This window comes from Camellia sinensis, chromosome 13 (genome assembly GCF_055761805.1).
Source record: "Camellia sinensis isolate YWXY chromosome 13, ASM5576180v1, whole genome shotgun sequence".
Lineage (NCBI taxonomy): Eukaryota > Viridiplantae > Streptophyta > Magnoliopsida > Ericales > Theaceae > Camellia > Camellia sinensis.
The window spans coordinates 11580956-11653044 of NC_138973.1; the positions used below are offsets into that span (position 1 = coordinate 11580956).

Here is a 72089-nt window from a genome sequence, read left to right on the forward strand (position 1 = left end):
TGTTTATCTAATGATAGAAGAATTTCAAGTTACAAGTATTCCAAGGTCTGGGCAATGCTTTGCCCTCATTGTCTTCAAGCAGATATGCTCCATTGCCTAATACTGAAGTAACTCTGTAGGGTCCTTCCCAGTTTGGGCCAAGCTTGCCCTCCCTGGGATCCTTCTTGTTCCCGACGACTTTTCTTAGGACTAAGTCGCCAACTTGAAAATCCCTTGGATTAACCTTCTTGTTGTAAGCTCTGGCAAGCTGTTGCTGGTATACTGCAAGCTGAATTGCAGCCTTCTCTCTTCGTTCTTCTAGTAAATCCAGGTCTCGGGCTAAGAGTATGTCATTGGTGCCATTCTCTACTCCCTGGGTTCTGATCCCTGGGATGCCGATCTCCAATGGGATGACTGCTTCTGTGCCATAGGCCATGGCAAAGGGGGATTCTCCCGTTGATCTTCTCGGCGTAGTCCGATATGCCCAAAGTACGTTGGGCAGCTCGTCCACCCACTTTCCTTTTGCTGCTTGGAGCCTCTTCTTTATTCCATCCAGGATTACTTTGTTGGACGCTTCTGCTTGCCCATTACTTTGAGGAAAACTTGGAGTTGAGAAATAGTTCTTGATCTTGAATTTCGCACAGAAGTTTTTGATAAGTTTGCTGTCGAACTGTGTTCCGTTGTCGGCAACTATTGCTCTTGGAATCCCAAATCTGGTGATTATGTTTCTCCAAATAAAATTCTTGACATCCACATCTCGGATTTTGGCAAGAGGTTCTGCCTCTATCCATTTTGTGAAGTAGTCTGTTGCTACCAGTAAATATTTTCTTTGCCCAGTTGCCTGGGGAAGTTGTCCAACCAGATCCATGCCCCATTGGGCAAACGGCCAAGGGCTGGATACTGGGTTTAGGTCAGCAGCTGGCTGATGTATCAAAGGTGCAAACCTTTGACATTGCTCACACTTCTTTACATAGGCTTCGGCATCTTTTTGCATGTAGGGCCACCAATACCCTTGGGTAATGGCCCTATGGGCTAGCGATCTGCCCCCAGCATGGCTTCCACAAATTCCTTCATGAATCTCATAAAGAAAATCTTCAACCTGCAAAGGGTGTACGCACCTTAAAAGTGGTCCAGTGAAGGACCTCCTGTAAAGATGGCCTTCCGCTGTTAGGCTGAATCTGGCCGATCTCAGCCTAATTTTATGTGCTTCTTTGTGGTCTTCTGGCAGCTTCCCCTCTTTTAGGAATGCAATGATTGCATCCATCCAGCTTGGTCCAAGGCCCACGCACATCGTTTCTTGTTCGGTACTCTGTTTATCTATACTCGGGGCCGACATGTAGTCGATCATGATTGTCCTTGTTTTTCCAGTTTGAATTGAGCTGGCCAGGTTGGCTAACGCGTCGGCGTGGGTGTTGTCATCTCGGCTGACTTGGAGTAATCTGCAGTTCTGGAATAGGGCCGCCAGTCGGATGACTTCTTTTGCATATGCCGACATTCTTTCGTCTCTGGCTGCAAATTCTCCTGTTGACTGGTTAACAATTAATTGCGAATCACAAAAAACAATTACCTCGTCTGCCTCTGCTGCTGCTGCTAGCTTTAGTCCTGCAATTAATGCCTCATATTCTGCTTCATTATTGGAGGCTTTGAACCCCAGTCGGATGGACTGTTCTACAATCTCTCCATCTGGAGATATCAGCAGTACTCCTGCTCCTGCTCCCTGGCGGTTTGAACTTCCATCGACAAATAGTCTGAACGAATCGCCGATGTAGATGCTGCATGGTCTGAGCTTTTCTTTCTCTTGCTGTTTTGTCTTTGACTGGGTTTCTTTTTGTTTATTGGGATGGTCCTTATCTTGGCTCGACGGAGCCCGAGGTGTGATGGCTTCAGGTGTGAGTTCTGCGACGAAGTCGGCCAAAACTTGGCCCTTTATTGCTGTTCTTGGTCTAAATTCCAGGTCAAACTGACCCAGTGTCACTGCCCATCTTGCTATCCTTCCTGTTAAGTCTCCTTGATGCAATAAGGACTTCAGTGGGTGTTCTGTTAGAACCACAATCTTGTGTGCCTGAAAGTAATGGCTTAATTTCTTTGAAGCCATTACCAGGGCTAGCATTAATTTTTCCAGTGGTAGGTATCTTGTTTCTGCATTTGCCAAAGTCTTGCTTACATAATAGACAGCCTTTTGCTCTCCTTTTTCCTCTCGGATTAGCACTGCACTGACTGCGTGTTCAGAGACTACTAAGTACAAAAATAATTCCTCCCCTGGGACTGGGTTAGAAAGGACCGGGGTTGTGGTCAGGTACTTTTTTAGGTCGGCTAAGGCAGCTTCACATTCTTCTGTCCATAGGAAGTCGGTGGCTTTTTTCACCAGGTTAAAGAAGGGTCTGCACTTATCTGAGCTTCTGCTGATGAATCGGTTCAGGGCTGCGGCCCTTCCAGTGAGCATTTGGACTTGTTTTGCCGATGTTGGGCTCTGTAGCTCCAGGATGGCTTTGATTTGGTCTGGGCTGGCCTCTATGCCCTTTCTTGTTACCAGGTAGCCTAGGAATTTACCTGACCCAACTCCGAAGGCACACTTTGCGGCGTTGAGTCGGAGCCGATATCTTTTGAGTATGTCAAAGACCTCTTTTAGGTCGGCAAGATGACCTTTTGACTCCTTGGTCTTTACGACCATGTCATCAATGTAAACTTCTACTGTTTTGCCGATCAGATGTTTAAACATCTTTGTTACTAACCTCTGATAGGTTGCTCCTGCGTTTTTCAGCCCAAAAGGCATTACCTTGTAACAGTACAGGCCTTTCGGGGTGATGAACGCGGTCTTCTCCTCATCTGGAGGGTACATAGCAATCTGGTGGTACCCTCTGTATGCGTCTAAAAAACTCATTCTTTCGTGTCCCGAAGTGGCGTCTACCAGTTGGTCGATTTTGGGCAGAGGGAAGCTGTCCTTGGGGCAAGCTTTGTTGAGGCTGGTAAAATCCACACAAACCCTCCACTTGCCATTCTTCTTTTTTACTACTACTGTGTTGGACAGCCACGTTGGGTACTGAACTTCTCGGATGGCCCTGGCTTCAAGGAGTTTGTCTACCTCTTCCTCCACTGCTTCGACGTGTAATAACGTCGGCCTTCTGGCTCGTTGAATCACTGGTTTTGCCGATCTGTCGACATTCAGACTGTGGCAAGTGACCTCGGGGTCAATGCCAGGCATTTCATAGGGTGTCCAGGCGAATGCCTCTATGTTTGCCCTTAAAAAATTTTCTAGTTCCTTTTCTTCTTCTTTAGCTAAGCCAGAGCCGAGGAGAAAAAATCGTTCTTCGTCGCCCTCCTGGACGAGGATTTTCTTTAGCGCTTCTTCGCTTTTTTCGGTCGGTTCTTTCCCGACGTCTTCCAGGACTTCCATGTCTCCATCTTCAACCTCTGCTTTCTTTGGCTCCTGTATACTACAGGTGGACTTTATCGCTGCCATTGAGCAATTTTTGGCTTGTAGTTGATCCCCTCTGATTTCTTCAATCCCATTCTCTGTTGGGAATCGGAGTAGTTGGTGCAACGTTGAGGGAACTGCCCCCATTTCATGCAACCACGGTCTTCCAAGGATGATGTTGTATGGTGAGGGTGTGTCAATAACCAGGAATTCTGTCCTGATCTTTTTAGTGCCGGCTTGTACCTCCAAGCTTGTTGCACCCAGTGGCCATGTCGGCGTCCCATTAAAGCCGACCATCGGGCCGCTGGATTGCTCTAGGTCATCGGGGTGAAGGCCTAGCTCTTTGTAACATCTGACGTACATGATATCACAGGAGCTGCCTTGGTCTATTAGGATGCGTTTTACTTGGCACTCCCCGACCTGGAGGGATACTACCAAGGCATCATTATGCGGATGTTGGACCAATTCTAGGTCGGCTTCGGTAAAGGCTATTATTGGCCCTTGGCATTCTTCTGGCCGATGTCTCTTGTCCCCAACTTGGTGGATATGCTGTAAATGTCTAACCCTCTGGGTTTCTCCTCTGACCTCGTTTTCGTTGACCCTTGAGTGGATCACATTGACCACCCTCGGTTCTCCTGCCTGTGGTAGCTGTGCTGGGGGAGGGGGTGCTGCTGGTGCTTGAGGCAACCTTGCCTGTTCTTCCCTGGTTCTGGCCTCATCGACCAGGTCCCTCAGAAGGCCTTGCCTTACTAGGTCCTCCAAGTGTGCTTTTAAGGCTCTGCAACCTTGAGTTGGATGTCCTTCTTCATTGTGGTAGGCGCAACGTCTGCCGACGTTTCTTCCCATGAACTCCCCTGGTGCTCTTTCCGGAGCCCTGAAATATGGTTGATTTCGAATCCGATCCAAGATTTTATGGATTGGGATCCGGAATACCGTGGTTACCGCCTGTTTATTTCTTAATTCTATTTCTTGTCTGGTGGGTCCATTGTTGACTCGGCTTCGCTTTGGCGAGCCGTTTCCTTTTTCTTGCTTCACCTCTTTGTTTCCCGACGTATCTTCCTCGGCCCTGGCGTATTTCTCAATTCTTGCCATGAGTTCTTCCATGCTCTTTGGTAATGTTTTTGCCAAAGACTTCCGTAGTGGGCAGTCATCTTTCAGGCCGTTCTTGAAAGACACGACTGCTACTTCCTGGTTGCATTCAGGTATTCGGTTGAACACCTCGTAGTACCTCTTCGCATAGGCCCTAAGGCCTTCTTCCTTGGTTATTCTTAGAGCCATCAAAGCATCAACCCTCAGGGGTTGCAGCTTGTTGGTCACGAACCTGGCCACAAACATCTCGGCCAAGCCTTCCCATGTCTTTATACTTCCTTTCGGTAACTTGTGGAACCAATCAGACGCAATTTCCCCAAAGGATGAGGGGAATACCTTGCAGAGCAATGGTTTGTTCCCGCTATATAGTGCCATTGAATTTAGGTATAGCCCAACATGAAAGTTTGGATCTGACTTACCATCATAGATTTGGAACCTCGACATACTGAACCTCTTGGGTGGTTCAAATTTGTCCAGTTCTACCGAGAAGGCTGTCTTCGGTTTTACTGGGGAGTTTACCTCGGCCTCTGCATTTTGCTGCCTCCTCTTGAGGTAGTTCCTTAAGTCTTCTTTGCTCCTCCCTGGAGCTCGGCTGTCTTTTGATTTTAGTCTTTTTGGTATACTGCTCTCGGCCTCGAGGTGGGTCCGTTTGGGTCTTTCTTCATGGGTTGTGTCAAAGTGGAGTACTTGCCCCTGAACATGTCGATGTTCTTTGGGGTCTGGATTCTTCATGTGTTGTGTCCTTCGGGACTCTTCTTGCCTTGGCCTTTCTCGTCCGACTTCCCTGGAAGACCGGTGAGAATGCCTTCCGCTCCTGGTATGTTGAGGGACCTCGGGGATTGTTTTTCCTCCACCTTTCTGGGTGTTGGTCGCTGGTATCGGCGTATTTTGCAGCGGGTATGGTGGTTGCATAACATTATTCTGCATCATGAAGTTGACGACCGACTGGAGGTCCGCCAACTTGTTTGCTAATTCTTTTACTTCCTCGTCTCTGCGTAGGCACCTGTCCCTCCATACCTGGAGGTTGTCTTCATTATAGTATTTTCCTTGGTTTGATCTTTTTGTTGTGTCACCTTCTTGGATATCGTCGTTCTCCCTGTGACCCTGGTCACGGGCTTCTGTATTGTGATTGTCTCCTTCGGTGTCAAGGTTAATCGGTCTGCTGCTTCCAGAAGGAGCATCGTCCCCAGCGTTTCCTTGCTGTCCGTTACTGGCCATCTATTCTTCCTTCCTTCCCACAGACGGCGCCAAATTGTGTGGGTAAAAATCTGATCACACTGCCCGTTTAGTGATCAGCAGCAAAGCACCGGTAGAATAGATGGCTCCAACAACCTGTAACAGAAAGGAAAAGCTCCGGCGGTGGTTCTTCCACCCGGGGGCACTCCGACGATCAAGTCAGTACGTTTCTCAAGGATAACCAAGTATTAAACTGAATACTCAAAGTATGAATTACATACCTTAGACCCACGGGGGTGCCTCTCTTTTATAATATACTTAATCCAAGTCCAACTAGAAATATGACTTCTGTGTACCCCAATCTTAGTACTTACTCTGGACTCTTTAGGCGATAGAGATAAACTCCCTAAGAGGTTTATCCTTATCTTAATTAAGTCCCCTCTTTGCTTCAGGACTCTTGTCCCTTATCTTCGGATTCCGACATCTTCGGAGATGACCTCGGCTTATCCGAGATTACCTCGGCTTATCCGAGATTACCTCGGCTTAACTACCAGGGTACGTGGTACCTCGGCTGACACGTCGGCGTCACCATGCCACGTGCTGGTAATCAGAAAATATGTCCCCACAAGACCCATAGGTAGTAAAAAAAACATTAGAATATTAATTTGTAATTATAACAAAGCTATAATGAACTAGCTCAGTACAAATTATTAATGTTATTTGATGGTCTTTTTTTGGATTTGGAAATAGTTATGGTCTTTAAGGTTTATATTATAACACTTGTGTAATATTCTTATCTTTAAAAATTAAATTCACTAATAGTCGACCCATGTGATGCGCAGATTAATTTTTTTTCTTTTTAAATAATATTTTATAAAATAAAATAATTTATATATGTCTATATATAAATTAGTTTTAGAAATATGTTACAATGTATGTATCATAAAAAAATAATATATACCTATGTATATATAGAATTATTTAAAAAAATATATTACAAAGTACGCAATGCAATTTTCGTTCAGGTAAATTACAAATACACCTCCCGAGATTTTCTTAAAATATAGATTAGCCCCTGTGGTTTGAAAAATTACAGATACCTCCTTATTAGAATTTTTTATTTAACAAAATTAACTGAAAAAATAAAATTCATAATTGCTCTCATATACAATAATAAACTTACCTAAATTATTAATTGAAACATATTTTTAACATTATTAAAAACTGTTAATTGACTTAATGATTTATTAATAAAATGAGCAATTTGTTATAAAATTAGAAACCTTAGGGGGTGAAATGTAATTTTCAAAATCACATATGACGATTTATATTTTAATAAAATCTCAACAGGTATATTTATAATTTACCCTTTTCGTTATGTTATACTATGAAAGTGTAGTTTATATATATATATATATATATATATATGATACTTTTGTACTTAATTTCAATATAATAAAATAAATATGTATTTTAATATTAAAAATAATGATTAAATTGGAGCAAAAAGTCATTTAAAATTAAAGAATAATTCTAATTATTTATTTTGATAATTTAAACCTTATCGTTCTATAAAAGTGTTATTTAAACAAATAGATATAATAATTTTATTTCAATTATTTACTGTATTTTAATAATCTTAACCCTATCGTACTATAAAAGTGTAACTGAAATAAATATATAATGATTTTATATGATATTAATTTATAACATAGCAAAATAAACACTCAATTTGACATTATCAATAATAGTTAAATTGAAAAGAAAAATAGTCACATACGATTAAAAGTGATTTTAATTATTTATTTATTTTATTCAATTGGAAATAAAAAGAAAAAACAAGCAGGAATGGAAGTTATAAGAAACATTATTTTAAAAAATTAAATATAAGTATGTTGTGGTTAGATTAAGAAAAAAAAAGATAAATTAATTACGTTGAGTATTAATATTTCTTTAATATCTATTTTAAAACTATTTATAGATATGTATATAAAGTTTAAATTAAATATAAATTTTTCTTAATAAACAATTTCATGTTAAATAAGAAACTCAATATAAATTAATAATAAAATATAAATAAGATAGAAAAAAAAAATTTAATTTTAATATAAAAATTAAATACTTAGAATAAAAGTGAAAAAAGAAGAAGAAAATTAATTCGTAAAGTATTTTTTAGTACATATAATTATTTTAAATTTTATTTATGGATAGTTTAGATTAAGTAGAAATATTTTAAATATCAAATTTTAGAAATAATTAAGTATGAGAGTATGTTACTTGGCGCACATAAAATAAAATAAAAAAACAAAAACAAAAGCAAAAACAAAAACAAAAAGAGAATAGAGATATGCCACATAGGATAAAAAAATTTTTTGAGGTAAACACTACTCTTATATATATATATATATATAATTAAATATAAATTAATATTAAGACATCAATAAAATAGGTAAAAAATAAAAAAATCTTAAAAAAAAAAATCCATACAAAATTGATTATTATAATTGAAATTAAATTTGTATAGAATTTTATATGTTAATAGAAAAGACATGCTGATGTGAATTTAAAAAAAAAAAATAAAGTTCTTAGAATGTGCCACTTAAGCAACTTATTTTTTTTTTAATTTTTTTTTCGATGTAGGATATCGAGATAATTTTTTGCAAATATCATAATAATTAAATTATAATTATATATATAAAAAATAAATATTTCTCAAATAGAATCTATATAAAATTAGTTATGATAATTGAGATTGAGTTTGTGTAGAACTTTATATGTAAATGGAAAAAACATGTTGATGTGAATTTTTTAGAAAAAAATAAGCTTTTAAATTTTGTTACCTAAGCAAGAGAAAAATACTACTTTTAATAATATATATATATGATGGGAGGGACTAGGGGTGGTCGCGGTTTGATTTTGAATGGTTTGCAGATCGGTTTGGACCCGCCCTCATGTATGTGATTTGGAAAAAATTCAACTCATAACCACCCGTAGTGCGGGTTGCAATTTGTGCGGATAGGGTTCGCGGATATGCAGACAGTTGCGGACGATTTGCAAATTGAACTTTTTTCTTTAAAAATTTATTTTGGGCCATTTTCTCCCTATTTTCTAAAATGCTTCAACATTAAGAATTAATGAATTAAAACTTATAAAATTAAAAAACAATAAAATCAATTCATAACACAAACAAATCATTCAAAATTTTAAACTTTTAAATCAAATTATAAACTAACATAAGTACATCTTTTAAAATCTTAAACTAGATCATCAATCTTATTTACTATCTACTACCCAACAATACAATTAAAGTAAAATCATTCAAAATCCAAAGTTTACCCAAAAATAACAGCAATGGTAGAGGGCCCGAATTTTTCAGGCTCAAATGGCTCGAATTGATCAAAACGACGTCGTTTTGGACACAAAACAACACAAAATGACGTTGTTTTGGTCAATTCGAGCCATTTGAGCAGCGAATATTGTGGCCACCAAACATTTTTCCAAAAATAATTATTCATTAACTTCTACATTCATCCAAAATGTAACAATAAAATAACGGCCCAAGTTTAAAAAAAAAAAAAAAATTTCTAAGTGCGGACAGGTTCTTACGAGTGTGGGTTAAACCCGCAACCCGCTTACAATCCGCAATCATGCCATATTCTAAACCGTATCCGCTAGGGGTGAGCAGTGGATATACCGATCCGCCAAAACCGACAGAACCGAACTGATCTGCCGCATTTTGGACGGATGCGTGATGACGAGCGGACGGTTGCGGCTTGATTTTCTCCAATCCGCCAATTTGGTGGATGGATGGCGGATTTGAGGTTCCTTTGGCCGCAACCGAACTGCCAAACCGCGAGTACCCTTAATAATTTATAAGACTTTGTATTTTCAATTTGTTTAAATATTTTGTTTGTGTTTTCAATTAAAAAAGAGTTCAAATATTCTGTTGAAAAAAAAAATTTCAACTTGAATATATTTTTTGAATTGAAAAAAATAAACGTATTATTTATCTATATTTTTTTTTTGTTTTTAAATCTAACTCTAAAAGTAATAAATAGAAAATATGATATATGCTAGTTGGTTTTTGTTTTCAAAAATATATATAAATGTAACAATACAGAGACATACAATCTCTACTACTGCTCTGTTCATGGTTTTGGTGGTTTGAATTGTTTTTATATTTTAGGAACCATAGATTGTAATACTTTATGTGGATGAGGCATGCTGTGATTGTAATGTGTGGATGAGGCATGCAGTGATTGTGATATTCTAAAGTTTCAAATTTTCTTTCTTTGGATGAGGCATGCAGTAATTGTAATACTTTTTTAAATCATTGATTGTAATACTTTTTTTTTTTTTTTTTTTTGAGAAAGTGCACAAGTTGAGCTATGTTGAAAATTTATAAAATTTCAAACCGCCAAACCGATTCGCATCCATCCGCCAAACCGCCAATCCGCTCAATCTACATCCGCCGGATTGGTGGACGGATGCGGATTGATTTTCTCCAATCCGCCAATCTGGCGGACGGATGGCGGATTGGAGGTTTCGTGGCTGCAACCGACCCGCGCCCACCCCTAGTATCCGCTTGCATTATATCTGCCAAACCACCTATTTATATGCAGATTGATTCTGGTTGGGCGGGTTTGATGGTTCGGATAACCTATGCCCAGCCTTAAGTGGGACACTGCATGTCCAAGAGTAGAGGTGTGGCCGGGTCGGTTAGGCTCGGACTCACTCTCAAACCATTAACCGAACCAAGGGCATCGGTTTCAAAAAATAAAACCGTTGCTAACCGCAATAGTATTTGAAATCGACCGAAATAAATCATTTGGTTTAGCGGTTGGTTCGGTCGGTGCTACATGCAAAACTCAATCTACAATCCACCCTCTCTAATCTTGTATTCAAACATGTATGAATGGAGTAGGGGAGACAAGATATGAGAGATTGAACAAAAATAGATTGAAACAAGCACACTGATTTGAGAGTAAGAGGAAAAGACTCACTATATTTGAACACCGTCACTACTGTTTCTGTCTATCTACACCAATATTTTAGTTCCTGTTATGGTCAATATGCACCAGTACCTTCCTTCTTGTCGATTAGCACCAGCGTCGTTGTCATTGTTTAGAGAGGAAGGAATTTGAAAAGGAATATTGAAAGGATTTGAGGTTCTTGGGAGGGAGAGAGAGAAATTTCTGGAGAAATATTGAAGATGGTGTGAGAGCGTTTCTTGGGGAGAGAGATCGGCAGAATTGATGGGGTGTTTCTTGGAAAAAGAAAAAAACTTTGTAGAAGAGAGAGTCCATATTGTGTAATTAAAGAGAGTAAATATTGATGATATAATTCTCTGAATATAGAGCCAGGTGTTAAATGATAATAAATTAATAAGAAGACAAGTGCAATTCATATTAGTGAATATAAAAAAATTGTGTTTTGTTTGTTTAATATAGACTATCAGCCGGATTGGTTTGAATAACATCATACTCTATGCACCCGTTCGCGACTGGAGGGGAATTTTTTTTTCTTTCAATTTCACAACATTTGGAGTTAGAAGTGACTAACGGATATATCGATTCATTTAAACTGATCGAATCAAATCGATCCGTCGCATTTTGGACCGATATGTGATAACGAGCAGATGGTTGCAGATTGATTTTTTTCAATCTGCCTAGTTTTGGACGGATGGCGGATTTGAGGTTTTTTTGGCCACAATTGAACCACCAAACCGTGAGCACCCTAGTAATTTGTATGACTTTATGTTTTCAATTTATTTAAATATTCTGTTTGTGTTTTCAATTAAAAAAAGTTTAAATATTCTATTGAAAAAAAGTTTTCAATTTGAATATATTTTTTGAATTGAAAAAAATAGTATTATTTATTTATATTTTTTGGTTTTTAAATCCAACACTAAAAATAATAAATAAAACATATGATATATGCTGGTTGATTTTTATTTTTAAAAATAAATATAGATGTAATAATACAGAGGCGTACAATCTCTACTACTACTCTGTTAATAGTTTTGGTGACTTGAATTATTTTTATATTTTAAGAATCACAGGTTGTAGTACTTTATGTTATACTTTATATAGATGAGACATGCTGTGATTGTAATATGTGGATGAGGCATACAGTAATTGCAATATTTTTTTAAGTCGTTGACTGTAATATTTTTTTTTTGTTGAGAAAGTATACAAGTTGAATTATATTGAAAATTTATAAAATTTTAAACCGCAAAATCGATTCGTATCCATTTGCCAATCCGTCAATCTGTTCAATCCACATCCGCCGAATTAGCAGACGGATGCGGATTCCAGTTTGGCGAATGGATGACGGATTGGAAGTTATGTGGCCGCAACCGACCCACGCGCCACCCCTACTTGGAGCTTACTGTTTGATTTAGTTTGGATCGGTCGGCTTGACCAAGTTGGACAATTTGATGCACACCCGTATCTAAGAGTATCATTTAAATTGGTAGATTTAGGTCTTGTTTGGGAATAAGTTATTTTAATAATTTTTTAACTTTTTTCAAAAAATATACAGAAAAATAAAGTGATGTGATAAATTATAAATTCTTCTTAATTTTTTAACTAAAACATGTAATTGCCCAACAAGACCTTAGTCAACATCTCTTTTGTCCTCACCGGCATCGTTTTACTCTGATATGGCCCTGCCACGAGGTACACGAGTCACTTGCACAATTGCATTTATGTGCCAGTGCTACATCTCATATCTCTTTTGGGAATGGCTTTCCCTTAAATCCTGTCGGATTGGAGAGTATTATTGGACTCGTAAGAGTCTGTTACGGGTTCTGTTTTGATAATTTGAACTACCAATGTGTAAAACTCGTCGAGTATTATATGTCTATTAAAAATAACGTTGATCGGATATCAATAGCTTTGTGATCAAATCAAGTTTTTGTAGCTCTTTATTTTTTACCGTCCATTCTTTTCCATACAAATCTGATTTGATCACATAGTTATCGATATCTGAGTAACGTGATTTTTTACAGGCATATAATACTCGACGAGTTTTACATATTGAACGGTTCGGATTATTGAAAAGAGACCCGTAATAAACCCTTATAAATCCAATAGTACCCTTCAGTCCGATGAAGGACTGTAGGGAAGCCATTCTCATCTCTTTTAATTGGTGTGTTGATCCAAAAGTTTTGTGTGAGGATCTTCTTGCTGCTATATATATATATATACATTTTTTTTTTCATTTCTCAAAGGCAGTCATGGAGCTCTTGTATATCTCAATCTCTCTCGTTTCCCTGTCTGTAATTATGATTGTGTTTCTCTCACCATCCAAGGCCAAAAACCTGCCGCCAGGCAAAACAGGATGGCTGATCGGGGAGAGCATCGAGTACTTGACTGCCGGTTGGAAGGGACAACTAGATATCGAACTACACATCTTACATCTTCAAGACAAATCTAATGCTACAGCCAACTGTTGTGTTTAGTGGTGCATCGGCACATAAGTTCTTGTTCGACAATGAAAACAAGCTGCTTCAGTCATGGTGGCCTAGCTCCGTTGACAAGATCTTCCCATCTTCTAGCGAAACATCGTCCAAAGAGGAGGCTATCAAGATGAGGAAAATGCTACCCAATTTCTTTAAACCAGAGGCCTTGTAGCAGTACATCGGCATCATGGACACCATTACTCAGCAACACTTTGCTGCCAACTGGGAGAACAAGGTTTGATTCACGTAAGTAGCGTTCGGTAACGTTAACATTTTTAGTTTATGTTTATAAAAATTTTATAAACTGATTTATGTTTATTTTTAAAAAAATATAAACTATAAACGCGTTTAGTTTAAACAAAATGTTTGAAATTTTTTTAAAATATAAATTAAAAAATATGTTTGTTCAGACCTAAAATATTTATATTTATTTTTTTATTATTTATGACAATGGAATCATACACATTATAATTGAAAAAAAATTAAAAAATTAAAAAATTAATTGAAAAAAAAATTATTAATCAAAATTTTAAATTTCTAATTAAAAACTAACGTAAACTCAAAAATGAGTTTACGTTTTTTCCTCAAATTTACAAACTGAGACAACCATTTATAAACCAAAAAAAATTATCAAATAAGTTTTTATGACAGTTTTTAAAATTTTTGTAAATATAAACTAAAAATTGAAAACGAAATGGTTATCAAACAGACGCATTTCATTTACTTTTCAAAACTCAATTCTGTTTTCAAATTATGATTTGAATCAAAACACGTAATCAAACAAAATTTTAAAATACAATTCAAATTTATTTTCAAAACTCCTATTCTTTTTTTTTTTTTTTTAATTTTTTTTTTTACATTATTATTAATCAATCGATCAATCGATCACTTTGCCTCTCTCATCTATCACTACAACAAAACTAACTTTTTACGGCATCACATCAATGGCATACATTAAATGCACGCCGTAGTTTCTCAGTTTTACGACTTGCTTTTTTTGCACGTCGTAAATACTTTTCCAACCAGGGCATGTCTATTGCGTAAGCCGTGAATGGTAATAATGATGATTTTTTTACGGCTTGCAATACACGCCGTAAATAATAAAACTTTCTACAACATGCATATGGCGTGCCGTAAATAATAAAACTTTCTAAATGTGATATATCCTTTCACATTTTTTCACATTCTATACATCAATCAATCAAAAAAAAAAAAAAAAAATCATCCCAAAACTATTTTTAAAACTCGTAACTAAACAAATTTTTTATTTTCAAATCATGATTCAAAAACTCAAAACACAACTCTATGCTCAAATCATAATTCTAAAACTAAATCAAACGGACCCAATTTTTCACATTTTTTTAAAGTTTTATTTTATTTATTTATTTATTCTAATTTTTATATTTTAATCATTTTTTTTTGTTCAAAAAGTAATATATTTTTGAAGATATATGAAAAAAGCTTTTTTTTTATCAACAAAATAAAATTTTATTAAAATATGAAATTACATGTACAAGGAAATGAATTGCACTGAGATTCGGGGAGAGTGAAAATATGACCGTTGGAGAGAACTCTGGTGAACTTGGTCGCACATCGGAAGAGCAAGATCATCTTGATCGTAGTAACAAAAAGGTGAAAGAGATACCAATATCAACAATGCCTTCGCTTGAAAACCATTTACAGACTTGTGATGGAGCAGACGACCACATGAATGGGGAATTATTGGTTCAACCTGTAACAACGGGACCAACTAGTGAGGATAATGGCCAACAAAATAGTCCGATCAAAGATAAGTCCTTCAAACAAGCACTCCTGAGATCCCGATTCAATGAGAATGAAAATGAGAGAAGTTTTGATTGCGAGGCAGAGCATTTGTTGGATGAGGACATGGAGGATGATGGGGATCCAGAGGGAGGGATGGAAATATTTGTGTGGGGATATAATTTATGAGTACCAACACGTGGCTAAGGTGACGCCGACGTGTCAGCCGAGGTGCCACATGTCATGGTCATGATGCCAAGATGATTTCGGCTAAGCCGAGGTTATCTGCGAAGATGTCGAAATCCGAGATAAGCGGATAAGGGACAAGAGTCCTAGAATGAGAGAAGACTTCAGTTTGGGAAAGGATAAGACTCTTAGAGAGTTTATCCCAATTCTACTGGGAGTCCAAGATTAGCAGTAATCCTAAGTCCATTAGAGCTGGGCTCCTATTGGGACTAGGATTGTGTTGGCTATAAAAGAAAGGCACCCTCATGGGTCTAAGGTACGCAATTTATATTTTGAATAGTGAGTTTAACACTATTGATTATCTTTGAGAGATATACTGACTTGATCGTCAGAGTGCCCCCGGCTGGACGAACCATCACCGGAATATTTTCTTTCTGTTGCAGGTTAGCCAGGTGTCATCTATTTTGCCAGTGTTCTCCAGCTGAATACTGAGTTGGGCAGTGTGATCGAAAAATCACTCACACAATTTGGCGCCGTCTGTGGGAACGAAAGGAGAATAGATGGCCAGTAACAGACAGAAGGAAAAGATTGGGGATGACACTCCTACTGAGAGTGGGAGACCTATTGACCTTGATATCACAGGAGACGAATGCAACGCAAAAACTCGTGACCAAAATCATGGAGTGAAAGACGTCGGCCAGACTGGTGACGCACCAAAGAAATCAGATCGAAGTGGATACTACAACGAGGACGACCTCCAAGTATGGAAGGATAGGTGCCTGCGGAGGGACGAAAAGGTAAAAGAGATGGCAAACAAATTGGCAGACCTGCAGTCGGTCGTCAATTTCATGATGCAAAATAATGTCATGCAGCCACTGTTCCCGCTGCAGGACACGCCGATTCCAGCAGCCAATGCCCAGAAGGGAGGGCAGAAAACAATCCCAGTAGCCCCTCAGCACAACGGGAGCGAAAGATACTCTCACCGACCTTTTAGGAAAGACGGACGAAGAGAGTCAAGAAGAGAAGAATCATGGAGGACGCATCGCACAAAGGAGGTAGACCCCAAAGGACATCGGAATGTTCAGGGGCAAGCGCTGTGCTTCGACACAACTCATGGAGAAGGGTAGAAGAGGACTCACCACGAAGCTGAAAGTAGTGCACCAAAAAGACTGAAAGTAGGAGATAGCCGAGCTCCTGGGCAGACAAAGGAGGACTTAAGAGATTACCTCAAGAGGAAGCAACAGAATGCCTACGCCGAGGTAACCTCCCCAGATAAGCCGAGGACACCATTCTCGGTGGAATTGGACAGGTTCAAGGTGCCGAAGAGATTCAGTATGCCGAGGTTTTAAATATACGATGGTAAGTCAGACCCCAACTTCCATGTTGGATTATATTTGAATTCAATGGCATTGTATAGTGGGAATGAGCCGTTGCTCTGCAAAGTGTTCCCCTCATCCTTCAGGGAGATTGCATCAGATTGGTTCCACAAACTACCAAAGGGAAGCGTGAAGACTTGGGAAGGCCTGGCCGAGATGTTTATGGCCAGGTTCGTGACAAACAAGCTGCAGCCATTAAGGGTGGACACATTGATGGCTCTGAAAATCAGCAAGGATGAAGGCCTTAGGGCTTATGCAAAAAGATACTATGAGGTGTTCAACCGAATACCCGAATGCAATCAAGAGGTGGCGGTCGTATCTTTCAAGAACGGCCTGAAAGACAATTGTCCACTACAAAAGTCTTTAGCAAAGACATTGCCAAAAAGTATGAAAGAGCTCATGGCGAGAATTGAGAAGTATGCCAGAGCCGAAGAAGACACGTTGGGGACTAAGGAGATAAAACAAGAGAAGGAAAACGGCTTGCTGAAGCGAGGCCGAGGTAATAATGGATCAAGCAAACAAGAAACAGAACTGAGGGCCACACAGGCAGTAATAACTGTGTTCCGAATCCCGATTCCCAAAGTCCTGGACCGGATTCGGAACCAACCCTATTTCAAAACACCAGCAAAGGCACCAGGAGAGTTTATGGGAAGGAACGTTGGCAGACATTGTGCTTACCACAATGAAGATGGGCACACGACTCAGGGTTGTAGAGCCCTGAAAACACACTTGGAAGAACTAGTGAGGCAAGGGCATCTGAGAGATCTCGTCGATGAAGCCAGTACAAGGGAAGAACAGGCAAGATTGCCTCAGGCGCCAGCAGCCCCGCCTCCCCCCAGCACCACAACCTTAGGCAGGAGGACCTCGGGTAGTCAATGTGATTCACTCGAAGGTCAACGAGAACGAAATTAAGGGGGAGACCCAGAAGGTGAAGCACCTACAACATGTCTACCAAGTCGGGGAGAAAAGACATCGGGTAGAGGAGCGCCAAGGACCAGTAGCGTCCTTTTCATAAGCCGACCTTGAGATGGTACAACGTCCACATAATGATGCCTTGGTAGTATCCTTCCAGGTTGGGGAGTGCTAAGTAAAACGCATCTTGATTGACCAAGGCAGCTCTTGCGACATCATGTACGTTCGATGTTACAAGGAGCTTGGCCTTCACCCAGAGGATATGGAGCAATCCAATAGCCCAATGGTCGGGTTCAATGGAACGCCGACATGGCCACTGGGAACAACCAGCTTGGAGGTGCAGATAGGCACCAGGAAGATAACAACAGAGTTCACCGTAATTGACACACCCTCCCCTTGCAACATCATCTTGGGAAGGCCATGGTTGCATGCAATGGGGGCTGTTCCCTCAACACTACATCAATTATTGCGGTTCCCAACAGAGCATGGGATTGAAGAGGTCAAAGGAGATCAGCTGCAGGCAAAAAATTGCTCCATGGCAGCAATCAAATCCACATACAGCATTCGAGAACCAGAAAATGCAGAGATCGAAAACGAGGACGTGGAGGTCCTAAAAGATGTCAGCAAGGAGCCAGCCGAGAAGAGTAAAGAAGCACTGAAGAAAATCCTAGTCTAGAAAGGGGATGAAGAACGCTTCTTTCTTCTCAGCTCGGTTTTAGCCGAAGAAGAGGAAAAAGAATTGGAAGCTTTTTTTAGAGCAAACATTGAGGTGTTCGCGTGGACGCCTTACGAAATGCCAGGCATTGACCCCGAGGTCACTTGCCATAAGCTGAACGTTGACAGGTCGGCCAAACCTGTAATTCAACGAGTAAGAAGACCGACGTTGGTACACGTCGAAGCAGTGGAAGAAAAAGTAGACAGACTTCTCGAGGCCAGGGCCATCCGAGAGGTAAATTACCTGACATGGCTATCAAACATAGTAGTGGTGAAGAAGAAGAATGGTAAATGGAGGGTCTGTGTAGATTTTACCAGTTTAAATAAAGCCTGTCCCAAAGACAGCTTTTCTCTACCCAATATTGACCAGCTGGTAGACGCCACTTCAGGACATGGAAGGATGAGCTCCCTAGATGCCTACAAGGGGTACCATCAGATAGCCATGTGCCCCCTAGATGAAGAGAAGACTGCGTTTATCACCCCAAAAGGACTGTACTGCTACAGAGTGATCCCCTTTGGGTTGAAAAACGCAGGACTGACTTACCAAAGGTTGGTAACCAAGATGTTCAAACATCTAATTGGCAGAACGGTGGAAGTCTACATCGATGACATGGTCGTGAAGACCAAGGAACCCGAAGGATATCTGGCCGACCTCAAAGAAGTATTTGAAATCCTTAAGACATATCAGCTCCGACTCAATGCCTCGAAGTATGCGTTTGGAGTTGGATCTGGTAAGTTTTTGGGATACCTAGTGATCAGAAGGGGCATTGAGGCCAGCCCAGATCAGATCAAGGCCATCCTAGAACTGAAGAGCCCGACATCGGCAAAACAGGTGCAGATGCTAACTGGAAAGGCCGCTGTAACAACCCTCGTCACTGTTTACCGAATAACCACTAATTACCGTTAAACTGAAACTGATTATGACTGATACGTGAACTGAATAAACTACTGATCTGACTGACTGAAATTGAAACTGAATTGACTAAGTATACCTGTTTTATTGTAATTCTATCTGTTTGGTTATTTGATTATCTGTTCGTGTCTTTGTGTTTAAACTGCTAATTGAAGGTCTTATCGGCGGCCGAATCCGAAATTGATTGATGATTTGTGATCCTTAGAATTAATGTGATTTTATGGTATATTTATCTGAAAACTGATTCGGTATGATTAAATTAGGTTAATTATTGAGAAGTTACATAGTTTGACTTAACTACAACTTTGCCATTTGAGTGGGCCACTACACCAAACCTTGTCTAAGGCTTAGTCTTGCATTACAAACATTTGCTCAGCCATTATTCTTGAGTGTATAGCTGACTAGAGAGGGAGAATAGGGAGTTAGAGTGAATTCATCTTGGATTGCTTGGAATATTGAAGAAATTATGAGAGATTTGCCTTCTTGAGCCTCCATACCTCTAATTCAAGACTTAGGTAAGGAACTTCAACCTCTCCTTGTTGTATTTAAGCTTGTTCATGCGTGGTTCTTGAGCCTCTAGTGACTTAAGTCAAGTTTTGGTATCATGATGTTGAATTGGAACCTAGTTCATGCATGCATGCCATTACTTTGAAGTTGTCCTTCATGAAATTGTACATGCGTGCTCATATTTTTACAATAGACCATGTTTTCACCTTGTCTTTGAAAGAATTGGCTCATTAGAGCATGAAATTGAAGCTTGAAATGATTTAAATTCATGCATGTTTGCATGTTCTTCATATTCATGGAAATTGGTTTGAATTGGATTTATTTGAAACACCCTTGGGCTTTAATTTTACAAATTGAGCTTTGAATCATGTTAAAATATGAGTTTTGATGTGTTTTCTGGAAAATTGGCCCAAGAGGATCGAAATTCATGGTTTAAAACTTGGTTTTGAGCTTGAGGTTCAAATATGGAATTTCCAGAATTTGGACTCACGCTCGAGCGGGGTGACTAGCGCTCGAGCGTGGAAATCGTGCTCCCAGCATTTTGTTCTGTTTTGAAGTCCGCTCGAGCGGAATAATTGACGCTCGAGCGGGACATTGTGTCTTATGCTCGAGTGAGTGTCGAGCGCCCAATCAAGCGTGTTTTTCACCTATCCAGCGCTTTTGACTATTTTGCAGAACGTTCGAGCGGGTAAGACTACGCTCAAGCAGAAGCCTTTGTCTGCATGTCTGCTCGAGCAGAGTAACCTACGCTCGAGCGTGACCCCTGTTTTCTGAAAATTCCGAAAATGCTTTTAAAGTGCATCTTTGCATCCTCATCTCATCCTAGGCATTATTAGGCCTAGTTTAAGGCATCTTACTGAGGACATAGATGTAGAACACACCGAGGCAAATTAGGGATTAAGTTATTATCTTTCCCAACTGTGTAGCTTAGTGTGTGTTCAATCTGTAACTGTGTAGGGTTGGCTTTCCGAGGAGACGCGCTCTAGCTTTACTGTAGCCCAGAACTCTGTGAGTAACAACTGTGTAAAGATATGTTCAAAATGATTATCTTCTGAACAATTGAACTGTACTGCTTTCTGAACTGATTACTGTTAACTGAATGAATGTATGTCCTATATTCTGAACTGTATTGTGGCATCCTTAGCACCTACTGTTTACTGATACTATTACAGAGATCTCTGTCGGTTCCCTTGTTGGAACCACTACTGTTACTGATTGATGGCCATCATTTACTGTTCGGTCTTTTAAGACCTACTGTTTACTGTACTGTTATGCTAATGGATGTACCACATATGACTGTATCGACTGAACGACTGAAATACTAATTTAATGAACTGTTTTCATTACTGTAAGGACATTCATTCTTAACCCCTTTACGCATTGTGTTATTCACTGGGCTTTATCTCACTGCTCATATATATATGTAGGTGTACAGGCACCAGACCACAGCTAGGAGCGTCGGGGTAAACTCCTGTTTTGTCGAGCCAACCTATGTGCCTCAATGCGAGGTTCCGAGCCTGTCAAGCTACGGCTTAGGGGTGTTTTTAATTTCCCCGTCTGTCTCTGTATCTGTTTCGTACGACTGTATAGACTGTACTGTACTGTTTAATAGGGATTAGGTCCCTGAACTGAATGATTGTATATATATACATACTGTTTTGTCTGACTGTATATATTTGATTGAAAAGTCTTTTTGCATACAGATTGTCACAGCTCATTGGACATTGTTTATTTACTGTATTGGCTTCCGCCAGCCCCTGTACTCTGTATTATTGTATTACTGTTAAGCAGGCCCTCGGTGATCTCGGATTACTGGCCCGTTATGGTGCTAAACCCATAGGGGCGGGTTTGGGTCGTGACAGCCGCAGCCCTAAATAGATTCATCAACAGAAGCTTAGACAAGTGCAGACCTTTCTTCAACTTAGTGAAGAAAGCCACAGAATTCCTGTGGACCGAAGAATGCGAGGCCGCCTTGGCCAACCTAAAGAAGTATCTGACTACAGCTCTAGTCCTTTCAAAACCAGAACTTGGAGAGGAGTTGTTTTTATACTTAGCCGTTTCAGAGCATGCGATAAGCGCAGTAGTAGTCCGAGAAGACAAAGGGGAACAAAGGGCTGTTTACTATGTAAGCAAAACCCTGGCCGATGCGGAAACGAGGTATCTACCTTTAGAAAAATTGGCACTGACTTTGGTAATGGCTTCAAAGAAGTTGAACCATTACTTCCAGGCCCATAAAATTGTGGTGCTAACAGAACACCCCTTAGAGTCCTTACTACAACAAGGAGACCTGACAAGAAGAATAGCCAGGGGGCAGTCACCCTAGGCCAATATGACCTGGAATACAGGCCAAGGACAGCAATCAAAGGCCAGGTTTTGGCCGACTTCGTGGCTGAGTTCACGCCAGAATCCATCGAACATCGGGCTCCGTTGAGCCAGGGTGAACGATGTCCCAACAAGCAAGGAGAAGCTCAGCCAAAGGCGAAACAACAAAGAAAAGAGGAAAAACTCAGACCCTGCAGCATTTACATCGGCGACTGCTTTCGACTGTTCGTTGATAGGAGTTCAAACCGACAGGGAGCGGGGGCAGGAGTAGTGCTGATATCTCCAGATGGATAGATAGTGGAACAGTCCATTCGTTTGGGGTTCAAAGCCTCAAACAATGAAGCAGAGTATGAAGCATTGATTGCAGGACTGAAGCTGGCAGTAGCAGCAGAGGCAGACGAGGTAATAGTCTTCTGCGACTCCCAGCTCATTGTCAGCCAGACAACGAGCGAGTTTGCTGCCCGAGATAAACGGATGTCGGCCTACGCAAAGGAGGTCATCAGGCTGGTAGCCTTGTTTCAGAACTGTCGACTACTTCAGGTTAGCCGAGATGATAACAGCCACGCCGATGCGTTGGCCTACCTAGCTAGTGCAGTACAACCTGGAAAAGCAAGGACGATAATGATCGACTATTTGTTAGGCCCGAGCGTCGAGCCACTGTCCACAGAGCATGAAACAATGTGCGTAGACATGGGACCAAGCTGGATGGACGCAATTGTTTCATTCCTGAAAGAAGGGAAGCTGCCAGACGATCACAAAGAGGCACACAAGATCAGATTGAAGTCGACAAGATTCAGTCTGACAGCAGAGGGGCATCTCTACAGAAGGTCCTTCACTGGACCCCTTTTAAGGTGCGTACATCCTTTACAAGTTAAAGATTTTTTATATGAAATTCATGAAAGAATTTGTGGAAGCCACGCCGGGGGCAGATCACTCGCCCATAGGGCCATTACCCAGGGATATTGGTGGCCTTATATGCAGAAGGACGCAGAAGCATATGTGAAGAAATGTGAAAAGTGCCAGAGATTCGCACCACTGATACACCAACCAACAGCAGACCTGAACCCTGTATCCAGTCCTTGGCCATTTGCCCAATGGGGCATGGATCTTGTTGGGCAACTACCCCAAGCAACTGGGCAAAGGAAGTACTTGCTGGTGGCAACTGATTACTTCACTAAGTGGATAGAAGTTGAACCCCTTGCCAAAATCCGAGATGTGGATGTAAAGAAATTCATTTGGAAAAATATCATCACCAGATTTGGGATTTCAAGAGCAATAGTTGCGGACAATAGAACACAATTTGACAGTAAGCTAATTAAGAGCTTCTGTGCAAAATTCAAAATCAAGAACTACTTTTCAACACCAAGCTTTCCCCAAAGCAATGGTGTCACGACCTGAACCCGCCCCCTATGGGTTAAGGACGTAACCGGCCAGTAATCCTGAGATTACCTACGGCCTCGAATTAAAATAGACATAACCTAACAGAGTAAAGGGGGCCGAACGGAAGCAATAATCAAAACCTTTGTCCATAGACCCGTGCTTATATGCATTTCAAGACAAACAATACTCATATACGTTAATAACCCATGTCAAAAGTACAGTACCATAAAATTCTTTTCAAACAGGATCATCCAACTAAGTCAATCCATGACAGACTATTTACAAATATACATAAAGTCCTTGCCAGCAAGACAAAATATAGTTACATAACAAAGTGGCAAGGCTGACTTTCTCAAAACTCATGTTGTTCCTGGCAGACTTCACTGGGGCTGGGTTTGGACTTCCCTCGGCTCACCTACAAACATATGAATGAGCGTGAGCGATAGCCCAGTGAATAATATCGAATTACATAAGCTATATGAAGAACAACATGCTCCGAACGGCCTTAGGCCCAATGCATATTTCTGCTTAATATATATACACTTATGCAAAATTCAAATCAAATGACTGTAGTCCCAAACATACTGGCCTTTGGCCCAATCAGATTTTCATTCATGTCAAAACGGCCTTCGGCCCATTCATTTACATCAAAATGGCCTTCGGTCCATACATTCGTGTCAAAACGACCTTAGGTCCATTCACTTATGTCAAAACGGCCTTCGGCCCACTCATTTATGTCGAAACGACCTTCGGTCCAGTCATTTCTATCAAAACGACCTTCGGTCCATTCATTTCTATAGTGCCAGACTTTTGTCCACAATCCCAATTAGCAACTCATAAGGCTTATAAGGGAAATAACAATTGGACATTGACAAGCTTTCAAATATCGATGTTACTCACAGTGATCAGCTTGTGGATTCGCCCTGGAGCTTGACCCTACACATTCCATGAACACAAAAGGGTCATTATCAATTCAACCCGTTCTTTAATTCACATATTCCTCTTTAGGCTTTATTCTTATCTCATTAACTCATTTACAATGCTTAACGCATGCTTGAGAGTGCTTACAAGTGAAAGAGAATAGAAAACAAAATACAGAACGAGCATATAAAATTTCAGAGAACAGGGTCCCCGCTCGAGCGTGGACTCCCCTGCTCGAGTGAACCCAAGAGGCCTGCAAAAGTACTGGTTACTTCAAAATTAAGCTCGAGCGTAAGTTAGGGCGCTCGAGCGGAAGGCCCATTTACAAAAACTCCCCACTCGAGCGTGAGATATCCCGCTCGAGCGTACGTCCATTTCTGCAAAAAGTGCTGGGAGCACGATTTCTCCACTCGAGCGGCCCTTCCCCCGCTCGAGTGGAAGTCAAAATTCTGGAAATTCCAGATTGAGTTCTTGAGCTTCACCTCGACTTTCCAGCTACATTACTTGCATGCAATGGCTCAAATCTCAAATATAATCATACCAACATGGCACCAATGCAAGATTATAACATTACGAAGCTCAATCTCTTGATTTATCTACATGCATGTGATGAATTAGCCGCATTCTCAACTTAGACAACACAAATGGCAATCAAAGCATGAGTTCCCTTTAACATTTCACATGCATCATACACATTTGTTTTCAAACATGCACCAACATGCAATTTCAAGGTAAGTCTTTACATGCATGCACATATTAAGCTTCAATTCAACAAATCCAACACAATTTCATTTCAATCTCACTTTTGATCACCAAATTAGCTTGAACACAAAAGTTACAAACTATAATCCAAGAATTACTTACGAAGAAGCTTTGATCTTCTAAGCCTTAGTCAATTCTTGAGCTAACTCTCCAAAACTTCCAAGCTTTAAGCCAAATTAGCACAATTCCTCTCCCTTTCTCTCACTATGGCTGGCCCCCTCTTCCTCCCGATTGTCTAACTCAAATTTGAGTTCATATGAGTTAAAGGGGAGTATAGTGCTATAATACAACATGCCCCACTAACATAATATTTCACTATAAAATATTTGGGCACTTAATTCATCAATTAAATCAATTTAATCTGACCTGAATCAATTTTCAATTAAATTTCACTGTAGGCTCTAAAAATTATGCCAATCACAATGGCGTAATCAATTTCGGGTTCCGTGGCTGATAAGGCCTTCAATTTAGTTTCCAAAGCAGATTATTCAGACAGATATTCCTACGGTGAACAGATAAAACTTCAAATTCACATAATGGCACATAAAATCATGCTAAGCACATAATCATACTCAAATTAAGGACCAATTAGCATACTACGGAACAGGGGTATCACAAATGGACAAGCAGAAGCATCCAACAAAGTAATTCTGGATGGGATAAAAAAGAGGCTGCGGCAGCAAAAGGAAAGTTGGTGGACTAGCTGCCCAATGTGCTCTGGGCATATCGGACTACGCCGAGAAGATCAACAGGGGAATCCCCCATTGGCATGGCTTACGGCACAGAAGCAGTTATTTCGCTCGAGGTCAGCATCCCAGGAATCAGAACCCAGGGAGTAAAGAACCGAACTAATGATGTACTCTTAGCCCGAGATCTGGATCTTCTAGAAGAACAAAGGGAGAAAGCTGCGATTCAGCTCGCAGCGTACTAGCAGCAGCTTGCCAGAGCTTATAACAAGAGGGTTAACCCAAGAGAATTCCAAGTCGGCGACCTGGTCTTGAGAAACGTCGTCAGCAACAAAAAGGATCCCAGAGAGGGGAAGCTTGGCCCAAATTGGGAAGGACCCTACAGAATAATCTCGGTACTAGGTAATGGGGCTTATCGGCTTGAAGATAATGAGGGCAAAGAGTTGCCAAGGCCTTGGAACACTTGTAATTTGAAATTTTTCTATCATTAGAATTCCTTTGTTCTTTTGTCATTTGCCGAAGTAAATAAATAAATATTCAGCTTGGTTTTCTTTTCAAGATACTTGACATTGTCTCTAGAATACATGTCTAATGAGAACCCAAGTAGAACTTATGTTCACATGAGGGGCAGAGAGAGGCGAAATCATTGTTTAACACTTGTTGAAATTTGTGGACAATTTACAAGTAGAAGTTAAACCGAAATCATTATTTAACACTTGTTGAAATTTGTGGACAATTTACAAGTTGAAGTTAAACCGAAATCATTGTTTAACACTTGTTGAAATTTGTGGACAATTTACAAGTGGAAGTTAAACCGAAATCATTGTTTAACACTTGTTGAAATTTGTGGACAATTTACAAGTTAAAGTTAAGCCAAGGTTAAACACTTGTTGAAATTTTATGAAAAAATTTACAAGGTGAAACCAAGGTTATGCCAAGAAAAGTACTTGGGTACTTGCCGAGATAAAACATCAGTTTGTATAACCGAGGTGTGTCACCCCGAGAAGATTGCACGAGGATTGAAGTATATATTAAAAATATGCAAAAATATTCCAAGCACGGAGGCATACAAAGCAAGCATGCAAGCATTTAAAAGCAAAAGAGTTGTTGTATTAAAAACACATCGGCAATGTGAAGAAGTTTACAGTACTTCAAAAAAGAAAAACAAAGTACAGGAAAAGAAGGAAAAAACATAAGGCTAAGACTCCTCAGCAGTAGCAGTTGGTTGAGTTTGAAGTTCAGACGATTGTTGGGAAGACATCTCAGCAGCCTTATCCACCGCGAGCTCGACTTCAATTTCTGCAAGAGTTTCATCTAGGCTCTTGTCGGCAAAGGAAACGACGGCCGATGTCTTTTCAGCCGCAGCATCTTTTGGGACCTCTTCACCCTCCGCATCTTGAGTCAAGTCCAGGACTTGCTCATTCAGAGAAGGGGACTTGGTCCCAGTAGTCTCCTTTGATTTCCTCACCAAAACTTCCTCCTCGGCCTCATCCTCAGAATCAGATTCGTTGTCAGATTGACTGGAAGGTGGAGTTGGAGGGAATGGCAGGGGAATGGCATCGACATTCCTGAAGGAGGAGTCCTCAGGGACATCAAGTTTCTTCAGCAAGTCATCCAACCAGGGGAGAAACCCTTGTTGCATGCTTGCTTGACTTGCTTTTCATAGGCCTCTGTGACATCGGCCATGCCCTGGGCATATACCTTCTCGTCGGCATCCTTGATTTCGGCCTCTTTGGTGGCCAAGGCATCTTGAAGCTCTTTTTGGGCCTGGGCCACTTTATCCTCAGCCTCCTTCAGCTGGGCTTGAAGGACTTTGTTTATTGCCTCAGCAGTACCAACCTTCTCCTCAGCTTCGTCTTTTTCTTTAATAGCGACCTCGGCCTAATCCTCCAGGGTCTTCATCTTGGATTGCAAGTTTTTACTGGTTTTTTGAAGGCTGGAGACCTCCCTCTTCTTTTTGACTAGCTTCTCACGGTTCTCAAAAAATTGCATTGAGAAAGAGTGGGCATGCTGGATGGCCTAAAAGAAAACAAAAGTATTAGAAAATATTCTAAGTATGAAATGAAGAGAAAGAAAGAAAAAGTACCAAACAAAAACACTTACCTGAACAGAGTGCTGAAGCATCAGAGTGTAGTTCTCATACTCGCTAAACTTGGCGTTTCGCTCCAGATCGCCTGGAAGAAGTAGAGCAGTACTAAGGGCAACGCCGACATTGATGTCATCGACGTTATCACTAGCCATAACAGGCTCATCTTCCAGAGTGATTTCAGAGGCCCAGGGGGCATCAGGCTTTTTAGACCCCGAGTTCGTTGCAGAAGATGACCTCGGCCTTTTGGATTTGGTAGATTTGGATGGAAGTGTTTCAGTGGACCTCTTCGCGGGGACAGAGGTAGTTTTCTCACTCAGAGCCAGTTTGGAAATTGGCAAGGTATCCTCAGAATCGATCTGAGGCACCTTTGCCTTTGGCTGAGCCTTTTTGATTCATTTTGGCTTTGGAGGAGGCTGGGTTTATGTTGGCTGAGCGTTAACGTCAGAGGGAATACTGGCTAAGAGATCTTTAGTAATCGATTTTGGGCGGCCCATCTCAGCAGCAAGAACAAGTCGTTGACGACGTTTTTGTTGAGATGGTGGGATCAGGTATGGAGCCGAAGTAGACGGTTGTTCTGTTGGATCAGAAGTTGATCCTTGATCTGGCCGAGATGAGGTAGCAATTGAAGGAGTTGTGGCAGAGGGAGGAGATAGGCTCTTCTTCTTTTTCCTCTTAGGAATGTCGGGAAGAGTTGATTTGTACGTCGGGATGAAATTTAGTACCAGTGGGGCCCTTCGCTTATGAACAGGAAGGTCCAGTAGTTTCTTTAAACTCGGACTTGGGTAAAAGGACTTACGGAAGTCTTTTCCGGGTTTTGGAAGAGCTGCAAGGAAAAACAAACATCAGCATATTTGAAGTGTTAAAGATTTTGAAAGCAAGTAAATGTGAAATACAGGGCTCTTACCATTGCCCTCTACGAAAACTGTCTGAGGAAGAGAGTAGAGGTGGCGGTCCTCATCTGGAGCAAATTCCCAGTTCCCCGAAGTAATAAAGTAATCATCTCCAGCTCCTTTCTTGGAGTCTGGGAGGTCGGCAATGATTTTGTACTCCGTTGACCTCGGCTTGAGGTAGTAAACATAGCTTGTGTCTTTTTTTAGGCCACACATGGTATAACAATACTGGATATCGGCTAAAGTGACCCTAACATTCTCTTGTTTTGCTAAGGCTATGATGCCATTAATAACTCGGTAGGAGTTGATGGTGAGCTACATTGGGTTTAACTTGTAATAATGGATAATCTCGCGAAAAAGAATGTTGAGTGGGAGCCGAAGTCCACACTCGATGAAAGCTACGACAGGAAGAGGTATGGAATCAGCTATGCGCATAATAGAATCGTCCTCCCCAGCCAGCCTTAGATGGACATCGGCAGAGATTTCAAACTCTGTCCTAAAGTGATCTAATTTGGTTGGGGTATCTATCCTATGCTTCCACATACCCATAATGTCGGCCTGAATTAGAAGAGTTGGATTTCAGAAAGAAAGGGGTTTTGAAGGGTTTTAGGGAGCTCAGCTAAAGCTTAAAATCTATGGGGAATCGTTTCAATTTTCCCTAAGAAGACTATCTTGAGTTCTACAAACAAGTCCTACACCTAGATCTATGGAAGCAAAGATCAAAGGCACGAATCTGGAAAAGACACAGAAAAACAGAAAACAAAAGCGTGTTTTAGAATCAAGAACAAGGGGGAACTACCAAGAACACTGTGACAAAGTGTGTGAAAGGGCATAAAGGCAAGAACAGTGGCCAAAGTGCAAACAATATTGTGAACAGTGCGTGTATTTAAGACATGGGCAAAGAGCAAGGTCGTGAAATAGAAGCACACTTAGATATATGATTCACAGATCGAATTTTTAAACAAAGCAGTAATAGCAACAAGTTCAAGAAGAAATCAAGAAACTGAAATAAGAAGGAATAGTGGCTTACCAGAAAAAAATGAGGCCGGTGTAAGGATCGCTGAAACAGTGAAAAACCCGCCGGAAGGGATGAACGGAACGAGTTGCAGAGCAAGGAGCACTTGAATAATGGAGGATTTAGAGAGAAAAGCTAGAGAAAGAGAGAACAACAGAGACAATGAAAAGTGAAAGGGCAAAAAACGGAAACAAATTTTGTTAAAAATTGGAAACGGCGGCAAAAAGGCCATCAATGCACCTAGGAGGACGGTTTTGTCAGACAGCGCACGTAGGCGCGAGACGGTTTCAGGCGCGTCGCAGGTACGATCCAATATAGGAAAGACGCGTGTCGTAAACAGTTGAATTATTGTGTATGACAGCTCATATGCGTAAAAGAGTTCTTGAAATTCTTGTTCTTTAACGAAGACATGTCGGCTAATATAATGATCTCGGCTGAGATACTGTAAACCGACGTACTGGAAAGAAGTACCTATATATAGGTTCCATCACCTCAGAATGCCGAGGTAATAGAACCTAGGGGGCAGTTGTGGGGATATACTTTCTGAGTACCAACACGTGGCTAAGGTGACGCCGACGTGTCAGCCGAGGTGCCATGTGTCATGGTCATGATGCCAAGATGATCTCAGCTAAGTCGAGGTTATCTGCGAAGATGTCAGAATCCGAGATAAGCGGATAAGGGACAAGAGTCCTAGAATGAGAGAAGACTTCAGTTTGGAAAAGGATAAGACTCTTAGAGAGTTTATCACAATCCTACTGGGAGTCCAAGATTAGTAGTAATCCTAAGTCCATTAGAGATGGGCTCCTATTGGGACTAGGATTATGTTGGCTATAAAAGAAAGGCACCCCCATGGGTCTAAGGTACGCAATTTATATTTTGAATAGTGAGTTTAACACTATTGATTATCTTTGAGAGATATACTGACTTGATTGTCGGAGTGCCCCCGGCTGGACGAACCACCACCAGAATATTCTCTTTCTGTTGCAGGTTAGCCAGGTGTCATCTATTCTGCCAGTGTTCTCCAGCTGAATACTGAGTTGGGCAGTGTGATCAGAAAATCACTCACACAATTTGGAAATGGGTCCAACCTAGTTGTCAAAATCCCTGCTGGTCTGCTAAAGAAAGTTAGAGAACCATAGAAGAAGTGCTTAATCGTAAGATTACTAGGGAAAAACATTAGGTATAATCTGTTCGTTACCCGTATACAAAGATTATGGAGTCTACAAGTGCACTTTGACGCTCTGGATATTGGAAATGGTTTTTTTATAGTTAAGTTTGAAATGATGGAAGATTACTTCTGTACGAGTAAGAAATAATCTTCTCGTATAATCTTGTTGATCAAGTCTGCGCTCTTCCAAACGTCGTCGCTTTACTCCCTGAAAACACAAACGTGAGCTAGCCGGCGGGTGTGTGCCGGATACCTCTCTAATGCCTAAGTCAGCAAAATAGACAAATAGACAAAAGCTCTGTGTATTTGGGAATCAAAGTTGTGTTACCTCTCCATAGGTGATGTTGTGAGCTTTTATAGGTTCCGCGTGGCACAATCCTAGTAGGACTCTTATTCCTCCATGCAGAGTCCTTCTAGGAATCACACTCCTGAAAGATAATGCTTATACTTTAACACCCCCCTCACTGCTTAAACCAAGTGAGATGGTTTTACCTCGGTGGTATGTCAAAACGACCGAGCTATCACAGCCATGCTTTACTGGCTGAAATCACCGAGCTTTACCTAGCTCGGTTCTCCCCTTCGCTGCGTGTACCTCGGTTTCTCTTGCTGAGACCGTGCTAACCATAGCGTACTCAGACCGTGCTACTCAACAGCAAGGTCCTGAGTAGAATCCAAAAATACCTCGGCTCAAGATGGTTTGACCGAGTTAACTATCACCGCACCGACTGTGGTGACCGAGCTAACCACCAAGCTCTTTCGGACCAGGCTATCTGCAAGGCTCCTCTGGACCGGACTAATTACAAGGCCCTTTTACTCAGCCCTTCTTACCGTGGCTTACAGAATGGCCCATTACCCAGCTCAGCCCAATTTACATATAAATTACCCTCTCAACTTCAAAGTCTACTCGGGTGGACCTTGGGTTGTTATGGATCATTATGTTATTGTGTGTAAATGGCAACATGACTTCAAATTTGATGAGGCTGAAGAAGACACAACTGCCATTTGGGTCCATTTTCCAAATTTACCTATTGAATACTATGACAAGATTCTATATCATATTGCTAAGGCCCTAGGCTAACCCCTAAAGGTAGATATAAACACGGCTATGGCTGCCAGAGGAAGATATGCTCGTGTATGTGTTGAAATGGACCTACAGAAACCTTTAATCTCACATTTAACCATCGATAAGTATAAATATATGGTGGAGTATGAGCATGTTCATCTTATTTGCTTTTCTTGTGGTAGAGTGGGTCACCGAAAAGAGAGGTGGACAGAGTATCCGATGACGGTGCTGGAGAAGATGAATAAGAATTTAACAAATATACAACTAGAAACATATGGGCCTGGCCCATCAAGGCCCAGTGGGACAGGCAAGGAAAGTGGGCTGATTGCTGTTAATACAGATAACTTTGGGCCTTGGAACACTGCATCTAACAGAAGGAGGAAGCCTAAATTAACTAAGCCTAAACGCAGAATAACCCAACATAAGGGAAACATGTTTGAAGTACTACAAGAAGAGCAAACGCAGCTGGAAATTCTCAATGCACCACAGGAGAATGCATCTCTAAATGTAGAAGCTATAAACGAGGTGTTAGGTAGAGTAACTAATGATAAAGCCCAAGGCTCAGTAGAGAAACAAGTAGACATCAAACAGGCAATGGAGTTGGACCAAGTCCAATCCAACACGGCAAGAAACAAAGCTAAACAGAGGCTAGTGATAAAGGGGCTAGTGAAATAGTAGTGGGAAAGCAATGCATCCAGTCCAATAAGAAATTGAAAGGGATAAGCACTAGTGCTAGAGGTGTCCATTCTGATCAACTAACTGGTCACGCTAACCATCTTATCAGTCACCCTAGCAGTCCTCTACTAGAGAAAGAATCAGCTTTAACTCTTGACAGCTCCCACAAACCCAAACATCGTAAACAACCAGATCTATTCGAAAGGGAAGATGGAGGAAACAGTGGAGGAAGTTCCAATGGTGAAGCATCGAGTCGATCAATTCAATGCTTTGATATTTTTAGAACCAGGGAAAGAAGTGTATCACCACGCAAGAATCGATTGGTGGAGAAACGAAGTGAAGTTGTTGATTTAACCGTGGTGGGAGACGGATGCACACAATGTGAATCACATTGTGCTAGTGAAGCCATTGGCCACAGTACTGAAAAGCTTGAAGCTGGTCAAAGATGTCTTGGGCCTCACTAAAGAGGTGGAAGTACCACAAATCAAGATGTCATCCATGGATATTCTCCTTTGGAACTGCATGGATGCTAGAAATGTTAGATTCAAGAGGAATCTGAGAGAACTTGTGAGGATTCATAAGCCAACCATGATCATTCTACTAGAAACAAAGGTGGAACTAAACACTATGGGTATGTACTTTAATCAGTTGGGTTTCCCAGCTTCAACTCATGTTGATCCGATTGGCCGTAGTGGTGGAATTTGGGTGCTATGGGATCCTAGTCAAGCTAATGTTCGAGTGACGGAAGCGAACTCCCAAATGATCACGGCAACCATCTCAAGACAAGATTACCCAGATTGGGTGCTGTCTGTGGTGTATGCTAGTATGAATAGTAGATTAAGGGATGAACTCTGGGAAGGGCTCAAATCTTTGGCCCAAAATACCCACAACCCTTGGCTTGTAGCAGGTGATTTCAATGACTGCTCTAGTTTGGAGGAAAAGCGTAGTTTCTCAGTCACACAAAATCAAAGCCAGAACTCTAGCCAATCTTGTAGGAAAAGCAAAAGGTTTGCAGATAGAATCAATGCATGCAACCTGATGGATATGGGATGTGTGGGGCCAAGACTAACCTGGATTAACAACCGTAAGGGGTGGGCTAACACCATAGTTAGACTCGATCGGGCTCTTTGCAATACGGAATGGCGTACTCTTTTTTCAGAAGGATATGTTCGTAATCTCCCACATACTTATTCAGACCACTCTCTACTAATGGTCCTCACCCAAGGTAATCGTCTAAATTCTTCCCCTGTTAAATCATTTAATTTTCAAGCTGCTTGGCTTACCCATGATGGTTTTCGTAGTATTGTTAAGGACCAATGGTTGCATTCTATTCAAAATCATCTTCTAGAAAATCTTGAATCGTTGGCCATTTCGGCCACAGATTGGAATAGAAATGTCTTTGGAAATATTTTCAGGAAAAAATGGTGGCTATTGGGACGGATTAATGGCATACAAAATTCTCAAGCTATTAATTACTCCCATAATCTCCATTGTCTGGAAGATGAGCTAATTTCTCAATTCAACGAAGTCCTCTACCAAGATGAACTAGGGGTGGGCAACGGTTTATCCGAACCACTCAAACCGCCCAATCCGCCCAACCCGCATATAAATGGGCGGTTTCGCAAACATAATGCGGGCGGATGCGGTTTGAAATATGACAAATTTGCGGGTTGCGGGCGGGTCGCGGTTTAAACCCGCAACCCGCAAAAACCGCCTGCACTTTAATTATTATTATTTTTTTTTATATACCAATTTTGTAACTTTTACAGGAGCACCATTATATTCTCTATGACACTAGGATCCTTATTTTTAAGTATTTCTCAACTTTCTTAATGCCGTAGAATTATCAACTCCTAAACTTGGTTTCTTATATGATTTTCATTGGTGATTCATCCACTTTTTCCTAATAAAATTTTCCTTCTAATGGTCGATAGAACTTATAGTTTGATTATCGATTACTGAACTGGCAATTCTAATTGAGTACAACCTTTAATGCATTGATATATATTTTTTTCATGGCAAAAATGTTAGTGTAGGGTCTCTTTGTTTTGGGTACTTTCATTTAATGCATTGATATTCAATTTTTATTTGTAAACTCATCAAAAAATTGTTATCACAAATATATAAAATGAATCTGATGTCTAAATTCACTAGGAAAAAAAAACTCGAAAATTAATTTTTAAAGAAAAAAGTGTAAACCGCAAACCGCCCGCACATTTGCAAACCCTATCCGCACAAACCGCAAACCGCACTGCGGGCGGTTGCGGGTTAACTTTTTCCCAAATCGCATAGATGCGGGCAGGTCAAAACCGAACCGCAAACCGTACAAAACCGATCCGCGAACACCCCTAAGATGAACTGTCATGGTTTCAAATTCTCGTGCTAACTGGATTACCCAGGGAGAGAGGAACACTAAGTTCTTTCATCTGTCTACCATTATTAGAAGAAGAAGGTCCAAGATTGAAGTTCTAAAAAATGAAGCTGGCGTATGGGTGGATAATCCTACTGAGTTGAAAGAGATGGTGAATATCTATTTCCAAAACCTCTTCACCTTTACACCAACTAGCTCGCTCCACCACTGGAATAACTTGGCTTGCCATGTCAGCCCGGAGGACAATCTTGACCTTGTTAGAAATATCACTAATGAGGAAGTTTGGCTAGCTGTTAAAAATGTTAAAGCTTTCAAAGCCCCTGATAGGGATGGGTTCCAAGCCATTTTTTATCACTCTTTCTGGGATATTGTTGGGGGGTCTATGACTGAGTTCGTACGCAATTGTTTCTCTTCTAGAACCATCCCGCCTGATATTAATAGAACTCTTATAGCTCTCATACCTAAAGTTGAAAACCCCGAAACTATCCAGCAATTTCGTCCTATAAGTTTATGCAATGTCACATATAAAATCATTACCAAGATCCCAGTAGGCAGATTAAGACCTCTTCTTAATACTATTATCAGCCCTAATCGGAGTAGCTTCATTCTAGGGTGATCTACAAGTGATAACATTATTATAACTCAAGAAGCCATTCATACTTTGAGGAAGATGAAAGGTAAGTCAGGGTATATGATTTTGAAGATTGATTTGGAAAAGGCTTACGATAACATTTCATGGGAATTTCTTGAACGAACTCTCAATGAGTTCAACTTTGATCACAAGTTTATAGAGTTGGTGATGAACTGTGTAACTACCTTGAACATTGCTATTCTGTGGAATGGTGAACCTCTTGATGAATTTAAACCTAGAAAGGGCCTTCGGCAAGGAGATCCTCTATCTCCTTATTTGTTTGTCTTATGCATGGAAAGGCTTTCAAACTTGACAAACAAAAAAGTAGAGGCTAAGGAATGGAGGGTTCTATCCATTTCAAAAAAAAGGCCTAACATCTCTCACTTATTCTTTGCAGATGATTTAATTCTTTTTGCCAAAGCTGATGCAGTGAACTGTCACACCATTATTGAAGTGCTGACTGAGTTTAGCATGATATCTGGGCTAAAAGTTAATCTCACCAAATCCAAACTCTTTGTTTCCCCAAATGTTGAAAGACGAATGGCTAAAGAGCTAGGCAATATGTGCGGCATTCACTTAACCCAAAACCTGGGAAAGTATCTCGAAGTTCCTCTTCTCCACTCTAGAGTCAATCAAAACCAGTTCAATTCCATTCTTAAGAAAATGCAAAAAAGACTTGCTGGGTGGAAGACTGCTGTTCTTTCATTGGTTGGGAGGGCCACATCGATTCAACCAGTGACTAATGCACTCCCAGCATACACCATGCAAACGGTGGAAATTCCTCGTAAAGTGTGTGATGAGATTGATAAAATCAATCGGAACTTCCTATGGGGTGATTCTACAGAAAGAAAGAAATTGCATCTTGTTAATTGGCAAATAGTGTGTCAAAAAAAGAAAGATGGTGGGCTAGGAATTAGAAGGGCTAGGGATCAGAACCTAGCCTTACTATCCAAACTTAGTTGGAAATTGTTGAATGAAAAGAAGGGCCTCTGGTTAAAAGTTTTAAGACAAAAATGCTTGGGTAACATTTCGTTTCTTAATAAGAGAAAAAGTAGGGCAGCTTCGCATATCTGGAAAGGTATTTTAAATACTCGTGCCCTCCTAACAAGAGGGATGCAGTGGACCATTGGTAGGGGCTCTAAGGTGAGAGTTTAGAAGGACTGGTGGTGTGGTGATAAGGCTTTTTCTGAGGCTAGCATCACCCAAACCAGTCAAGCCAGTGACTCTGAGGATATCACCGTAGACTCTCTATTTGATGATAATGGGGATTGGAACCTGGATCACATTTATAGCAATTTCTCCTTGCCTATTGTTTTTGAGATTCTGAAAATTCAACCTCTCAGAAATAATGGTGGTAAGGATGCACCAAGATGGAGGAAATCCCCTAATGGGGATTTTTCTACATCTAGTGCCTATGATCTTATTATGAAACCTCAAGTTTTGGAGGGTGATTGGAATTGGATTTGGAAACTAAAGCTTCCTCAGAAACTTGAGAGTTTTATGTGGTTAATTCTGCATGGAAAAATCCTGACTAATGAGCTGAGGCACAAGAGGGGCTTTGCTGAAAATCCCAATTGCTCCTGTTGTGACACAATGGAGGACCTTGACCATTTGCTTTGGGTCTGTCCCAAAGTAGTGAGTGTGTGGCAGCATGTGTTTAACCCAGATTGGTACTTGAGAATTAGCGTAATTCCTTTTAAAGCTTGGATTAGATTGAATGGGAAAGGAAGAAGCTCTCAACCTCAGCTTTTTGTTTTGTTTCAGCTTTTCAGAGCCAACTTATGGCTTTTAGCTTTGAAAAAGTTATTTTGGACTGTTTGGTTAAACTTATTTCAAACAGCTTCTGATTCTAACAGCTTATTTTAACTCAAAAAAACTGATTCTGAGAAGCTGCTCACCCCTTGCTTCTGATTATCTTCTGATTATTAGCTTCTGCTGTGGACATGTTAATTTATGGTTATACTCTTAAATTTTTTTATTTTTTATTTTTTTAAAAATAGAAAAAGAACTCAAATGGACTATATATTATTATTAATATTTTTTATGAGAAATGTAGACAAACAAAAAATAAAAATTAATTGAAAAAGCTATTTCACAGCTTATTTAACAAACACTACTCAGCAACTTAAATCTATAATCCAACAGCTACACCAAACATGTTAACAACTTCTGATTAAAGTCATAATCTATAATCTGTTAAGGTATAATCTATAAGCTGTTTTAACAGCTACACCAAACGGGGCCACTATGGATTATCTGGAAAAATAGAAACAAATTGATTTTTGATAATAAACAGCTGTGCTGCCAAGCAAGTGTGAAAACCATTTTTGATTATTCTTAAGAAATTAATCAAGCTTTTAACTTTGTTATTACAGCACCTTTACAAATCAAAAACTCAGTTATATGGTTGTGTCCCCCTGCAGGAAGAACTAAACTTAATACAGATGGCAGCCTCAAAGGCAAGCATAACAATGGAGGCTTTGGAGGCTTGTTTCGTGATGAGAAAGGAATGTGGATCAGCGGATATTACGACAGGTTGGAGAGGTGCACTAGTTTGGAGGTTGAACTCTAGGCAGTATACAAAGGCCTCACAATCATCCTACAAAGAGGCATGAATCAAGTAATCATCGAGACGGATGCGGAGCAAGTAGTGCAACTATTGAATGAAGAACTCGGTGAAAAATGCCCTTTCTGAGGAATTGTGGAAGATTCAAGGATTATTCTAAGGGGATGCGATTGCTCCATCCAACATGTCCGCAGAGGCGGCAATATCTGTGCTGATGCTTTAGCTAAATTAGGAGCTAATCAACCACTTGATTTGTTTATTGTAAATGATCCACCAGACGAAATCCACCATGCTTTTGTTGTGGATATGCTGTACCTGGATGGGAATGATGGGGATTAGTCCTTTGTTATTTCTGATGTACCAAAAAAAAAAAAAAAAAAGAATAAAAACTCCCCTACTATTGCTTTGCTGCTCACAACCACGCAACAAACCCCTCAACTTTAAGAGTTTTTTAATTTAAAAAGAAAGAAAAAAAGCTAAGTAGATTTTAACTTAAAAGAGAGAAAAAAAAATACTAACTAGAAGATAATTAATAAAAAAAAATCTTGAATTTTCTTTGTCAAAGTTGATTTTTTATTTTTTTTTAGGTGGACTTAGATTAGGTTAATTTTTTTAAAAAAAAATAAGTTAAATATAAAAAAAAAATTTACTACGACAAAAAAATAATAATAATAAACAATTTTTTCGTTTAAAGAAGGAAACAAAGTGCAGAATGTCTTCTTTTCAACTGCTATTTGCTATTAAGAATTTATTGGTCTCTAGTCTACTTTGTGAATTGGGCGATATTGTTGGGTTTATGGAGTCTATCACGATTTCTATTTCAATAATCTAAATCGTTGAATGTATAGAACTCGTCGTGTACTTTATCCTTGTAAAATATCATGTTAATCGCATATTGATAACTACTTGATCGAATCATTGTTTGTCAACAATTTATTTTGAAAATTATATTTACCATTGACAGAAATCTAATCCGATCAAATAGCTATTGATATCTGATCAACGTGATTTTTTACAAGAATAAAATACTCGATGAGTTCTATACATTAAATGATTTAGATTATTGAAATAGAAATAGTGATAGACTCCATAAACCCAACAATATCGCCCAATTCACAAAGTGGAGAGAAGTTTGGCCCAATTTATTAAGTGGCGAGTGTCACAATTCTTTCTTAAAGTCAACATCGAGAGAAATTTTTATAGGTTAATAAGGTACCACGTGGCATTATCTTTTACCAATTACAAATGTATATATTCTTTATTATTTTCCAAATGCTTAACATAAATGTAATAGACTTTATTGTCAAAACTAATCACAATAATAAAAAAATACCACATAATATATATCCTATCTATATATAATACCCCCCCAACTACTTTTAAGATGGCGTGTTTCTATCTATGACTTTCAAGATTGACAGAAAAAGCCAAAGTAATTTGGAAAATAAATATTGTACCCTTGCAAGCGAGTGATTTTTATACGTGGATAGAATATATTCATGCAGTACATTTTACTATTACCATTGGTGAAACGTAATGGAATATGGGTTATATTGTTGAATGTTTGAGAAACACTAAGGAGCATACATATTTGTGATTGGTGGAAGAATAATACTACTTGGTATCCTATTAATATACAAAACTTTTTCCTTGCAAGTACATAAAAGTAAATAATTGGAGTTATTTTCTTTCATTGTACTGTTTAATTTGGGGACTATCAAAGACTAGTTAGATACCTCGACAATTAAATTTTACAGAGAAGAACGTCATAATCTATTATACCGAGACTCATATTAAAAGCATATAAATCTATTTTTAAGTATAATTGTACTTAAATTATTGTCCAATTGTATTTATGAATAAATAAATACAATAATTTTTATTTAAATAATTATTAATTTTGTTGTTGCATATAATTTTACAGGACATGATCCTTGTGGTCTACCCACTCACCCAACGCTACACATTCTGGATTGCATGTCGATTGTTTCTTAGCATAGAAGATCCAAAGGAAGTTGATAGATTCTTGGAACATTTCAAGTTCTTGTCATAGGGGTTAGTATCAATCCCAGTGGACTTGCTAGGGACACCGTTTCATCGCTCCATCAACGCGTCCGAATACATCAGAAAGGAGTTCCAAATGAGAATCATCAAGCAAAGAAAGATTGACTAGATGGAGGCACTACAAGAATTAACACTTTTGTCGACCAAAAAATTGGTCGCTAAAAGCCCATTTTTGGTCGGGAAAAATTATCCGCGACCAATTTTTTTGGTCGCTACTTTGGTTGCCAATTGAGGGTCGGCAAAAGTAATTCGCGACCAAAATTTTGGTTGGTCGGCAAAAGTTGGATTTGCCGACTAAATTTTTAGTCGCTAAATATTTAATTACCGCGACTAATTCATTTTGTCGCTAAAACACTTTGGTCGCGAAAAGTGATATTTTCCCGACCAAATATCTTAGTCGCCAATTGACACATTTCGCGACCAAAAAGTTTGGTCGCCAATTGTGACATTCCACGACCAAAAAATTTGGTCGCCATTTGTTACTTTTCGCGACCAAAACTTTTGGTCAGCAAAAGTGAGTTTCCACGACCAAGAGTTGTTTTGGTCGGCAATAGATGTATTTTTTGCGACTAAAACTCTTGGTCGGCAATTGTCATTTTTGCGAAAAAAAAATATTTATTTGTCGCGACTAATAAATTGGTCGCCAAAGCAGGAAAACCATACACCTGTAATTCCTAATAATTCATTCAATCCATAATAAACCTATAATTTTAAAGCATCATTCAAATTAACTGAATCATTAACATTCGACACAATACATAATTCATTAACATTCGACACAATACAACTATTCTAAGTTTTTATTCACCAGTCACATCCATCTAGCATAACAATTTGAAACATAACTATTTGTTATCCATGCGCAACTATCAACAAATAAAACTACTAATATTTGTTATCCATACACATCAATCCAAAAATATTTAATCCTCTAAAAGATGCTTATACTGCCAAGTAGTCTTGTACAATTTAGTTTCGTGAACTTGTTAAAAAATATGTTGGGGAGGGTGCTCGTCTGGTTCGTGAACAGACATGATTGATTCTGGCCTTGAACCCTTAATTGAAGTTACTCTCTACCCAAACCATGAAAAAAATCAATATCTTTATTATTGTTCAAAAAGAAAATAACTTAAACAGGGTAAGAACATACCGAAGAAACAGCCCTATTTCCAGCCCGTCGGTCACCATTACCATTAGAGCTAGATTTCCCAACTTTTGATCCACTTTTCAATGATGGCCCCATCGATATTGTTTTAGCCACTTCAAATGTTTCTGGGAACAAAGAAAAATTATGTCACTATGAAATAGCACTACCGAACAAAGATAATAAAACCTCAACAAACTTCACTACAACATACCTTGAAAAGCCCCAGAGTGCTTCAGTCGTTCAAGAACAATAGCTAAGGCAGGTCCTTGAATATCTTTCAAATTCTTGGTCACCTAGTCATGTAACAAGACAATAAACTCAGGAGTTTTGCTAGTTTTTTGACAAAAACCAAAGGAGGCACCAAAAATTTTTGTCTACACACTGTATCCGGACCACAGACTTTGAAAATTTCACCAATGCATACTTCAGTTGCTTTACGAACATCTGCTGATTTATCCTATATATAAATGCAAAACCAAGCAATTAGAGCTATAAACAACCCCAAAATAAGAAACAACCAGGAACAAAATAGTGAACCCAACTCAACCATACCTCAAATGGTTTTTTTTCACACTCAGCTTCAAGTGCACTTAGAAGAGCAGGTTTGACATCTGAAAGAAATCCCTTGATGTCTGCAACAACAGGTGCATCTTAGAATTCTTATCCTTAACTCAACATATCCCTAGTTTTCACAAACCAAATGACAAGTTACCTGGACCAACAAACTTATGTAAAGCACCAATTAGTTTAATAGTGGCATTTCTAGTGGCAGCAACACTGGATTGCAAACCCGTATCTTTGCAAAAATCAATTAAATCCTATAAACATGTACATCATATTGAGACAACTAGCTGGCATAATAAAACTGCAACTTAATCAAAAAAGTTATCTAGCCAGATTTGTTAGAGACAACTAGCTGAGCAATCAAGCCCCTAGAAACCAACATTACTCCTGGATGTTTAACAACCTAATTACTCACCATGTAGGCAAAGAACAACACATTTTTTTGGAAACTTGGATGCAGTAGAAGCTATGTGAGTGACAACATCAATAACCTGTTGCTGTACCTGCAAATTTCAGTACACGATGATTAATAAGCTAACAGCCATAACAACCCTGCCAGTAAGATAAGCAAAAAAGTTAAATACTTGTATCCCCTCCACCTGCTCTTTAAGTGAGACAATGGCTGCAACAACAGGGGGGGTTACTCACTATACATTCAAGCATGAAGTGAAACACTTGTAACATGTGCAAAACTAAAAAGGTATAAACTATGTGCAATCAAAGAGACATAAAAATTAGGGGACAAAGTCCAACCACTTTACGATACTATAATCAATATAAAAAGATGAAGTTAACTTGCTGAACCAGTACCACCAAAGCAAAACATGCAAACTTCTAACAAAACCACAACCACCGTATATAGACATGTGACACACATCTCCTCTGAACATAGAAGGTCATGAGAGACAATTTTGGGCAAGAGACTAAACCGATAATGTATACTTTGCCAGCATGCCATTGCAATTTTTTTTTTCTTTTCGGTAAGCGCAACCAAAAGATAAGAACCTTAATAGTTCCACTATTAAAGTACTAATATTTTAATTTTTATCCTCCTTTTAGGTGTCATTGTCAAATCCTACTCCAACACAAATACAATTCAATGATTGCTAATTGGAGGTTGAGCAGTTATATCAGACACTAATTACTTCTCTAGGTAGCATATCTTACAAATGATGAGTTATTGAAGACCTAACAGGAACTTATTCAGGCATAGTTAACTATTAAAGCTCCATTCCCTTTAAATGACCTAAAATTTGCAATTCACCTAAAGTGGGCCCTTCAGCACAATAAATATTTTCTTACTTTCCAATTTCCCAATAGGCAATAACATAGCATATAAATTCGAGGAATGGCACAAGTGACGTTCCATACAGTGGTAAACCCAGCGTCATAAACTTTGACGCTCTTTCATTCTTCCTTTCATGATCACCAAAACTCATGGTACATGTTCAAGAGAAATCAGAAAAACTAAGTATAAACATTGGACATGGAGAGAGAATAACCTTCCAGCCGTTCTTTCCATACAGCACTCTTCAATTGTGAAACACTATCAGCATTTATAAGAGAACCTAATTTTTTTGGGAGAACAATCAATTTTTGTTTATAAACATTCAATCCAATATCTATCAATTTGAAGTATCACTTAAACTTACTCCAAGAGCTTTAAATAATTTCTCAATTTAAATGCAATATTAAAAGATGCACAATATAGAGCTATTCAAGGACAATTATTTTGCCCTCAAGCTGTTTTCCCCTGTATCTGAATATCTTGAAAACAAAATGCAGATCATCTAATAAAAAAGAAGAGCTTTATGTTCTTAGTTTATCCCAATTCTCATCTACCAAAACAGTAATGCTAAAACCATACCACAAAGTTACACACCAAATCATATCAATAGAATCAGTGAGCCCACACACATATCATTTCCAGTGCTAATTTTCCTAGGGCTCATTTACATTTCCTGCAATTTATTTCTGCACCAATTACTTTCACTTAGAAAAATAAGAAACAAAAAATACCAACAAAAATAAAAACTATCAGCCACCAAGAGACACACGACCAGTCAAGCAAAGATCAAAATTGACAATTACTGCATAAAAAGGTTTCTGGTATAAATAAAATAAGCAAGTTTAACTTAAAAACAAACAAAAACCCCAATTACCCAAGTCAGTTCCCAGGGGAAATGAACTATAAGTTCACAACATCTACAATAACCTTAAAACGACACAATCACCTCCTTAGATGTGAGGAAAAACATGATACCTCCATATGCAGATTTGCAATTTGAGCTGCCCAGCAGCACTGACAAAATCACTTGGAACTAGAAGAAACTTCTTCAGAGGAGGATGTTTGGCCCGCTCATGTATGCACTCTATCAAAGATTGTAATTTCACAGAACCGTCCTCATTTGTTGCTATGAGATCATAAGAAAACCCTAATATATAAATTATTTTTTCTAAATTTACACTGAACACTAATTTCCCCTTTATATAAATAGAGGGAACATTTTGTAGGCAACCAAATAGAGAAATTAGAAAATATACAGAACAAGAAGGATGACAATATATATATATATATATATGTATACATCCTACTGACTTGGCTTTCCAAAATTCTCTTCACGCTCGCTACACATCCTCCACCCAAATCACCAGTGTCAACCTATCTTAATAGAATAAAACCCTCCACCTAGTGCTCCAAGCTCAATAACAAAACCCAACTCTGCTAAGCATTTACATCAAGAAAATAACCCTTGTGGCAATAATAACAAGATAAAGAAGGATGATGAGAGAGGACACTAAGCCCGTGAAGTTACACTGACTCCCCGAGTCAGTCCCCTCTCTCTTCTAGAAACAAAACCCAAATGCCTTCTTAATACAAGAATGCAAACAGACCTCCCTATTCCTTCACTTGTAAAATATGAGAAACATTTATCAAAATAAGAAGCATTAAATAGGGCCAACCGTGTCACTGCCTATCAAGTAATGAAATGAAATTTGAAGCAAAACCTCTACATAGATAATGCAAACAAGCCATCAATCCAGTAATCGGATCTCACCCTTCTTGAGGTAATTCAAAACCCAAAATTTTAGAGCAAATCTTTTTGGGAAATCAAACTTATTATAATCAACCCAAAACATTCTAAAAAGCTTCCAAATTTCAATATTGATAAAAGGGGATACCTTCCTCCGACGATTAAGCAAATTGTCCACAACCAGATATTTACATCATAAATGGGATAATTCATCGAATAATTTATTAAAATTCTTTAAACAATCATCCAACAAAAAATTCAACAAAACCCAAATCAGATTCCCAAAATTGGAAATGAAACAAGAACGATCTGCAACAAAGGATCTAAACCCAAAAATACTAATTGATCGGTCAAAACAAAAGAGTCCCATTACAGATTATGAGTTTCAAAAGTGATCGGAACCTTTGAATGAGTATTATAAAGAACAAATAAAAATCACGTGGAGAAAAGAAACAAAGAGGGAGAAAAGAGACAAATCAAAATCACCGTGTCACCGCTGGCTGCGGAAGGGAGCGAAGCAGCACAGTGCAAGCGAGAGCGAACAGAACACAAAGTCGTGAGCGAATTTAGGGAATGAGAGATCGAATTCAATGCTTTTGATCTCTGAGACTCGCCATTGAAAGGTCGTGTGAGTTGAAGAGACACGGATTGGCAATGAATCGGACGGTGTAGACGACAAATAAAGAGTGTTGTTGTTGTTGTTACAGATAAAGTTGACTCCATTGGAACAGAGCTCACAGTGCTTCACCTCTGCTCAGCAACAACAGCCAACGCAAAGGCGATGACATCGAAGACGAAGACTGCAGTCAGTAAGATCTTTGATGCCATTACAATGGAGTTCATCTTCACACACGCCACAGATCTAGATCTGTACCTTTGCTTACTCTCTCTCTACTATGTGTTTTCTCTCTCTACATATAGATATAGATATATATATATATATAGAGAGAGACAGAGAGGTAGACTGGAGTGCTGGTGAAGCAAAGAAGTTTGAGATATATATCTACTGAAGCATGTAGATCTTAACTGATCTGCAATGGAGCTCAAGATGGACAGAGCGAAGACCTACGATGGAGCTTGCGAGATGGACAGGGCTTTTTTTTAATTTTTTTTTCTGTTTTCCTGGTGCAAAAATTTCAATTCCCACCTCTGCGTTTCAAATTTCCCACTCAAACTTTTGACGACCAAAAGACCATATTAGTCACAGAAAAGGTACCTTCGCCGACAAATTTTTTTAGTTGCCAAATCTCAATCAACGGCGACTAAAATATTAGTCGCTAAAAGTGCTAATTTGGTGACTAATTTTTTTTAGTTGCTGAAAATAAGTTTTTGGCGACCAAATTTTTGGTCGCCAAAAAATATGTGACCTTCTGCGACCAAATTTGTAGTTGGTCGGCAAAAGCATACCACTTTCTGCGACCAACTCATTTTTTGGTCGCCAAAATATAACCTTCTGCGACCAATAATATTTGGTCGCCAAAAATAATGATCATTCGCGACTAATTAATATTTGGTCGCCAAATGTCATTTTTTTTGCCACCAAAATTTTTTTGGTCGGCAAAAGTGGTTAGCAAATGTGTAAATTCTTGTAGTGAGGGGAAAGCATCACCAACGCAAGATATATTGTCCCGCATGTTGCTCATGGCGGATGAGGATGGCAAGTTCACGAAGGAGAGTGATATTGCAGATAAGATATTGGGTTTGCTTATTGGTGGCCATGACACTGCAAGCTCTGCTTGTGCTTTCATTGTCAAGTATCTTGCAGAGTTACCTCACATCTATCAAGGAGTTTACAAGGATATGTATGTTCTACTTAATTTGACCTTCTCAGGTGCCTCTAAATGCAACTCTCAAAAATTAATAATGCCATTTTGGAATTGAAATGATCTGAATCCACTAGCTAGATGTATGTTTTCCTCTAATGTGAAACTCATTGTACTCACATATACATTTGACTTCATATTTTTTCTGTGATATTCATTGTATATAGATGTGAAACGTTAGTTATCTTATTATTGTAGTTTTAACTTATCATAAAATGTTACTTATCAAAAAATTACTTAAAATTTAAATATATTATCCACATATAGAGAACAACATATAGAGATATTGGGTCTGGGATCAACTTGAAGATAAATAACAATTATTTTTCTTTTATTATGAATTTTTTTGTTATATTGAGTTTTGAAAGATTAATAGAGAGAGAGAGAGAGGGAGAGAATTATATAAACTGTATTAATGAATTAATACAATATAATAGGAGAAGCCTGTATATATAAGCCAAGAAACCTAAGTGTACAAGAAACCCAAGTGTACAAGAATCCTAAGTATAGGTATAGATAAGTATACAGCTAACACCCCTCCTCAAGCTAAAGGTGGTAAGGCAAATATCAACTTGAGTTTGGAGAGGAGATCAGAGAGGCATCTTGAAGGATGTGCTATGGTGAAAAGGTAGGCGGTCTGATAAGCAGAGGGAACAAAGAGAAGACGAACATTGCCCCTAGTAACATGCTAGCGTATGAAGTGACAATCTATCTCAATATGCTTGGTGCAATCATGAAGGATATCATTATGTGCAATCTGAATAGCACTCTAGTTGTCACAATAAAGATTGGTGGCAGCAGAATGAGAAACATCCATATCAGAAAGAAGCCAACGAAGCCACACAAGCTCTTGAATAGTGTCAGCAAGAGCACAATACTCAGACTTGGTACTAGAACGAGCAACAAGATTTTGCTTCTCGCTACGCAAAGCAATGAGAGAGTTGCCCAAGAAGGAGCAGAACCCAGTACTAGTGGAACAACGGTCTGTAGGATCTTCTGCCCAATCTGCATTAGAAAATGCATGTAGCTGTAGAGAAGACTGAGCGGAATAGTGAAGACCATGAAACATAGTGCCTTTAAGATAGTGCAAAATGCGAACCAGAGCATCATAGTGTGGAGAGCGGGGGGCAGCCATGAATTGATTGACAATCTGAATAGCATAAGCAATAGCTGGATAAGTAGCCATGAGATAGGCAAGACTGCCAACTAGCTGACGATATAAAGTGGCATCAAACAATAGAGAACTATCAAGAGGTGTAAGACGAGTCTGAGGATCAACTGGAGTAGTGGCAGTCTTGTAATCGGTAAGGCCAGCACGAGCCAAGAGATCAGAAGTATACTTGGCCTGGGTAAGAAAGTAACCAAATGAATCTTGAGAAATTTTTAGCTAACAAGTTTGTTATTACTTTTATTATGGGCTTTCTTTTGCGTTAATTTTTGTGCTTATAGATATGTGTTGATATATTGTCTAAATTAATGTAATTCTATTTATATTTAAAAATAATTTATTATTAATTGATTAAAATATATGATAAAAAAAATTAAGTTTATATAGCTTTGGCCAAATTTAAAAACAGAAAATCATGTGAATCAAGTCATTTGTTGAGTTGACTGAATCGAATGGGATCAGAGAGTTACTAAGGCCAAGGTGGTTCAACCTTTATTTTGTTGTTTTTTTGGTTGGAATCGAATGTTGCATTTAACTTTAGAATAAATAAATTTCCAATGTATGATTGCATGTGGATGTGCAACAATTTTCATAGTGAACTCTCTGCTTTTGATGCATTAAATTTTTTTTTTTGACCCCTGTCAATATATGCTTTTTTTTTTCCACCTCAAAATAAATTTATTTTTTATTAAGAATTTTATTAATGTTAAAAAAAGTGATACATACAAAATATGTGATCTTTTAAATTTTTTTTATTTATTTAAAACTTACATGTTATCATTTTATTAATATTTTCACTGAATTGGAGTGGAGGTACATTTTGGAAAAAGTCCAGTCCAAAACAATTAGATCTGTGGTATCTTATTTTGGTGATTTAACATGTTATTTTTTAGATTTTTTTTTTTGTATAGTTTATATATATATATATATATATAAATAATTTAATTCAATAAATCGTAAAGAAAATTTACTCATAAATCCCATGTAAGAGAATGTTGATCCATTTAGTCTTAAGAGTTTTCTTATGAACCAATTAGTCCTTTTTGTTTTGAAAAGTTATATTTATTTGATTTGATGCCATTTGAGTTTAAGTGAATATTCTTTTGTGATTCATTTTTTCAATTTTTTGACTCATTTTTGGTATGAGAATAGAAATGTGAGGTGTGGAATATTCTTTTTTGAAGGATTGGTGGCTAATGTGTTGGTTGTTAAGTATGAAAATCTACATTTCTGTTAATGTAATTTTCTAGTATTACATTAGAGTGTTACAGTTGAAAAAAATACATTGAGTTTTTGTTTGTTACATTGATTGGAGTTTTAAATTTGGAAAAAAAATATACAAAAGAGTTTTTCTGAAATGTTCATTATTATGTTTGAGAAAAGTACACTACGGAGGTTTTTGGTGTGTTACATTAGAGTGTTACGTTTTAAAAAAGCACACTAACGAGTTTTTGTGTGTTACATTAATTGGATTGTTACGTTTTGAAAAAGTACATTAAGAAGTTTTTATAATGTTACATTGTTAAGTTTGAAAAAAAACACACTAAGGAGTTTTTTAGTGTATTACATTAGAGTTTTATATTTTTTTAGTGTTATATTGGAGTGTTACGTTTAGGAAAAGTAAACTAAGGAATTTTTTTTGAAGTATTACGTTTAGTAATTTCAACATTATGAGAAAACTCACATTTGTCCCTCAACACGTAACATACACACGTTTATACTAGGCCCTTTATATAATTCACACTAGAATGAGACTTTTGGGTCTATAAGAAAAAATGGAGGACCAAACTAGGGGTGTTCGTGGTTTGATTGTGGCCAGAGAACCTCTAATTCGCCATCCGTTTGTCGGATGGATGGATTGGAATGGAAAAAATCAATCCACATCCGTTCGCTGAATTGACGGATGCGGATTGGCGGATGGATGCGAATCGATTTGACAGTTTAAACTTTTACAAATTTTGAACATAATACAACAATTTGTCAATATATATATATATATATATATGTATATATTTTTGGATAATAATCCCACTCAACATAACCAAAAGATTATCAAGTAAATTATCAAATATCAATAATAAATACATACAAGAAAATCAACTATTATTAAAACTATTTCATTACTTTTTTTATTCAAAAACTATTTAATTTGATTTTTTTTTAAATGACAAAATTAAATTTTATATTTTCCACACAAAAATACCAAATATCAACCATTACCATTTGATAAAAGGATTTCCAAATTGAAAACACAACAAAATATCTAAACTCATTTTCAATTGAAAATACAAACAGAATATCTAAACAAATTAAAAACACAAAATCTTACAAATTATTAGGGGTGCTCACGGTTTGGCGGTTCGGTTGCGGCCAAAGGAACTTCAAATCCGTCATCCATCCAAAATTAGGCGAATTTGAAAGAATCAATCCGCAACCGTCTGCTCGACATCACACATCCGTCCAAAATGCGGCGGATTGGATCGGATTAGTCAGTTTGGGCGGGTTGGAATCTCCGTAGCTCACCCCTAGACCAAACAGTTTATAAGACCACTATTTGAGATATATTTCACTGTGTTTGGTTTGAGTTTTCTGGATTAAGTTTTTTGAAAATTGACTTTTTTGGTTTTTGTGTTTTTTTGTTTTTAGTGAATATTTTTTAAATTTTAAACATTTTTTTTACTTTTTTAGATGCACCTTACTTAGATGTATCTAAAAAGTAAAAAATTTGTGAAAAAATATTTTAAAAAATTAATAAATACATAAAAATACAAAAAATGTACTGAATTCTTGCATTTTTTTGTATTTTTGGTATTTAGTGAATTTTTCAAAGATTTTTTTTACAATTTTTTTACTTTTTAGGTGTATTTATGTTAGGTGTGTCTAAAAAGTAACAAAATTGCTTAAAATATTAAAAAAATTCAATAAAAACAAAAAAATACGGAAAATAAGAAAGTAGAATTTTCTGAAAAGCGTTTTGGAAAACTGGAAACCAAACAAGGTGTAATCGTAACTACACAATTTCATTTAATTTGGTCTTTTAGAAAAGGGTAAATTACAAATACACCCCTGAGATTTGATTAAAATACGAATCGCTCTTGTGGTTCTGGAAATTACATTCCACCCCTGAGGTTTCTAATTTTATAACAAATCGCTCTTTTTATTAATAAATCATCAAGTTAATTAACAGTTTTTGATGATGTTAGAAATATGTTTCGATTAATAATTTGAGTAATTTTATTATTGTATAGGAGAGCAATTATGAATTTCAATGTTGTTATAGCGATCCCGGATTTGCCCTTGTTGCATAGTGATCCGGACATGTGTCCGTGGATGTTGGTAGTTGATCGTTATCTTGTTTACATCCTTTTTTTTTTTTTACTTTGTATTTGAGTTATAGGATGTGTTGGGCAGGTTTGTTACAGGTTGGTTGAGTTTAGAAACCAAAACTAGTTGCCCAGATTTTGGCTTGTCCGCTCGAGCGGGGAGTTTGACGCTCGAGCGGGGAATACACCCATCCAGTATTTCCGGTGCAGTGTTGGACGCTCGAGCGAGGGATTGGCCGCTCGAGTGGGAGGTTGTGAGTGACGCTTGAGCGGGGCTTCGAGCGCTCGAGCGGGGACCTGTTGTGTCGAGATGCTGGGAGAGTGCATCCGGCGCTCGAGCGGGAGTTTGGCCGCTCGAGCGGGAGTCTGTGAGTGCCGCTCGAGCGGGGGTTTGGACGCTCGAGCGGGGCGACTGGGTTTAAGTTACGAGTTTTGACTTTTCAAATCACTTTTTCACTTTCTCTTCTCTCTCCTACTTTTCCAAAAACACCATTGTTGAGCCTCTCACTCTAGAACTCTACCTTCTCTCTAGGTTTTGATCTAGTAGGAGTGATTTGTTCATCTTTGGCCTTAACAAAAAAGTTGTTGATCGTCGATGGCTACATTTTAATCTGAAAATTTCGGGATTTGGAGCACGTTGGGTTTTGTCATCTTCTCCCTTGGGGCTCCGAATTTGAGGTAGGAATATCCTACTCCTCTCTATGAATTTTGTCTTTGAATTTTAGTATTTTGAGATGTTGGGGTTGGTTTGATAATTTTGTGAAAGTTTGGGGCTTTTGTGTAATTTTACAAAAGTTGGGGTTTTATTTATAATAAACCTAGATGCATGTTTGGCATAGAGAAATGGAATAAATGTTGAATCATTGATGAAAATGGGACCTTAAGGGTTGTAATGTTAATTATGGAAAATGCCCTAATTACATTTTCTGATTAATTGGGTTAATTAATCGTGAGAAATGAGGTTATGAAATAAGAATGTTGAGATTGGGAATGTATGGGGTTAAAGGGTGTAGTTGAATTGTTTATCACTCACCGAAATGAAATGTTGATTGAATATCTATTTGTGCATTTATTTTCTGTTTAGAAATAACTTCTTTGGGCTATCGGTGGAGGATAGTCGTGATTGTTGTAGACAATGCATGATGATTAGGTAAACGAAAACTAATCAATGGAATGTGTCATGGAATTTGACGGTTGATAGAATACATTAACTGTATGTATTGAATGATGGTATATAGAACCAATGTGTTTGTATACGTTATGTGTAGAGGAGGAGATGGGGGATGTACTCCGCGGTTTAGGGGAAGATGGGGGATGTACCTCTAAACTGGATAGTGTTGGGAGGAGATGGGGGATGAACTCCGTAGATACAGCTCATATGCTTGTCTAGAGAAGTGAAGATAGAGCTCATATGCTTATCTTTGTGAAGTGTAGATACAGCTTATATGCTTATCTGTGAATGTGGGATATAGTTGTTATACATATCTGTTGAGAATGTGGATATAGCTTATATGCTTATCTGTGAATGTGGGATATAGTTTTTATACATGTTTGTTGAGATGATGATAGAGCTAATATGCTTATCTGTTGAAAAAGGGAAAATGAAAAGTAACTTGGACTCATAAGTCGTATGACATAAAATGTGATTTATGTGGATGTATCAGTGTTGGCCATCTATCAATTGCTAATCTTTTAGTCATTATTCATGGTTGGTTTAGTGTATTTCTACTGGGCTGTGGCTCACCCTATATGGGCATATCATTTTCAGGTACAGGTAGCATGCCACCTCCAAGGTCATAGTTTGGGAGGCTAGAGGCGGGCAGATTTTTGTTGTTTAAGTTCCTTTTTGATGTATTACATGTATATTCAAGCCGAGGGCTTAATGTGTAGATGAGTTAGTACTCTTTTGTTGTAACCAAGTGTTAACTTGGAAAGCTGTAAGCCCGTAGGGCATTTTGCTTTTGTTGTTAACATGTAATACTTTTGTAATGAAACTCTGATGAATAAAAAGAATGTGGATATTTCGTATGTCAATGAATGTTTTATTTGATGGGTTTAATGTTATTATTTTGAGGGCGTCACAGTTTAGTTAATTCTATTAAATAAAAAATTCTAACAAGAGGGTATTTGTAATTTTTCAAACCACAGGAGACAATCTGTACTTTAAATAAAACTCAAGGGGTGTATTTGTAATTTACTTTTTAGAAAAAAAAAATATGATATAGATCTAATTTTAACAAGTAAAGATGTAATGCTTAAAAGAGGAATTGCCAGAGTAGAAAAGTAAGAGTTACCAAAAGCTCCAGATGAATTGTTGAATTGGTATGACAAGTTTAGTTTTTATGATTTTAACATAATTTCAGCATGCAGTACTCTTTCATTCCTTTCTGAATGAAAATACATTATAAGTTATTATAAAATAGTGACGCATATTATATCGACATTAGTTGTAATCTAACGTATTAACTCTTGTGATACATGACTTTATGTATGTTTGGCAAATATAGACTCTTGTTAGTGTGCTCAGATCCTCTAGAGTGATATGCATGAAGTGATTGTGAAGTGAAATGATGAAGGGGCGACATGTGTCTCACTTAAGGGGTGAATTACATATTTTTCTTTTATTAAAATGATGTCGTTTTGGTGAAGGAAAACAAAAAATTCTCAAACAAAGAAACCTTCTTCTTCTTCTTCTTCTTCTTCTTCTTCTTCTTCTTCTTTTTCTTCTCTCTATCTCTCTCTCTCCAGCCTCTTTCCAAATGGAATGCAACTTCTTTTCTTTCTTTCTTTTGTTTGGTTTTTTGTTTTGTTTTAGAGTTAAGTTTTGTTTTATTTTTTGACTAATAATTTTTTTACATCAAACACACTAGATTACTACTGTTTTTTGCGTTTTTATTTATTAAGACAATGGCGACTCTCCTTCCGGTTGACTGCCACTTTTATTCGTCTAGCCTTATTTGTTGTTGCTAATATTTTTTTTTATTTTACTTTTTTCTGAATTACAAAGCCAAAATTATACAACAAATTGAGATTTAGTGCATGAGAAGAAAGGGATTCTCAGGTGTATGGGTGTATTAGCTGCTTGAGCCTATTGAACATCCTGTGTTGTCTTCTTTGTTTTACAATTGTCATTGCAGCAAAATTTTCTTCTATATCAAATACGAAACTTGTCAAATATCGAGGCTTCATAGTGGGTTCTCTCATTATGGAATTGCCTATGCATTGTTTGCGCACTCTCAAATTACAATAGTGCATCAAATAATGTACCACGGATGAGTCAAACTGATTTCACTGTTCTTAATGAGACTTCTATTGTTATTATTCGGTTCTCTCTTAATGGCTAATTTACTTGTATTGTATAAAGCTTTTACTACTATTATAAAAGGTGCTTCCTTTTGAGACATGTTTTGTGATATGAAATTGTCAATAGCCTCCCCTATGTTCATATATTAGGGATAACTTGTACTTAAAGGCACTTTGAGCAAATTTTTTTAGTATCACACACTCTATAAAAATTAATTAAAATAAATCAATAATTTTACTGCGCTACAGAACTTAGTTGTAATAAATTAACCCAAAATGACAATAATTTTACCGCAATATAAAACTTTACACATAAGATGCCTTTTAGTAAACTTCATAATTAAAGTTTAAAGAGCAAATTTTAGAAATAAAAATGTTACTATGTTTAGCATAAGCAAAGATAGAATAATCCTATATGCACAAATTGGTATACCAATTAGAGCATCTCCAACCCACTAGGCATATAATGCTTATTAGTTAAAATGCCTAATGTGACTCACTTTTTTCAACTCCAATGCACTAGGCATATGATTAGGCATTTTGGCTCAGCTCACATTCGCTAGCTACATGTAGCTAGCCTTCAAGGCTAGGCAAAATGTATTTAATCATTAGGATTATTTCCCTCCATCTTTGTTATTGACGTGGCATTCTATAAAATTAATAATATTTAGATGAATAGCTAAAATAAAGAGCATGGTTGGAGTAGAAACATGAAACAGTTGACATGCAAAATAAAATGTATACTTTATAGTAATATTTAGATAGATAAAATGCCTACTATCATTGGAGATGCTCTTAGTATACTAACAGATGATGTGACTTAATTTTAAAGGCTTTCAGTCTTTGTAATTTGTATAATGGGTGGCGACATAATTTTGAAGTAACAATGTCATAGCATATATTGGTAAACTAATTGGTACACCAATTGATGTGTGTAGCACTACCAGCAAAGATATCCACGTTAAAATGGCACAAGCAAAGATGTCCAAGTTAAATTGGCACATATATGGGATAACTTTCAATAAAAAAAATATGATTATCAAACTAACTACCAACAATTATCACATTCACACTTCAACACTTTTTTCGTGTTTAACATATATGTGATTCCTCATAGAAGGCTAAAGAAAAAAAACCCGTTTAAAAAAAATACCATACAAAAAAGAAAAAGAAAAAGAAAAAGAAGGTCAGATTTGATAAAATCCAAACAAACTATTGGTGACAAAAGATAAGAGGTTATTGATTTATCTGTGCCTAGCGAATAACCTGTGCCTGAAGACACTTCTCAATATAAAAAGACTGTGTAACGCCCTCAAAATAAACCCATAATAGCCATAACATCAACATGCATTTATAAAAGAAAACGAATCATTTGAGTTAGTCATCAGAGTATTCTTATTGACAGACATTACTTGTAACGTCCTGCAACATCAAAATAAATGCCCTAAGGGCTTACATCTTTCCAAGCTAACACTTGGACACAAAAAAGATGAGTACTAACTCATTTACAAGTTAAGCCCTAGGCTTGAATGTTTACATGAAATCCCAAAAATAACAAAATAAAACATATAACTAAAGACAAGTCTTCAAAATCCCAAACATCAAATCCTTCCAGGCTATGTCCGTGGAGGTAGCTTATCACCTGAACCTGAAAATGATGTTCCCATAAAGGGTGAGCCACAGCCCAGTAGAAAAATACTAAACCAAATATAAGCATTGAATAAAGCTATAGCATTCAATAGATGGTTAATCAAGATAATCAATTTTATTATTAAACAGTCTCATGACACTAATGTCTAAGACACATTTCACTTTCCATTATTATCAACATGGCTCAGAACCTGGCCAAACGTACAACAGTGAATTATATATCATAGTCGCATTACTTCCAATATCAACAAAACAAATGAGACTCATGCTCATATCAAAACACTTCATACTTCCCATTTGATACACATTTTAGTGCTGTATCAATAATCATGTAAAAACACTTCAATATAATAAGCACACATAAAAATGGTGCTAATGGAGTCCATCCCCTATCTCCTCCCAAACAAAAATCCGGTTTAGAGGTCCATCCCCTATCTTCCCCTAAACCGTGGAGTACATCCCCTATCTCCTCCCACACAATATGCAAATGCAATGCTCAACCAATACACGTATTTTCAGTATTAAATCAATAGTCAAAATTAATGACTTAACCAATGTGATTAGTTTCAGTTATTCCTAATCCACATGCAATGTCTACAACAATCACGACTATCCTCCACCGATAGCCCAAAACAGTTATTTCTAGACTGGAAATAAATATGTCAACAATTTAATAGGTGAGTGATTTAAATCATCCAACTACACCATTTAATCTATGAATTCATCAATTTCATGAATTTAACCAAATTCCCCAATTCCCTTAAATTAATTTTACAAATTAATTAATTAATACAACTAGGGTTTTTCCCAAAATTATCTAAGTGACCTCAACATCTTAAAATACCAAAACTTAGAACAAAGCTTATAGAATAGAGTAGGAAATCCCTACCTTGAAGATCACAACTAAAATAGAGAAGATGGAGATGATGACCCAAAATCCAAAGTGCTCCAAATCCTCTCTTTTTCAGATTAAAAGAAAGATCTCGTGAAGCTCTACCTTTCTTCCAAAGGAACTAGGGTAGAAGACCACCGAAAATAGATCAAATCTTGGAGAGAAGGTAAGAGTAGAGAGAGAGACTCTCAAGGGGCGGTTTTTAAAAGTTAAGAGATGAAAAGGTAGGTCAAAAAGTGATCAGAAAAGTGAAATCACGGACTGATGTAGTCGACTCTACGCTCGAGCGTAGAAAGCCCCGCTCGAGCGTAAGACACAGAATCATGCTCGAGCGTGAAGAAAGCCGCTCGAGTGTCGATTGCACCCTCACAGAAGTTTTGCAGGCGCTGCACCCGCTCGAGCGTCAAACTCCCCGCTCGAGCGGAGGAGCAAAAACAAGGGATCACGCTCGAGCGTAAAAACTACCGCTCGAGCGGAAGAACTGCAGAGCAAAATACTGGGAGATGGAAAATCCCGCTCGAGCGTTAAAACTCCCGCTCGAGCGGAGAAGCAACAACGAAGGGCCCGCTCGAGCGTTAAAACCTCCGCTCGAGCGTGAAGGCCAAAATCTGGGCATCACCTATTGGCATCAACAATCAACCAACCTGTAACAGACCCGCCCAACACAACCTATAATTCAAATACTAAGAGATTAAAGGACAACAACAACCAATAAGTAATGACAGGATCCACGGAACCTAAGTCCGGATACAATAATCTAAAGAGAAAAGACCGGGGTCGCTATAACCTCCCCCCCTTAAAAGAATTTCGTCCCCGAAATTAAGCACAAGGTTTTAAAAACAAGTTTTCTCAAATTCCAACAATATGTCAACTCAATAATAAACAACTTGACCCAACACCGGCCATTCCATCTCTCAACTAAGAGGCATGCCACAATATGCAAAACAAACATATATCTCAACCTGCATTAACACTATGCAATTTTCTTTCAATTTCAACAATTTTCAATATATTCAATATATACAATGTTCCATTAAACTTCCATTTCGAGGCAAGTTCCAAAATATTTCCATTAACCAAAACATTCTAAATGTTGTACAGCTTAAGACATATATAAAAAGCTTTAAAGTTCGACAATATTACAAATCAATAAACATGTCCGGATATTTCTCGCGGACTTCCAACTCACGTTCCCATGTGGCTTCCTCCACCCCGTGATGTTTCCACAAAACTTTCACCAAAGGAATGGCCTTGCCTCGCAAGACTTGATCCCGCTTATCCAAGACCCTAACCGGTCTCTCCTCATACGAGACATCCTCATCAACTACTAAATCGGTCCAATCCAATACATGTGATGGATCCGGCTCATACTTCCGAAGCATACTCACATGAAACACGTCATGTACTCCGGACAACTGCGGCGGCAAAGCTAAACGATAAGCAGTCTCGCCAATCCTCTCAAGGATCTCAAAAGGACCAATGAATCGAGGGGACAACTTCCCTCTCTTCCCAAACCTCATCAATCCCCGTCTTGGTGATATCTTCAAAAAGACATGATCACTCACCTCGAACACCAAAGGTCTCCTCCTACGGTCGGCATAAGATTTCTGACGACTCTGGGCTGTAACAAGCCTCTTACGGATAAGCTCAACCTTCTCCGTCGTTTCCCTCACTAACTCCGAACCCAACAGAGGTGCATCACCCACCTCGGCCCAACAAACAGGAGACCTACACGGTCGGCCGTATAAGGCCTCAAACGGTGCCATACCGATACTAGATTGGAAGCTGTTGTTGTAGGCAAACTCCACTAATGGCAAGTGCCTCTCCCATGACCCGCTAAAGTCAAGAACACAACCCCGAAGCATATCTTCAAGGATCTGAATAGTACGCTCGGACTGCCCATCAGTCTGAGGATGATAAGCTGTGCTAAAGGTCAACTTAGTGCCTAAGGCACTCTGCAAGCTCTGCCATAATCTGGCAGTAAAACGAGGATCTCTATCCGAGACGATCGTCACTGGAACCCCGTGCAATTTCACTATGTCCCGAATATACAAGTCGGCAAGATGATCTACCGTATCTCTCACGCGCATAGGAATAAAATGCGCCGACTTAGTTAACCGGTCTACAACCACCCAAATAGCATCACTACCCCGCTGAGTTCTTGGAAGACCCACAACGAAGTCCATAGTGACGTGTTCCCACTTCCACTCAGCAATAGGCAAGGGTTGCAACAAACCCGCTGGCCTCTGATGTTCAGCCTTCACTTGCTGACAAGTAAGGCACTTAGATACGAAAGCTGCCACATCTCTCTTCATACCCCACCACCAAAACTGGCGACCCAAATCCCGATACATCTTAGTACCTCCCGGATGCACCGCAAGGCGTGAATGATGAAACTCTCGGAGTACCTCCTCTCGATGAGACTCCGGCACAAATAGACGGTCTCGGTATCTCACACTCAGGTCGGGATACACCGTCAAACCTTTCTCAACCTTCCCACCAGAAATCTTCTCACGGAGGGATTCTATCTCAAGGTTGCCCCTCTGAGCCTCTAACACTCGAGTCACAAGTGTAGGTTGTGCAACAACAGAAAACAAGGCCGCAGCCTCAACGGATTCGCCCAAAAGCAAATCAAACTCTCCAAGTGCACCTAACATCTCCCACTCTCGAATGGCTACACTAGCTATGTCACCAACAGGTTTCCTGCTAAGGGCGTCGGCCACCACATTGGCCTTTCCCGGATGATAATGCAATTCAAAGTCATAATCCTCTATGAACTCCATCCACCTCCTCTGCCTCAAGTTCAAGTCTTTCTGTGTAAACAAATATTTCAGACTCTTATGATCCGAGAATACCTCAAATCTCTCACCATAAAGATAATGCCTCCAAACCTTCAAGGCAAATATCACAGCTGCTAACTCTAAATCATGCGTAGGGTAATTCTTCTCGTGAACTTTCAACTGACGTGAGCCATAGGCAACCACTTTCCCCTCTTGCATCAACACACAACCAAGACCCTCTCGTGAGGCGTCACAATAGACTGCATAACCCAACCCTCTCTCCGGAATAATCAAGACTGGAGCAGTGGTCAGTCTAACTTTCAACTCCTGGAACGACTTTTCACAAGTCTCGCTCCAAGCAAATTTGACTCCCTTCCGAGTCAATCTAGTCAAAGGCGAAGCTAATCTGGAGAAATCTTTTACAAACCGGCGATAATACCCAGCTAATCCCAGAAAACTGCGGATCTCAAACACACTCTTAGGCTGTACCCAATCTTGCACTGCCTCTGTCTTGGATGTATCAACAGACACCCCTTCCCTAGAAACTACATGGCCTAAGAACTTCACCTCCTCTAGCCAGAACTCACACTTCCCAAACTTAGCATAAAGCTGATGGGCTCTAAGTAAATCAAGCACCACCCTCAAGTGTTCCTCGTGCTCTTCCTCTGAAGGTGAATAGATAAGGATGTCGTCCACGAAGACGACTACAAAACGATCTAGAAATTCCCGGAATATCCGGTTCATCAAATCCATAAATACTGCCGGTGCATTGGTGAGCCCAAATGGCATCACCAAAAACTCATAGTGGCCATACCGCGTACGGAATGCCGTCTTTGGAATATCCTCCTCCCTGACTCTCAACTGATGATAACCTGATCTCAAGTCTATCTTCGAGAAACAACGGGAACCTTTCAACTGATCGAACAGATCATCTATACGGGGCATAGGGTACTTATTCTTAACCGTAGCCCGATTCAATTTCCGATAATCTATGCAAAGTCTCAAAGCACCACCTTTCTTTTTAACAAAGAGGGCCGGTGCTCCCCAAGGCGAAACACTAGGACGTATAAAACCCTTGTCTAGTAACTCCTGGAGTTGGATCTTCAACTCAACTAACTCAGCTGGAGCAAAACGATAAGGTGCCATAGAAATCGGCGCCGTGCCGGGCACTAAGTCAATAGAGAATTCAATCTCTCGATGCGGTGGCAAACCAACGAGATCCTCGGGAAAAACCTCCGAGTACTCACACACCACCCTTGGCAACACAATCTGAGTCTCACCGTCCTCACTAATCGAAAGGTTAGCAAGTAGACCACTAAGCTCACTCCGTCCTCGCGGAACATACCCCGGTGGCAAAACACTACCAACACGGTCCCCCAGAAAATGAAAACACTCACCATTCACGGTACAACAAGTGACTCTCTGGCGGTAGCAATCAATAACTGCCCGGTATGACGATAACCAGTCCATACCCAAAATAACATCGAAACCTCTCATAGGCATAACTACAAAGGAAAATGGGATTCTATGGTAATCAACCTCTATATCACAACCCCTAACACCGTGTTTCAAAATCAATTCACCCCCAAGAGGCGACACTACACAAATAGGAGATGCTAACTGTGCTAACTCCAACTCCAAAACAGATGCAAATGCAGCAGACACAAAGGAATGAGATGCACCCGTATCAATCAAAACATTAGCAACCGAGTTGCAAAACAAGAAAGTACCTCTCACAACAGATGGAGCCGGTACAAGATCCTGCGCGGTAACAGCATACACGCGCCCAGATGACCTCTGATCAACCTGCTCACCCCTAGGAGCATAAGATTGTTGCACCGACTGAGACGATGAAGCCCCCTGATTAGCCCTCGAGGCCTGGCCCGACTGAGCTGGCTGCTGACCCTGAATCTGCCTCAAACCAGATGTACCAGGTGTGCCACCCAACTGGGGGCAATACCTCTTCATATGCCCTGGCTGACCACACTGATAACACGAGAGTGGCTGACCTCTACCCTGACTCTGGCTCTGAGATCGAGCCGAAGAAGATGCTGCTCTCTGAACTCCTCCCCTCTGAGGACAAACTGGAGACTTGTGGCCCAACTGGCCACACTTGAAACAGGTAATGTCTCCCTGACTGCCTTTCCCCGAACTAGCACTCGGTACAGGAAAAGTCGATCTCGAAAAGCTACCATGAGACTGCTGGGGATTAAAACCCTTCTGTCTCCTACCATCACTCTGACTATCCTGACTCCTCTTGGAGCCCTTCTGCCCTTCCTCCTCCTCTTGCATCATGATCTCCATATGGGCTGCAGCATCAACCATGCGCCCATAATCCCGAATCATAGTTCCCCCAACTCTCAGCTTGAGACCACGCCTCAACTTCTTCTCAAACTCAATACAGCGGCGTTCCTCAGACGCCACTAACTCAGGTGCAAACCTGGACAAGCTAGTAAATGCAGCCTCAAACTCGGCCACAGAAGAACTCGACTGCTTAAGCTGACAAAACTGATCTCGCAGCTTCTCCCTAACTGCCGGAGATAAAAACTTCTCCTGGAAAGCATTCACAAAAGCCTCCCACGTACCTCCTATACGCCCCTTAGTAAACTTCCACCACTGACCCGCATCCCCCTTCAACTGGAAAGATGCCAAGGTCACTTTCAACCCCTCGTCTTCGATGCCCAGCATCTCAAACGTCTTCGTTGTCTGTTCGAGCCATTCATCTGCCTTAAGCGGCTCTTTAGGATCACCCAAAAATTCATCCGGATTGGACCGGAAGAACTCCCTCTTCAGAAAGGAAGGTCCTGCATCCGCAATACCAGCCTGAGCTTGATTCTCAGCTCTGAGAATGCCTACTGACTCCCTGAATGCCCCCGCTATCTCTCGAGCTAAAGCGCCCAAAGCCTGCTGGCCTACTGGCTCGGCCACATTGGCCTGGCCAATTCCCTCCTGAACTATCGGAATCTCCTCTGGCACAGGCACCTCCTGCCTACCCGGCCTACCACGCCTACCGCGTCCTCGTCCTCGTCCTGACATCCTAATAAAGGAAACAAAGACATTAGCACATTAATAAATGTGCCAAAACTAAACACTCGCGTCCTAATACAATGGACAACAATAATTCATTCCACGTAAGCACATAATCACATAAGCACCTACGAATTTCATTTCCGGATAATGATAGTCCCAATGCGTTACTATAGTTCCGGTTGGAAGCAGCAGTGATCAAGTGCCTTTCCAACAAGACTACTAGAAACTCAAGGGTCAAATCACCATCCTAGAAACTACATTCCATACCCACATAGTCACATAAACATGTTATCACGTAAGCATATAACATTACACTAAGTCTCTATCAAACGAGACGAACCCATTGTGATACTAATCACTTCCCACGTACCCAAAGTATTCAAACCCGGTACGCTCTGATACCAAGTTGTAACGCCCTCAAAATAAACCCATAATAGCCATAACATCAACATGCATTTATAAAAGAAAACGAATCATTTGAGTTAGTCATCAGAGTATTCTTATTGACAGACATTACTTGTAACGTCCTGCAACATCAAAATAAATGCCCTAAGGGCTTACATCTTTCCAAGCTAACACTTGGACACAAAAAAGATGAGTACTAACTCATTTACAAGTTAAGCCCTAGGCTTGAATGTTTACATGAAATCCCAAAAATAACAAAATAAAACATATAACTAAAGACAAGTCTTCAAAATCCCAAACATCAAATCCTTCCAGGCTATGTCCGTGGAGGTAGCTTATCACCTGAACCTGAAAATGATGTTCCCATAAAGGGTGAGCCACAGCCCAGTAGAAAAATACTAAACCAAATATAAGCATTGAATAAAGCTATAGCATTCAATAGATGGTTAATCAAGATAATCAATTTTATTATTAAACAGTCTCATGACACTAATGTCTAAGACACATTTCACTTTCCATTATTATCAACATGGCTCAGAACCTGGCCAAACGTACAACAGTGAATTATATATCATAGTCGCATTACTTCCAATATCAACAAAACAAATGAGACTCATGCTCATATCAAAACACTTCATACTTCCCATTTGATACACATTTTAGTGCTGTATCAATAATCATGTAAAAACACTTCAATATAATAAGCACACATAAAAATGGTGCTAATGGAGTCCATCCCCTATCTCCTCCCAAACAAAAATCCGGTTTAGAGGTCCATCCCCTATCTTCCCCTAAACCGTGGAGTACATCCCCTATCTCCTCCCACACAATATGCAAATGCAATGCTCAACCAATACACGTATTTTCAGTATTAAATCAATAGTCAAAATTAATGACTTAACCAATGTGATTAGTTTCAGTTATTCCTAATCCACATGCAATGTCTACAACAATCACGACTATCCTCCACCGATAGCCCAAAACAGTTATTTCTAGACTGGAAATAAATATGTCAACAATTTAATAGGTGAGTGATTTAAATCATCCAACTACACCATTTAATCTATGAATTCATCAATTTCATGAATTTAACCAAATTCCCCAATTCCCTTAAATTAATTTTACAAATTAATTAATTAATACAACTAGGGTTTTTCCCAAAATTATCTAAGTGACCTCAACATCTTAAAATACCAAAACTTAGAACAAAGCTTATAGAATAGAGTAGGAAATCCCTACCTTGAAGATCACAACTAAAATAGAGAAGATGGAGATGATGACCCAAAATCCAAAGTGCTCCAAATCCTCTCTTTTTCAGATTAAAAGAAAGATCTCGTGAAGCTCTACCTTTCTTCCAAAGGAACTAGGGTAGAAGACCACCGAAAATAGATCAAATCTTGGAGAGAAGGTAAGAGTAGAGAGAGAGACTCTCAAGGGGCGGTTTTTAAAAGTTAAGAGATGAAAAGGTAGGTCAAAAAGTGATCAGAAAAGTGAAATCACGGACTGATGTAGTCGACTCTACGCTCGAGCGTAGAAAGCCCCGCTCGAGCGTAAGACACAGAATCATGCTCGAGCGTGAAGAAAGCCGCTCGAGTGTCGATTGCACCCTCACAGAAGTTTTGCAGGCGCTGCACCCGCTCGAGCGTCAAACTCCCCGCTCGAGCGGAGGAGCAAAAACAAGGGATCACGCTCGAGCGTAAAAACTACCGCTCGAGCGGAAGAACTGCAGAGCAAAATACTGGGAGATGGAAAATCCCGCTCGAGCGTTAAAACTCCCGCTCGAGCGGAGAAGCAACAACGAAGGGCCCGCTCGAGCGTTAAAACCTCCGCTCGAGCGTGAAGGCCAAAATCTGGGCATCACCTATTGGCATCAACAATCAACCAACCTGTAACAGACCCGCCCAACACAACCTATAATTCAAATACTAAGAGATTAAAGGACAACAACAACCAATAAGTAATGACAGGATCCACGGAACCTAAGTCCGGATACAATAATCTAAAGAGAAAAGACCGGGGTCGCTATAGACTGCCTTCTGAAATGGTTATAGATTTATTTTTATTATAAAATCTGTGTCAAATTGTTTAGTACAGTTTTTACCTACAACTTAATAGAATAAAAATAACTTAAATAAGTTAAAAAAAATTAATTCTCTGAAAGTTAAGTGAAAAATATTTTTAACTTTTACTTTTTGATTATCAATTTTCAATTTAAAAAACGTGACAATAATCTAATCCAACCCAAATCAATCACAGTTGAAATTAAATACTCCATGCAATTCAAATACTCCATCAAATCGACCCCAAGCCAAACCCACTGACTCCCTCAATTTAACAACTTTTAAATTCAATATTGTTCGTATAGGACAATCTTCAATGTATTTAGAGAAAGAATTAAAGAAAGGAGAGAGACTGTTTGATTACAAAAAACCAAAACAGTATATATATCTATATAATAAGGGAGGAAGCTTTTTGAAAATGTATAAAATGTATGTGAGATACATTTAGATTTAAAGGCTCAGATCAATCCTACAAATATATTAAGGGTGCAGATCAATTTGATTCCCGCTCAAACCTTCTCTGCTCTCTCTCTCTCCCACGTATGCCCAAACACGTCTCTACAACTGCCTCTCTCTCTCCCGCAACTGTCCCTCTTATCTCTCTCTCACTCTTTGTTATTCTGCTTTAACAGACCCTTTTCCTCCTCAACGATAGGCGAAAGAGAGAGAGCAGCATCAGCAGAAGCAGAGTCTCAGTGGCCGATGATTCCCAGCAAACATGAAAGTTGAATCGGAAGCTAATCCGACGGCCGCACTATATGAGAAAAGTTTGGTCCCAATCCTCTCTCTTTCCAAAACCCTTGCCATACCCGAAAGTAAAGCCTCTCTCTCTCTGTTTTGTGGATTGGATTATCATATTATATAACTCTCCCTGCAACCGATTAAGTTTTTTGGGTTTGTAACAGAAGATTCAAATCTTGCTACTGAAAAGAAATCAGGCGACCCAACTAACAAAGGTAATCTCTCCCTCGCTTAAATTCAATCACTTTCTCCCTTTACTTCTCTGTCTCTCTCTGTTTTTTTATTTCAAAACCCTAGATCTGGATTTCTAGCAATGAACAATGAACAACGCAAGTCAGAGAAAATGTAATTGGCTTCGGAATCGAAATTGGCAGGGCTGCACGAAGTTCCCCCTCCTCATCATCATCATCGGGTAAGGAGTGGGAGTCTGAGGAGAAGTTATTTGGTGATACTAGGACATGGTCGGGTGGTATCACAAAAGTGTTGTAATTAGTGGAGGGAGATGGCCATGATTTGGTAATGGGTGATTGGAAAGAAGAAGAGATTTGGTATTTGGTAATTGGTAAGAGTATTGTCACGTAATGTCCCAAGACCACCTAATAACTTTTCGAGAGTAAGAGAGGAGATAGAGTTCATTGTAAAACCAGATGAGTGGTTGATGTAATTCATCATTGTATTTAACATGCAATTGGAAAGGCTTTTCCCTACTTTTTTCCCCCCATGGAATGGATCTAATAAAAATCCTGTCATTCCGTTTTGTTTAAGAGCAATAAATAGTAGTTTAATACACGTGCCAACTGGAGGATAAATAGAATCTACGTTGGAAGAAAAATGGTGGCTTTCTAACTTTTTCTTAATCCATTTATAATAACATATTAAAGAAAAAAGAAAGAAAAATTTAATGTTAATTTTCATAATTTTTCTGAAATATAGTTTTTCCTCATGATTATTATTCAAGATTTTTTTAAATTTTATTTTAAATATCTACTGTTTATATTAATTTGATTTTGAAATTTTAATTATATTGCATTGATTTAGACCCAGAAACAATTGAAATTTTAATTATATTGCATTGATTTAGACCCAGAAACAATACCTATACCTGCATAATTGTAGTCGGTAACACAATACAACTAGAATAAATGAGTTTACAAGAGTTTCATTTTTCATTGTAATTTTACAAGAGCTTCCTGATCAATCATGTTTCATATGGATTCATTTCAAATGCTGCACGTATCTGCCAAAGATCATATGACCAGGATTTTTCTTTGGGTATCGTCTCCAGGACAATGAGCATACTTTCATAGTAGTACTCTTGACTTCAATGCAAATATTATGAAAGCTTTAATCTTTTTAATAATTTCAATTATTTCCTTTTCATTTTAATGATGATGTTTACTGCAACTGTGAACAGATTGACCTGCTCTTGATAGGATACAATTTATTGTAGATTGGTTAATCTGATGCTTTAGTTTACAAACACTTCAAATGACTTTCTATTTTGAAAATGGTCCCCTCGCAGAATGGTGTTAGAGGTTTGATGCTCGATATGTACGACTTCCACAATGACATCTGGTTATGTCACTCCTTTGGTGGCATATGCTTCAATAACACAGCTTTTGTAAGTATGTTAGCACTTTTAGAAATTGCACGAGACTGACTTCATTCTATTTATAGTCTTTATATATAGAATTTGAAACAGGTTTATATTGGTCATTTCAGGATTTTACAAAATTATTTGTTTATTTATTTTCTATTTACCTTCTTGCGATTACTCTAGAAGTCGATAAGTGTCATTTCAATAACACGGCTTTGTGCGATTAACTATATACCAACTAGAGTAATTGGTTGGTACCATTCACATCCTCACATCACCATTCTTCCTTCCCATGTTGGTAAGTGTCAATTAACAACGTAATGTTTTATGTGAATATCTAAATGTTTCTAAATATAAAATGTGTTGGTTGAACATTTCAATGCTTTCATTCATTCTTCATGTTTGGGGCTTGATTTGAAACCTTTTCTTTTTAATTTTCTGCCAGTAATTCTATTATTGGCTACTTAAATAAGATCTGCTAAATCTTTATGTCTTCTTCAGATGTGCGGACGCAAGCCATGTATCAATTTCTAGATTCTGGGTTCATTGGACTGATATTTTCATGTTTTAGTGAAGATGTGCATAAGGTTTGTGGTAGTTACTAACAAGTCAAAAGGAAATTTTATAAAAATACGTGGAAGCATGGTTATTTTTAAAACATTCTGGGATTTTCAAGTTGGAAGAATCCAAGTTATTGCTTTCCAGTCCTTGGATGGCAAGCATAATCATATGTTGAGAGCACTTCCTCTCGCACCTACAAAGAGAAGTGCAGTTATAGATCTTGAGTCATCATTGAGTTCCTCAGAAAATGCACTCACAAGGACAGAAAGTCTTGAACAAGATACTGGCGATTCAAGAGCAACTGCTGGGGCTTTTAAGGTATAGAATCGGTGGTCGTCACAAATCTAAGAAGTGCAACTCTACCATTTGGCATTGCATTACACCACTATGCCTTTTCCCAATTTAACCTCTCAGGTTCGTTTTATTTTATCTACTATATTGTGCCATCTTTTATTTATTTTGAATTCTTCAATGGCTTACTCTCTGTTTCACCTGTTTTGTACATTGTAAGAGATAGAGATTTATTTATTTTTTATTTTTTATTAATTAAGGTGTGAATTGTTTTGTTAATGTAATGTAAATAGAAATGAGGGTTTCTTAAGTCAGAGATTGTCATTTCTTTTTGGTAATGAATGAGGGTATACTGAGTGATCCCAAGGGGGTCAAATGCTTCATGTGTTCTGTTTTGTTGATATCAAAATGTAATTATAGATAAAGAAAGCAGGTGAGAGAGAGAGTTTGTCAATAGATTATAATGTTTTATTGATTTTGCAATGAAAATTTGAGGAGAAACAAATTGTAATGATAGAAGAGATGATTTTTTTAAAGGAGAGTTTTCTTTTTCAATGATTTACTGTTTGATTGATTTTGAAGAATATACATTAGGAAATGACAGTTTCAAAATAGACTGAAGGGTTATGATTACAATTATATTAAATTGATAATTGATTAAATAGTGTTGGGATTATGATTGTATTTTAATCCCAACATTATTTACACCGTGGCTTCAGGCACGGGTATACGCTAGTATATATATAAAATAAAACAACAGATTCTTATTTTGTTACAAAAACAAAATCTGAAAAAGAAAAAGAAAGAATAATAAAACAGAAAAGTAAACTAAACACTTACCTTATTAATTTCTTGAACAAAGTTTGATCAAGTCCAGTGTTTAACACTGTGTCCTTAAGACAGATTCGTCCTCTCCATGGTGGTTTCAGATTGTGAACGTCTATCTCCCAGGATAAAATGATCAACAATGAATAGTAGCAACATTACAAACTATTCACACAATGAACACACTTTGTGTTTACATTCTTTCTCAGAGAAAAATAAATGCAGCAAAATACAGAGAATGAGGGATGAAAATTTAGTGTTAAATCCAAATGAGGGACTACCTATTTATAAATGGAATAGTGGTTTTTCAGCAAAGGTTTCAACAGGTAAAAACCTGTTCGGACAGGTACAATACATGTTCGGTTTGAATTAAACATATACAAAACCTGTTCGGTTTGAATTAAACAGATACAAACCTATTTGAATTTAAATTAAACAGATAAGAAACTGTTGGGTTTGAACTGAACAAATTTGAATCTGTTCGGACAGGTATGGAATATGTACAAAAAGTTTGAAGATGTGCAAGCCAAAATTTGAATTTTTTTTTTTAAACCAAAATTTGAAATCAAAATCGGACATAATTTATTTTCCAAACAAAAAATAAAATGTTTTTTGCCTAAAAAAATAAGTATTGGGCCGGACAAGCCCAACCCAACCTCACACCATGCAACTACGCCTGAGCCCAGCCCAACCCGCTTGACCGGACGGAAGGCGGCGGTGCGCGCGTGTGTGTTTGTTTTGGGTCCAATGGGTCTAGCCTATAACCTCACCCTTCCACAAAACTTGAGTATCCCTTGGGGCCCTCCCCAAGTTCCAAACCCAAGCCTTATAAACCCACACAAAGTTTGTCCACCAAAGTAATGTGGGATAAACCTTAACCCATTATTTATGGAAACTTCACCAACATACCATTTTCATGAAGCTCACTTTGGCATCAATTTCCGATTCACCCAATAATAGTTTTGAGCAACCAAATATACTACGTGAATCACAACGCGGCATACAACATGTTACCATTTAGACCCGGCAATTTTGGCACATGGGTCCCACCTAAAAATTAGACCAAATTTTGGAAAAATCTATTTTGTTTTTCCCAAACCATCTCTTATAGTTTGTTCACTACTGAATAAAAGTTTTGAGCCAATCAATTAAGGACAATTTACTATGTCACTAATTATTTTTGTCCAAATGGTGCAGTTTTTATGAAGACACCATTTTCCATCCAATTCCCACAACCATTAAAAAACATTACAAATAATTTGTTACCTCAGAATAGCACCCGCCTTGGGGGGTAAGACAAGCAAGGTTTGTACCTTAGACTCCAAAATTTAGCCTAAAATAAGGCTTTCAAATTCATTAGCCTCTTACCACCGGGGTGGTGGTAACGTGGATTTAGGCACTTGCCTTCCACGCTTATGATCCAAGGTCGATTCCCTGGGGGAGCGCTTGCTTGCTTTGCTTGTTTTAATTTCAGTCTCCGTCTCTTGTTTCTTAATTTCTTACCCATTTTCAGCTAACAGATTAGGCAAAATGGAAAGGAATTTCATAGATAATGAAGTCATTCAAATGAAGAAATTGAATCCTGACACTACGAGAACACAAAGATTGAAGCTTTCTGGAATGAAATGACTAACCTTTGAGGATTGAAACATCTGATTCTTCTTGATGAGAACAGGTCTCAGAGCTCGTAAAATTCATAGACACGAAGCGAAACCCTAACCCCTCTCTCTCTCTCTTACCTATTTCTGTTAACACAAATTGAGTTTGAGTAACTTAGTTTTTATATTGCATATTAGCTTATCGAGCCAAGTAGTAAGTTGTTCAAAATTGACTTGAAAACTTAACAAATTTAAAATTGTGTTCAAACTTGACTTGTTTACATAACGAGTCAATCTTGAAAAGGCATTAATTTAACAAGTCGTATGCAAGACAAGTTCAAATAGTTTGGTTCATTTAACACTCTTAATTAGAATGTTGGTCATTCAATTCTGCTTTGTTAGAGCGTCTCCAATGGTTGCGCCATTAGTTTAGGATTTAGAGTTGAGGGTTTAGGATTTAGCCAAAGTCAAAAAAAATGGTCTCGCTTCACAAAATTGATGCACCAATGGTGTGCTATTGCTCTAGAAAAAAAATGGTAAAAGCCAAATCTTGAACCAAAGCCATCTTGTTGTCAAAGGTTAGATCTTATTGGGTTAGGTTAAAGTCATCCTAATTTCCATGACTTTAACACCTAATAGTTGAATTTGACAAATAATTATGCCAAAATGACAAGCCTCCATTGAAGTAATATAGCCAAAAATTGACTTTTGTGCACTCTAACAAACCAACAGATAGCTTTGACAAAGCCATATGACTTGGACCATTAGAGATGCTCTTGGTCATACACACTGGCAACACAATTAATAGGCAATTTAGGTGCACGCCTAAGATAAGAAGACCCTATTTCTGTAAATATTAACAGTGTACATATCCTATTTTTACACCTGTTGGTGATAATTACAAATAAAACACCAGAAAATACAAATAATAAAAATTACAATAACTATTGAAAGGGCTGAAGCGTAGGAAATTCGCTCTTTTTAAGGAGATTCAAGCCCTCTGCGGTTAGGCAAAGCCTCACACCGGTGCAGCAGAAAAAACCTTGACTTGTTCCTCTCAGGATACAACAGCCCGACTAAGTTGTATGGTTCACTAATACTGCACAATTGGTTGAGCTCAAAGCTTCATCACATACACCCTTTATTTCTTTGTCTGATAATCTCACACAAAAATAATAAAATAACAAAAGCTTCTTCTCT

General features: G+C 38.7%; 1 protein-coding gene, 1 long non-coding RNA gene and 2 pseudogenes across 2 annotated transcripts; 2 read left to right on the plus strand and 2 right to left on the minus strand.

The window, feature by feature from the left end:
• The first annotated feature begins 12898 nt into the window (after window positions 1-12898).
• LOC114293183 (cytochrome P450 716A75-like) lies at window positions 12899-46846 on the plus strand (annotated as a pseudogene).
• Window positions 41084-41601, minus strand: LOC114293181 (uncharacterized). The gene is made up of 3 exons (XR_003639989.2): window positions 41455-41601; window positions 41247-41368; window positions 41084-41169 (listed from the first exon to the last, which is right to left on the minus strand). It is a non-coding gene; the product is annotated as an uncharacterized LOC114293181 (long non-coding RNA).
• Window positions 46847-47434: 588 nt separating the features above from the next.
• Window positions 47435-54360, minus strand: LOC114293182 (secreted RxLR effector protein 161 pseudogene; annotated as a pseudogene).
• Window positions 54361-67852: 13492 nt separating this feature from the next.
• Window positions 67853-69014, plus strand: LOC145806520 (uncharacterized). Its single transcript, XM_082903819.1, has 2 exons — window positions 67853-68205; window positions 68291-69014. The coding sequence occupies exons 1-2, from the start codon at window positions 68103-68105 to the stop codon at window positions 68497-68499; spliced, it is 312 nt and encodes a 103-aa protein (XP_082759945.1). The 5' UTR covers window positions 67853-68102; the 3' UTR covers window positions 68500-69014.
• Window positions 69015-72089: the final 3075 nt, after the last annotated feature.

Excerpts from the sequence above, each read along its gene's own strand:
- LOC145806520 (XM_082903819.1), top strand. The coding sequence starts at position 68,103 with ATGTCTTCTTCAGATGTGCGGACGCAAGCCATGTATCAATTTCTAGAT. Across the intron at positions 68,206-68,290 it reads TGAAGATGTGCATAAGGTTT|TTGGAAGAATCCAAGTTATT; the intron begins GTGGTAGTTACT and ends GGGATTTTCAAG.